This window comes from Zingiber officinale, chromosome 11A (assembly GCF_018446385.1).
Source record: "Zingiber officinale cultivar Zhangliang chromosome 11A, Zo_v1.1, whole genome shotgun sequence".
In the NCBI taxonomy this organism is placed as follows: Eukaryota; Viridiplantae; Streptophyta; class Magnoliopsida; order Zingiberales; family Zingiberaceae; genus Zingiber; species Zingiber officinale.
The window spans coordinates 2,291,693-2,362,800 of NC_056006.1; the positions used below are offsets into that span (position 1 = coordinate 2,291,693).

At 38.0% G+C, this 71,108-nt stretch overlaps 5 protein-coding genes and 2 pseudogenes across 8 annotated transcripts; 5 read left to right on the forward strand and 2 right to left on the reverse strand.

Moving 5' to 3' along the window:
• Positions 1 to 1,419: 1,419 nt before the first annotated feature.
• Positions 1,420 to 3,613, reverse strand: LOC122032818 (annotated as a pseudogene).
• Positions 3,614 to 8,457: 4,844 nt separating this feature from the next.
• LOC122032819 (potassium channel KAT3-like) lies at positions 8,458 to 13,774 on the forward strand. The gene is made up of 10 exons (XM_042592131.1): positions 8,458 to 8,567; positions 8,649 to 8,864; positions 9,086 to 9,302; positions 9,380 to 9,697; positions 9,777 to 10,115; positions 10,207 to 10,239; positions 10,972 to 11,157; positions 11,229 to 11,454; positions 11,574 to 11,644; positions 13,280 to 13,774. The coding sequence occupies exons 1-10, from the start codon at positions 8,458 to 8,460 to the stop codon at positions 13,772 to 13,774; spliced, it is 2,211 nt and encodes a 736-aa protein (XP_042448065.1).
• A 10,646-nt stretch (positions 13,775 to 24,420) lies between these two features.
• LOC122032597 (N-acylphosphatidylethanolamine synthase-like) lies at positions 24,421 to 28,235 on the forward strand. 4 transcript variants are annotated; one of them, XM_042591907.1, is made up of 7 exons: positions 24,421 to 24,801; positions 25,780 to 25,907; positions 26,368 to 26,453; positions 26,556 to 26,693; positions 27,445 to 27,557; positions 27,852 to 28,002; positions 28,124 to 28,235. In XM_042591907.1, exons 1-7 carry the CDS (start codon positions 24,581 to 24,583, stop codon positions 28,145 to 28,147), a joined length of 861 nt encoding a protein of 286 aa, XP_042447841.1. In that variant the 5' UTR covers positions 24,421 to 24,580; the 3' UTR covers positions 28,148 to 28,235. The 4 variants fall into 4 exon arrangements, 3 of the variants coding, with proteins under 3 accessions (XP_042447841.1, XP_042447842.1, XP_042447840.1); XM_042591908.1 differs by lacking the exon at positions 28,124 to 28,235 and having other exon boundaries at positions 24,424 to 24,801; positions 27,482 to 27,557; positions 27,852 to 27,992; XR_006126145.1 differs by lacking the exon at positions 28,124 to 28,235 and having other exon boundaries at positions 24,425 to 24,801; positions 26,941 to 27,557; positions 27,852 to 27,887.
• Positions 28,236 to 32,091: 3,856 nt separating this feature from the next.
• On the forward strand, positions 32,092 to 44,393 carry LOC122030986 (annotated as a pseudogene).
• Positions 44,394 to 45,467: 1,074 nt separating this feature from the next.
• On the reverse strand, positions 45,468 to 48,097 carry LOC122030834. Its single transcript, XM_042589878.1, has 2 exons — positions 47,583 to 48,097; positions 45,468 to 45,858 (listed from the first exon to the last, which is right to left on the reverse strand). The coding sequence occupies exon 1, from the start codon at positions 48,057 to 48,059 to the stop codon at positions 47,610 to 47,612; it is 450 nt and encodes a 149-aa protein (XP_042445812.1). The 5' UTR covers positions 48,060 to 48,097; the 3' UTR covers positions 45,468 to 45,858; positions 47,583 to 47,609.
• Positions 48,098 to 49,655: 1,558 nt separating this feature from the next.
• Positions 49,656 to 52,822, forward strand: LOC122031999 (cinnamoyl-CoA reductase 1-like). The gene is made up of 6 exons (XM_042591240.1): positions 49,656 to 49,892; positions 51,037 to 51,209; positions 51,305 to 51,487; positions 52,003 to 52,165; positions 52,264 to 52,453; positions 52,546 to 52,822. The coding sequence occupies exons 1-6, from the start codon at positions 49,769 to 49,771 to the stop codon at positions 52,679 to 52,681; spliced, it is 969 nt and encodes a 322-aa protein (XP_042447174.1). The 5' UTR covers positions 49,656 to 49,768; the 3' UTR covers positions 52,682 to 52,822.
• Positions 52,823 to 56,861: 4,039 nt separating this feature from the next.
• Positions 56,862 to 60,729, forward strand: LOC122032835 (cinnamoyl-CoA reductase 1-like). Its single transcript, XM_042592152.1, has 6 exons — positions 56,862 to 57,106; positions 58,874 to 59,046; positions 59,139 to 59,321; positions 59,866 to 60,028; positions 60,122 to 60,311; positions 60,406 to 60,729. Exons 1-6 carry the CDS (start codon positions 56,983 to 56,985, stop codon positions 60,539 to 60,541), a joined length of 969 nt encoding a protein of 322 aa, XP_042448086.1. The 5' UTR covers positions 56,862 to 56,982; the 3' UTR covers positions 60,542 to 60,729.
• Positions 60,730 to 71,108: the final 10,379 nt, after the last annotated feature.

Here is a 71,108-nt window from a genome sequence, read left to right on the forward strand (position 1 = left end):
TGATTAATTTATGACTTAGACCCTGTCCTCCAGATCAGGATCTAGTTAGGGTTTCAATTTAGATTTTCAAAATGAACATAAATTGGATTGACAGCTACTGTCCCCTTAACCAGAACACGTCCTCACTTAGTCACTCTCCTCCAGTAACTTACCTCACTGAGTATTAAGTTACCTTCCTGACGTCCAATCTCACCCACTAGGTCTTCCTGCGCAAATTGCACATCTGGACTTCGCCAACCGGGAATCGAACATCCCGATCTCTTACCGAAATCGTACATCCAGACTTCCTCCTACCAGAATCCTGTAAGTACCTCAAGGTAGTTTTGATGTGGTCAACTGAGTTAAGTTAGGTCCTGTGTGTATTTGATCCTTGTGTATAAGTGTGCAGAAATTTAGGAACACAAAAAGTCGAGAGGAAGACGCAGCTAGCGAGAAGGATGACATAGGAAGAGAGTCGACGGGATCGGTGCATCCAAAGGATGAGGTGCTATGAAAGAGTACACCGATGGATGTGAAGGACGCACACGACGATCCATGGAACGAGAAGATGGGGAAGAAGGCTGCTCGAGGAGAAGGCTAGAGTTGGGTTTGAGTGAGCTCAATTTCGGATGCCCGGAGCATCACCCAAGCGAAAGGAGTGAAAAATTGTTAACAAGGGAAGTTAACTATTTTCAGATGAACAGTGTCGAAGGTGTCTTCAAAAGCTTGGAAGGCACCTTCCATGAACAATATCGAAGGCACCTTCAAAGGCTTGGAAGGTGCCTTCCATGAATAGTGCAAGGCACTTTCAATGGCTTGGAAGACACCTTCAATGAACAGTGTTAGCCTTAAATGACCATTTTTGTCAATGAGTTGTGGAAAAAATTTATTCACTTGAAGGTGCATTGAACCCTTTTGAAGACGCCTTCCATCCATGGATAGGATCTTCCGGGGGTTATAAAAGACCCCTAGAGTTCAGAAATATTCGACAACTAAACTACAACTTATGTATTCACTTCCTAGTCTTTTTCTGAGCTTTCAAAGAGTGTAAGAGGCTTCTCCGCCTTCAACAAAGAAGAATTTTAGTGTTGTTCTAGGGTAAATACATTATTATGTCCCTCTTGTTTTTGAGTTTTCCCACTTATGTCCCTAAGATGTTTTCGTTCCCATTTATATCCCTCCTAAATCGTTTTTGTTCCCACTTATGCCCCTACCGTTAACTTGTCCGTGAAAATGAAACGAAAGTGCACGTGCTTATAAAAATCTTAAATTAAAGTATACTATCATGTCCCTCTTTTTTCTGGGTTTCCCATTTATGTCCCTAAAATATTTTCACTCTCATTTATATCCCTCTTCTTTTATTTTTGTTCCTGATAATATCCTCGCCGTTAATTGCTATGTCAATATCAAACGGAAATGACACGTGACATGCACATGACTTTATTCTTCGTTGTCACACGTTTTAGTACCCACTGGCTCGCAGCAGACTGACATGCCACTGTTCATGGAGAAGAGTTGGTCGTCATGCGTCAGAGGTTTGGGGTAGCAACTCTTTTCGTTGGGAGCTTTCTGATTAGTGAGCCTACTCCTCGAACTCCACCGCACACCGTCGGCATGGCTCCTCAATTCGATGAAGCCGAGGTCGTTGTATTTGTTAACAACGCAAATGGAACGGGCTCTTCAACGAAGGTGGTGTGGAGGACGCGCTTCTCGGCTAGGAAGGCCGAAACCAATGCGTTGGTGTCCGACCATGACCACACCACGCCCTTGGCTTTGAAGTCTAAGAGGCCGATGAAGTTGGTGTCTCGGGAACAATGTCACCACCATCAGACACTTGCCAGCATTGAGAAGTCAACCTATTTGTCAGTATCTTGGCCCCACACCCCCGATGTCGTATTCGTTGTAGTGCTCTTTACAGGTGACGAAGATCTTCCGGTCGGCGTTGCTGAAGCTAAGCGCGCTAGTAGTGAAGCCCTTGACTTGGTCATAGTGGGTGACGCAAAAATTAAATGGTGATGGAACTCGCTGGTGGAGATCGAGAAAATGCTCATGCTGCTGTCCCCCTTGCCCGACGCTCTCAGGCGGTGATCATGATGTTGCCGGCGTCGATGTAGCTAACGTCGTTGACCTACTGGAAGTCGAGGATGATGGGTGGGTGAGATTCTAGCATCCAATCGTAGACATGGACCATACTGTCGTGGGAGACACATCTTTGGTCGTTAGGGTCTGCATGGATGGCTGTCCCGTCACCATGAGTGCAGCCGGAGACTGAGCTGACAAGTTGGAGGCGATTCCCATTGAAGGCGCCCCACCGGCCGATGCGGACCTTATCAAGGAGGCCATAAAAGAGGGCCTCACGGAAGAGCAACTTATCGGGAATGTTGGGCGGGATGTAGAGTTCGCCGGTGCGAAGGAGATCGAGGAGCTCGACAAAGCTGGGCGAATTGCGGTTGATAAAGTACTTAGCCTCCTTTGACTGTTGGACGCTCCACGAATCATCAAGGGTTTTGAGTAAGAATTTCCAGACATTCCGTCTGATATTGACGTAGCATTAATTAATGGAGGGGATATTATCAGGAACAAAAATAAAAGAAGAGGGATATAAATTAGAATGAAAATATTTTAGGGACATAAATGGAAAAACCCAGAAAAAAGAGGGGCATAATAAGTGTACTTTAATTTAGGATTTTTATAGGCACGTGCACTTCCGTTTCATTTTCACGGATGAGTTAACGGTAGGGACATAATTGGGAACAAAAACAATTTAGGAGGGATATAAATGGGAACGAAAACATCTTAGGGACATAAGTGGGAAAACTCAAAAATAAGAGGGACAGAATAATGTATTTCCCCGTTGTTCTATTTGTCTTGGATTAACAACTACCTAAGTTATAACCAAATAATTCATGAGCCTCTTTTTCATTAATTGTTTAGTTTTATTATTCTATTTATTTTAGTTGCACTAGTCTAATGAAATCAAAAGAAGGAAAAAGGGTTAATTTTTTGTAGGCAATTCACCCCCCTCTTGTTAGCCTCTGCTACACCAATAAGTGGTATAGAGTCAAAACGTCTCAGAAGGACTAATCGTGGACTTAAGTACCAAAATGATGACTAGACCGAGCATCTATCTGCCAAAGTTCGAGGGAAATTTTGTAACATGGGAAAAAGTGCATGAAGGTATTTTTAAAACAGATTTTGAATTACTCTTAATAATTAAATATAGTTTTGTAGCCCCCAAATACCAACAAGTAGTCGGAAAAAAAGAGTATCAGTGGACCAAAAAAGATCAAGTCGACTTCGTAGCGAACGGACGAGCCGAGTTCCATCTGCTAAGCGTACTTCCACCCTAGGAAGTCAATTGAATTTGAGATTACGAATCAATAAAGGAACTTTAGAAGAAGTTCTTGAACCTATATGAAGGAACGTCTGAAGCAAAGCTCGCGAGACGGGACATGCTCCGAAATCAACTAATGAACCTCTGGATGAAAGAAGACAAAATAGTTGCACATCTACACTCGAGGATTCAAGAACTAATCACTGAACTCATGAACCTCGAAGAAAAGGTAACAAATCGAGGCTCATTAAGGTACGCACTGAATGCATTTCCAAGAACTGCTGAATGGACGTTGATCATAGACGTCTTCTATATATCTAAGGACCTAGAGGTAAGTAGTTTAGAAATTTGATTTTCTACCTTTGAACTACACAAATCTAAATGTGTAGGAATCATAAAGAACTAGGAGATAAACAACATCACACTGAACATGAGAAGGGTCAAGTCAGATATCGACACTTCTTTTGACGAAGACGAAAAGGCTTATGTGGTAAGAAAATTCTCAAAAAAATTTAAAACTTATAAATTCAATAAGTCTCAGGCTAAGAAGTTTACTCAGAACAAAAGACAAGTTTGATGCTACAACTGCAATGAAGAAGCGTACATCAAGGATAATTGCCCAAAGCTGAATATGAAAGAGAAGAAGAAAGAACCAACCAAATCAAGGCACAACAACTTAAAGGCAACATGGGATGAGTCATCATCGGAATCCAAGGTTGAAGAGTATACCAGACTAGCACTGATGGCAAGTCACCAAGAGGAGAGCATCGACGAAAGGGGAGCCACTTCAGAAAAAAGCACCAGTGAAGGGGGAGATTTAAACTTCGAAGTTGATTATGGTAAGTGAGGTATGCTTTCTTCCTCCAAATCAGGTTTATAAAGGTCTTAAATTCATATCTAAATCACTAAAAATTAAAATAAAAATAATAATAATTTGAAAAAAAAAATTTAGATCTGAAAGTAATTTTAGCACATTCGTGTCCATTAGAAATATATGAAAAACTAAAGGAAGAAAATAAAAAATTGAAGGACCGAATTGAAATTCTTTTTTGCATGTGTTAATCAAAATAATTCAAGAAATTATAAAAGCCTAAATTGGTACTTTCAATTTCATAAGGGTAAAATTAAAAAAGTATCACAAAAATATATGTTGAAGAAATTTCTTGTTAACCAGTAGGTAAAAATTTGTTTTATGTCCCCAAATATTGCTTAGTATAATAAATAATTATGCATGTATTTTAATTTTGCTTAAAAAATCAATTTCATATACTTAATTTTTGTAATTTTTTTTTCTATCGCAACAATACATAATATGTTAATACACAAATTTTTAGATTTTTTTCATTGATTAAATAATTTTCTTTTAATTCTTGATTAAAAATTTATAATTTATAATTTAAAATTTAAAATTTTTTCGGAAAGTTATCTTGAAAAACCTGATTTTTAGTATACTTACCGTTATATTTGAACATATAAAAAAATTAGCAAGATTTTTAGGATAGAATTATGATTTTTGAATATTAATTTTCAAAAATGAATGTTATCTATTTAAAATATTTTTCGTGCGAGTTTTTCTTAGAATTTATAATTTTTTTTAATAAAAAAAGTTGGCTCTGTGTCTATAAAATTATTTTTTAAGTTTACTGATAAGTAATAAATTTTTTATAGATTATTTTAAAAAACTTATTTTTAAAACAAAAAATTTCTCGAAAATTTATTTTTTGAAAATTTAATTTTTCTTTAGTTATGCATTCTATTGTTAATACTTAAAAAAATTGGGAGATTTATTTGGATAAAAATCTATTTTTAAAATTTATTTTATAAAAACTATGTTTCTGTATAAAATATTTTATTTTGTTAAAATCCTTAAAATAATTTTTTGTGAAATTTTTTTGCCTATTCATATACTACTGTTGAATTTTAAGAAGAATATATTCAAAATTTTTTGAAGAATTAAATTTATTTTTAAATTAAATTTGAACAAATATAATTATTAAATCTTAAAAATTCAGACTTTTGGAAAAATCTTTTGTAAAAATTTTTTTAATTCTATTTCCTTAGCCCTTAGAAATGTTTCAAACTTTTATCTAACTATTATGTTTTCTTTTTCCGACTTTATTTTGATATGATCGAAAGGGAAAATTTTAAACTTAAGTTCAGGGGAGGGGTACATTTGTAATTTTATACTTAACAAAATTCTATTTTTTTTCTTGTTAAATTTTATGTCTTGTTTTTCCCTAACTCTAACTCGAGTTGATGCATATCAAAAGGGGTAGTTTTGATGTGATTAAACGAGTTAAATTAGGTCCTGTGTACATTTGACCCTTGTGTTTAAATGTGTAAGAAATTAGGAATACAAGAAGTCGAGTGGAAGACGCAACTAGTGAGAAAGATGACACGGGAAGGAAATAGATGAGCTCGGTGCATCCAAAGGATAAAGTACTACGGAAAAATACACCAGTGGACAAGATGAATGCGCACGGCGATCTGAGGGACGAGAAGCCGAGGAGGAAGGCTACTCGAGGAGAAGGCCGGAGTTAAGTTCAGTAATCTTAATTCCGTGTGCCCAGAGCATCACCCAAGCGAGTGGAGCGAAAAATGATTAACAGGGGAAGTTAACCATTTTTGGATGAATAATATGGAAGGTAGCTTTCATAAACACTACCGAAGGCACCTTCAAAAGCTTGAAAGATACCTTCCATGAACAGTACTGAGGCACCTTCAATGGCTTGGAAGGCGCCTTCAGTGAATAGTGTCAACCTTAAATGACCATTTGTTGTCGTTGAGTTATAGAAAAAAAATTTATCCACTTGAAGGCATCTTGAACCCTTTTGAAGACGCCTTTCACCCACGGATTGGATTTCCCAAGGGCTTTAAAATGACCCTTGGAGCTAGAAAATTTTCCACAACTGGACTACAACTTGTGTATTTAGTCTTTTTCTGAGCTTTCAAAGAGTGTAAGAGGTTTTTCCATCTTCAACGAAGAAGAATTTTAGTGTGTTTATATTTGCCTTAGATTAACAACTATGTAGATTGTAACCAAGTAATTCCTGAGCCTGTTTTTCATTAATTGTTCTGTTTTATTATTCTATTTATTTTAATTGTGCTAGTCTAATCAAATCAAAAGAAGGAGAAAGGGTTAATTTTTTGTAGGTAATTCATTCCCTCTAAGCAGCCCCCACTGCACCAACAAATTCTACATCTGGACTTCGCCAATTAGGATTCGCACATTCTGACTAGACTTCCTTCTTAGTGTCAAGTTCTTTAGACTCATCAAGTTAAGCAACCCTACACACTCGATAACAAAGTTAAATCAATAATAAATCTAATTTTAATCCATTTGTCATTTATCAAAATTCAGATTTAATCATTTGTGTCAAATGCATCAACAAGCTAGTCAATAGCACGTGGGACAATACGTGGATTATCATAACACATGGAGCGACATGATCACCATAGCATGACCCAACAGGATCTTTGATAGTACAGAACGTGAATGATATAACTCTCTAGTATGCCGATGTGATGATTTACTTACTGAGACATGACATCCCATCAATCAAGACCTTAAGGAGAGAGATAACATTCCTTCCGTAGTAGGAATATAAAAGGAGTCCGCTCTCGTAAATTGAGACATGCGTGCACATACCCTCTCACAAACTACTGCTATCATCTTCTCGCTTATGTTCTTTTTTTCTACCTCTTTTGCTAGAAACGTGTTTTGAATGTCGGAGTAGTTGAATCAGGGCACCTCTACCTCCATTCTAACTGTTTCTCTCTTTCTCAATCTTTGCAAGGATTCTAGATGGTCGGTCTTCCTTCGGTATTCTATGACTTCATCAACATAAAAGTCTGCTGTCCAATGACTCATTGATCGATGGTCTCAAGCACGAACACACACAATTTGTGTGTTCGTTAAACTATGGCAATGAAAGTTTGCAATAAACGTTTATAAAATGAAGGTTACAGTGAATGAAGGTTGCTATTGATGCATGTTTAACAATAAAATAGGATTTTAAAACAATACATCTGCATTAATTTGCCAAGGTGAGCCCTACGTATGTATGGTGCACCAACAAATTGAAAACTAAAGCCAACTCGACGCAAATGAAATAAAAAAAAAAATTTGATAATCTCAATTAATCTTATTGATTATTTCTGAGGATGATCGATTTAGCTCCATGAAAATTTCTCATTAATCATCAGGATAAATTAGAAAGCGCGCATGATGGTCAGTCCAGAAATCCAGTTGCGTCCTCCATTCGAAGAAAAAATTCCTGCAAATATTTCGTAGCTAGGATTCAAATTATGAATACTTGGATGACAACCTGAATATTTTATCGCGACACTATAACTCCGAGAACCGTCCCAAATGAAATCAAGCTTAGACAAAAAGTTTGATTTCAAACCAATAACATAAAAAAAAAAAAAAAAAAACTCTGTACATACAGATTTATATACAGTGTTGAAAAAAATAAGAAAAAAAATACATTTATTTAATTTATTAGAGCTAAAATTTCTTGTGGAAGAAATCCAATTACTTGATCAAACATGTGTATTTACTGACTCTAGCTATAACTGGTAATATATTTTCTTTATAAAATTTTGAATTAGTAGACGATTTTATCTTTGCCCTATTAAAATGATTTTTTAAATTGAAAAAAAAACAATTCAGTGACACCGGTTAGACTTTAGGGTTTAAATTTTTAAAATACATTATTTTCTATACATCTATATCTATGTGTATATATTAAACAAGTAAAATATGTATAATTTTAAAAATACAATAAAAAAAAAAGAGTCCAACATAAAAGCGGATCACGTACAATCAGTTTCTTTCTTTCTTTAATAAATACGAAGGGAATATTCAGAGTACAATTTTATTTTTTTATGGAATAAAATCATATTAATATATATTTTTAATTAATCACATAAAAATCCATTTCACATACGGAAAGACGCGACCAAATACTTTGTTAAATCTTTATATATAGAAAATTATTAATTATAAAAATTTATTCTATAACCCGATCAACCCAATAAAATTATTCCATATTATTCCCTAATCCATTATCTACATATAATAGTATCCTCCCACGCATAAACAACATACAGATCTTCTTTAATCCAACACTATACAAAGCATGCTCCACAACGACGACGGCGACAGCAGCAACTCCAGTTTCTCCGACGAATTCTCGCCGTCGGCTAATCTGAGGAAGTTCATAATCTCACCTTATAATCCACGTTACAGGTACTTAAACCTTTCTCACAATTTAAATCATGTATCGACGAAGGAATTGAGTATATATATACTCTGTTTTTATTTGCTCAGGGCATGGCAGATGTTCCTAATCCCGCTTGTTATTTACTCGGCGTGGATTTGCCTCTTCGAACTGGCATTCCTAAGATATTTGCCTGGGAAACTCTTGTTGCTCGAGCATATCTTGAACAGCTTGTTCGCCATCGATATCGTTCTGACCTTCTTCGTTTCTTATCTCGATCCCAGATCCTATCTCTTGGTTGATGATCCAAAGAGAATTGCAGCTAGGTTTGTGATTATATATTATAAAGTTGTTGTTTTGTAACCAAAAGATCATGAGTTCGAATCCTGAAAATAGTTTCTTGTAAAAAGCATTATAAGATTATATATACTGGATCCTTCTCCGAAACTCTGGATAGAGAGAGCTTCGTGTACCGAGCTGTCTTTTCTTTTACTAATTAATTAACACCTTGTATATTGGTGAGATCCAATTACCACGCATTTTGCAGATACTTGTCCTCCGGGTTCATCTTGGACCTCTTGTCTACTGTTCCATTCCATGCGATCAGCTTTCTGTTTGAAAGAAATGACAATGTTAATTTTGGATTCAAGATACTGAATCTGCTCAAGCTATGGCGGCTCTGGAGGGTAAGTTCCTTATTCTCCAGGTTTGAGAAGGATATCAAATTCAACTATTTCTGGACTCGATGCACGAAGCTAGTCTCTGTGAGTTAGCACTCCAAACTCTTCTTCTTCAACTATGTGTAGATCAGATTGCACGGCTTATATTTTTTGCCGCTCAGGTGACTGTCTTCGCCGCGCATTTCGCCGGGTGCCTCAACTATCTGATCGCCGATCGGAACCCGAACCCCAGCAGAACATGGATAGCTTTGGCGATGCAGGACTTCCGATCGCAGAGCCTGTGGAGAAGATATGTCACCGCGATGTATTGGTCGATAACGACCTTAACGACCACCGGCTATGGAGATTTGCACGCGGTGAACACCGGTGAAATGCTGTTTGACGTCTTCTACATGCTGTTTGTTCTCGCTCTGACTTCCTACATCATCGGCAACATGACCAACCTCATCGTCCATTGCACCAGCAGCACTCGGAACTTCGTGCGTGTCTCATGAACTACACGGTTTACATGAATCTTTGGAGATTAATTTAAATAATCTGGTAGCTGATTTTGTACAGAGGGACACAGTGCAGAGTGCTTCCGAGTTTGCAGAGAGGAACAAGCTGCCGAAGCAAATGAAGAACCAAATACTCTCCCACATTTGCTTCAGGTTCGAGACGGAAGAGCTGAAGCAGCAACAGATATTGAGCAATCTCCCGGAGGGGATGCGATCCAGCATTGCCTGCAACTTGTTCTTCCCAGTCGTGCAGCGAGCTTACCTCTTCAATGGAGTTTCCTTCGACTTCCTCTCTCAACTCGTTCCCAAAATGGAGGCTGAGTTTTACCCTCCGAGGGAAGATGTTGTACTGCAAAATGAGGCTCCCACTCACCTCTACGTAATGGTATCCGGAGCAGTCGTAAGCAAAGAAAGCTTTAGTTGATTTCATTACGCATTCATCATCCATTAATTGTAAGTTGGGCTGATTGGTTATTTGACTTTGATTACAGGATTTGAGAATAAAAACTGATGGAAGTGAACAAGTAAGGGCATCTCCAATCATATTAAAGCGTTAAATGAGATTGTTTTTAAATCTTATTGAAACATCTCTAATGGTTAAAATTCTAAATAATTTTTTTTTTATGATATAAGAGTATCTCCAATGATTTGAATTTAACATCTCTAATGGTTAAAATTCTAAATAATTTTTTTTTTATGATATAAGAGTATCTCCAATGATTAGAATTTTAAATGAGTTCTTTTCACGATTCTAATATGTCATATCAACAATATGAAAGTTCATTGAAATATCTTCAATGGTTAAAGTTCTAAATGAGCTTTCTTATGATCCATGTCATCATAGCATGTGTTGTATGACTTCATGCATATTGCATCAAATTTGACACAAAAGAATAGATTTGTATTTTCACTGCTGCTCTTAAACTACAAATCTCAAACCTCACCTCTATGATGGTTCAAAACTTTTTATTTACTTTTTTTGATTTTACAAACCTCTCATAAACTTTGCATTGGAGATGTCCTAATTCATAACATATAGTTGCATGGCTCCATACATACACATTAATTTCAATACAAAAGAGCAGGTGCTCTTGAATTATAAACCTTAAATCTCATATCTATAATGATTTAAATTTTTTTATTCAATATTTTTTTTTATTTTAAAAACCTCTCACAAATCTTGCATTTGAGATATTTTGTTTGGTGCAGTTAATTTCTCCCTATTATTTTAATATGCCTAACTACCCCTTTAGCAGATTTGTGCAAGGCTCACTAGAGGAGATGTATTTGGGGAGGGAGCAGTTCTAGGCGGCACGCCACAGCCGTATGCTGCACGCACCGTTGAGCTCTCACAGATTTTGAGGCTGAGCGGCATTACATTCTTGACAATGCTCCGAGAGAATGTGGAACTGAGTAAAGTTATAGCAAACAACCTTTTAGAGGTACCTGATTTCTAAACCCCTCTCGTCAACCTGCAAAAGTAGCTTCTCATGCTCCTTTTGAGCTTCTGCAGAAACTGAAACTGGAACAAAGATCGACAAAGAGTATTGCTCAAGAAGAACGAGTTCAGAAATCTATCCGCTCAAATCTTCATGAAAAGATCAACAAAGGATATTGCTCGAACGGCGTTGTTACTTCAGCTGCTGGCAGAAAACGAGCCGTCATTCACATTGCCAGAGAACGGATTGGGAAGCTCATCAACTTACCGGATTCTTTTGAAGAGATCTTCAAAATTGCAGGCAAGAAAAGCACGACTTGGCTAGCTAGTTTTTATTAAATTGTGTAATACAGTGTTTGTTTGACTAAGCTAGGGCAGATAATAATTCCAGATGTTTAAACTTAGTTCTGCCTGGTGCAGGTGAAAAGTTTGGCTGTCTAGAGCCATCGAAGGTGATGAGCCAAGATAACGCAGAGATCGAAGACATTGATGTCATTAGAGACGGAGAGCATTTGTTTCTGCTATAGTTTTGATGAGTAACACATGAGTAACACACTGGAGGGGGAGAAGATATGATATTTGAGGATAGAAGAGGAGTATAATAATTTATAAGAGGAATATAGCTAAGTTAGAAATGTATCTTTTGCTATCAATATGTTTTTAATGTTACAACTTGGCTTATATAGTCATGACAAAGGAAGTCCATAAATAATTTGGTTCTTCCTACCGTAAATATATTATTATATTAAATACATATACTTGACAATTTAACTCATTATGCTAACTTAATTAGCCACTAGATAACTCAATCCAACTTCACTTGCTCATCATTCCGAAGCTTGCTATAATTTTTGTGAAAGTAGGTCTTCTAAGTGATTTAGTGAAAATATCAACCTTTTGTTCATTGGTCCTGTATTATTTAACGTGAACATTATCTTCGTTCACAAGCTCCCTTAAGAAATGATATCGAATTTGAATATGCTTTGTTTTCCTATGAAGAATTGGATCCATTGTTTCTTGATCATGGTTTAGATTCTCTAAATTTTCATGCAACCAAAGTAAATGACATAATGCAAAAGAAGCAACAATGTATTATGCTTTTGTAATAGAAAGTGTAATAGTAGATTGTTTCTTTGAACATTATCCTATAACTCCACTTCCAAGGTCGAAAACATAACCTGATGTGTTTTTGCTATCATCGATACTTCTTGCTAAGTCACTGTCAGTATAACCAATAAGATTAACCAGTATACTTGTTGGATAGAAGATATTATAATCAAGAGTTCCTTTCATATATCTAAGAATTCTTTTTGCCATCTTCCGATTATTAGAGAATGGTTTCTCCATAAACTTACTCACCAAATTTACATCATGATCCGGTAGTAAGAGTGGAGTCCCGTGCGGGATAGAGGTCAATGACACGGAGGTAAATGCCAAGATAGTCAACCTAAAGGTGTGGTCGATCGGAAGGCCATCGGCTGATCAGCCACGATCGCGCCCAATGCGGTGCAGAAACAGTTCGGTCGCGGGCCGGGTTTTCGACGCTCATGAGTCCGCCTAGGAAAGTTAAGGCGCCGAGCGACCTGTTCGCTTGGACGAGTTGTGAATAAACGAAGACTCCAGTCCAAGCATGTGGCCGAGCAGCCTTCTCGCTCGGACCAATACACGTCCCCTCCTGGACGACAGTGGGTCCCTGCATCTTTCCCGGTCAGGTCTATAACAGACAAAAAGGAGCAGAAAAGGACAAAGGGGACAACCGGTGATATCCCTCTCGAGACATGAGTCGCCGACAAACAGCATGGTTAGCGGCCGGACCGGACAGAGAATCGTACGGTGGAAGTTTCCACTGTCACGTCAAAGATATGCTCGGACGATTGAGGTATGGCGCCAGACACATTTTTCTGACACGACTATTTCTAGGTATGCTTTGAGGAGTGTGCATGCTTCGAAGAGCGTACACGCACCTCCGGGGAGCCCTATATAAGGGCCCCCAACCTTCGACAGAGGTATGAATTCTCATCTACTGTAGCTCTTGGCCTCGTTACGCTGTTTCGATTTCCTCTCGCCTCACTTGAGTGTCGGAGGGCCGTCGTCGGGTTCCCCTTCCCAGCTTTGTTTTGTTGCAGGTTCACCAAAGACCACGTCATCCCGGAGTCTACGCGGAGTCAGCGGAGAGCGTCACGCCCCTAGCGTCCATCTACTCAACTCCCGGACAGGATCAAATTGGCGTTGTGTGTGGGAACGCAACTGAATCTGGAGCCGAGGTGATGGAAGAAGCTGGACATCAACATACCGTGACGCTCTCCCAAGAAGAGCTCGGCGCGCTCATTCAGGCGCGAGCAGCGAAGATAGTGGAGCAGCAGCAAAAGACTCACGCCGAGCGGTTGGCACAGCAGGCCACCTCAGCATCAGGGGGCCGAGCGGCACCAGAAGACCGACCGGAGCAATTTTCCACATGGGCGCAGAATAGAGGGCAGACCGGCACACCAGAAGAAACACTGCTGCCCCTATTCCCTTCCATTGGGCCCTATTCCAGACTCCTTCCGAGTTGGCCCAAGCCAACCAGGGATCATCCAATGAAGCGCCCCGTGCGGGATGCTAAGAAAGGAAAGGCGCCTTGATCTGAGTCATCTCTCGAGCGGATCAATCGCTAGTTCTCTGAGGTGATTCTACAAGACCCGCTCCCAAAGCATTACGCCCCGCTGGCGATCGGAGAGTATAATGGTACAACCGACCCGGACGACCACCTCGGTAAGTTCGACAACGCTGCCACTCTTCATCAATACACCGACGGAGTAAAATGCAGGATCTTTCTCACCACCCTGTCTGGCTCCGCACAACATTGGTTCTGGAGGTTGCCGGACGGATCGATTCGAAGTTTCAAGGATTTCCGAACGGTTTTCCTCCACCATTTTGCAATCAGCAGGTGCAACCAAAAGACCAGCGTCGGTCTGTTCTCCATGAAGTAGGGGGCTAGAGAGACTCTCCGAACGTACATCCAGCGATTCAACCAGGCCGCTCTGGACATTCCCGCAATCTCATCCGAAACCATGATGCACGCCTTCACCCAGGGGCTGATGGATGACGACTTCTTCCGCTCACTCATCAGAAAGCCGTCGCACGATTATGACTATATGTTGAAAAAGGCGAGCGAATACATCAACGTGGAGGAAGCGTAAGTGGCCCGGAAAAAGGAAACACCGACAGAGTTAGCAGCACCGGCCAAGCGACGGCCTCAAGCCATTCATCAACCACCTAGAGGACCCCGGGTCAAGGGGATGAGGCCGCATAAGGAGTCAAGGCCGCATGTTGTCCAACACGTGGAGGCCGAACGGCCTAAGCCGCGAGGAAAGGTATGGACTCCCATGTTTTGTTTACTTCATCAGTCGGCAACCCACAACACCCGCGATTGTCGGAGTCTCGCCCCGGTCGCTAAGCCAAGGAACTATCGCCGCAGATCGCCTTCGCCTGACCGGTATCATAATTATCAAAATGCCGGACGACGAACATAGATAGTCACCCGAGCAGCGACATCCACACCAACATAGAAGCAACCCCAGCGGCTCCCAAGAATAGGCTAGACCATCTGCTCGGGAGGAAGAAAATAGGAGCAACACCGCTCGGAGGGAAATCAACATCATCTCTAGAGGGCCAACCAGCAGAGACTCTAACCGAGTCCGCAAGTCGTACGCCCGACGGTTGAAGATCCATGCCGTAGGATGCAGCCGAGAGAAGGCGAACGAGCCCGAGATCAGCTTCGGCCCTAGCGACCTCGAGGGAGTTGAAATGCCTCATGACGACACCCTCATTATCAGAGCGGTAATATCAAACTACACTATTCATCGCATCTTTATTGACACAGGGAGCTCGGTCAACATCATCTTCAAGAGGACATTCGACCAGCTTCAGATCGATAGGGCTGAGCTGCTGCCTATGACAACACACCTGTTTGAATTCACTGGCAACGAGGTTCAGCCGGTCGACCAAATGAAATTGGCTCGGTGAAGAGCCGCTCAGAAGGACACAGACCACTAACTTCATCGTAGTGGACGCGCCCTCGGCGTACAACGTCATTTTGGGCCGACCCGCTCTCAGTGAATTCCGAATTGTCGTCTCAACATTCTATCAGAAGATCAAGTTCCCGGTCGAGGACCAAGTGGGAGAGGTCAGAGGCGATCAGTTGGCAGCGCGACGCTACTATGTGGAAATGGTCCGAGCCGAGTCAAAGTCCGCTCGAAAGGCACCCCAGATCGAGGTAAATGCTATAACTGAAAAGCCTCTCACCTTAGTTTATGAGGAAAAAGAAGAAGTGCAGATCCGGGATGGCCGACCGGAAGCCACCACCTTCGTTGCATCCGACCTGGAAGCTGGCCTGAAGGAGGAGCTGATCAGATGTCTACAGCGCAACAATGACGTCTTCGTGTGGTCGACACACTAGCTACCAGGCATCTCACTGAGCATCGCACAACATGAGCTTCATGCCTGATCAGACGCTCGACCCGTCAAGCAGAGGAAGAGGGACTTCAGTGCGGAGCAGAATGTCATCATCCGAGCAGAAGTCGAGAAGCTTATGGAAGCCGGGCATATACGAGAAATGCAATTCTCGAGCTGGCTCGCGAATGTGATGCTGGTCTCCAAGCCAGATAACAAATGGAGAGTCTGTATCGACTTCCGGGATCTCAACAAGGCATGCCCGAAGAATTTTTACCCTTTTTCCCGGATTGATCAAATGGTGGATTCGAATGGTGGATTCGACGGCTGGGTGCGAGTTGATATGCATACTGGATGCATATCAGGGGTACCATCAAGTGTCACTCGCCCGTGACGATCAGGAGAAAGTAAGCTTCATAACTGCGGACGGCACTTACTGCTACAACGTGATGTCGTTCGGATTGAAGAACGCGGGTGCTACATACCAGCGGCTAATGAACAAAGTGTTCTGGAAGCAGATCGGGCGAAACCTGGAGGTATACGTTGATGATATACTTATTAAATCAGTCCGAGCGGTCAACCTTTGTGCAGATATAGAGAAAACCTTCGGAACGCTGAGGACATACGGGGTCAAGCTAAATCTCCAGAAGTGTCTGTTCGGAGCAAAAAGCGGGCGCTTCTTGGGGTATATCGTGACCGAGCGGGGCATAGAGGCAAATCGCGGTAAAGTGAAAGCGCTGCAAGACATGTCGCCTCTCAGAAATCTGAAGGAAGCTCAACGCCTTATGGGACGAATAGCCGTGCTGTCCAGATTCATCTCGAAGACTGCCAACCGAAGCTTGCCCTTTTTCAAGATTATACACCGAGCCACTAAGTTTCAATGGGACGCAGAGTGCGACAATGTCTTCGAAGAGCTCAAAGTATACCTCAATTCCTTACCTGTGTTAGCCAAGCCGGTCACCGGGGAAGCCCTTAGAGTTTACTTGTCCTCGACTGAATATGTCGTCGGGTCAGCTCTTGTGAGGCCGGATGGTGAAGAACAACCTGTGTACTTCTTAAGCCACATACTAAAGGATGCTGAGTCCCGCTACACTGGTCTCGAGAAGTTAGCCTTTGCCCTTCAAGGTCATCAAGAAGCTCCGGTCAGGCACCTATTACCTCGAGGATGAAGATGGACGACGGCTAGAACGACCATGGAGCGCTAAACATCTCCATCCGTATCGAGTTGGATGAAAGGTGTGCTTATGTAATTCGTTATATGTACTTTCTGTTCTTCGTCTCCCTTTGAATGCAGGAATGATATCAAAAAGAAAAGAATACGCCGAACGGCTGGGCTCCAGGAAGACTGTTGAGCGGCAACGTTAAACTCTATGGTCAAAGCGACGACTATAAATATCCCGCTCGGAAGGCCGTCGAGCGGCGAGGTTAAACTCTAGAGTCGGATCGGCGACTATAAACCCTCCGGTCTGAAGACCATCGAGTGGCGACATTAAACTCTAGAGTCAGACCGGCGACTATAAACCCCCCGACCTGAAGACCGTCGAACAGTGACGTAAACTTTGGGGTCAAAGCGGCGACCATAAATATCCCGCTCAGAAGACCGTCGAGTGGCGCCGTTAAACTCTAGAGTCGGACCGATGACTATAAACCTCTTGGCCTGAAGACCGTCGAGCGACGACGTTAAACTCTAGAGTCGGACCGACGACTATAAATCCCCCGGTCTGAAAACCGTCGAGCGGCGACGTTAAACTTTAGAGTCAGACCGGCGACTATAAACCCCTCGGTCTAAAGACCGTCGAGCGGCGACGTTAAACTCTAGGGTCGAAGCGGCGACCATAAATATCTCGCTCGGAAGACCGTCGAGCGGTGACGTTAAACTCTAGAGTCGGACCGGCGACTATAAACCCCCCGGCTTGAAGATCGTCGAGCGGCGACGTTAAACTCTAGAGTCGGACCGGCGACTATAAACCCCCCCCCGGCCTGAAGACCGTTGAGGGACGAGAAATCGGAGTGGAAGCTTGCTTAAGGAGAAGGCCAGAAATTGGGTTTGGGTGAGCCCTATTTCGGTTGACCGAAATCACTCATGCGATTGGAGCAGCGGAAGAATTAAAGTGGAGCTATGGAGCTGCTAGAGGCGCCTTCAACAGAAGTTGAAGGCGCCTTCGCGACCTTCAGGTGCCTTCGACTAGACAATTTTGGTTGTTACGGAAAAGGATAAAGTTTTATCCTTGACCTCACTAGAGGTGCCTCCCAGCCCTATGAAAGGTGCCTTTAGCTTGCGGATAAGATTTTCCAGGAGTTATAAAAAGACCCCTGGACCTAGGAAAGATGTAACAACTTCTGTATTCATTTCCTAGCAATAGTTTGAGCTATTAACGAGTGTAAGAGGCTTTTTCGCCTTTACCAAAGGAGACTTTTTAAGAGCTTTCATTTGTCTTGGATTAACAACCACCTAGGTTGTAACCAAGTAAATTCTGATTCCTCTTTCTTTAGTTTCTTATTGTTTAATTTTATTTGCTATTGCTGCTAACCTGAGTTGAAAGATCGAGAAGGTGTTTGTTTTAGTGTTTCAGGCAATTCAACCCTCTCCAGCCGACCTACCCGGTCCAACAAGTGGTATCAGAGCCAAGACGCTTCAGGAGGACTAACCATCGAACGAAGCGCACGAGATGGTTTGACCGAGCATCTACCCACCAAAGTTCAAGGGGGAGTTCACAAGCTGGAAAAAGAGAATGAAGGTATTTTTCAAAATAGACTTTGATTTATTATTAATAATGAAATTTGATTTTGAAGCACCCAAGGGCAAGGAAAAATTTCAATGGACGAAGAAGGAACAAGCTGACTTCGTGGCAAATGGCAAAGCAGAGTTTCATCTGCTGAGCGTTTTACCGCCACAAGAAGTCAACCGGATCAGAGCCTATGAGTCCGCAAAAGAACTCTGAGAGAAATTCCTGGAACTACACTAAGGAACCTTGGAGGCGAAACTTGCGAGACGAGACCTACTTTGTAACCAGCTCACCAACCTTCGATTTGAAGAAGACGAAATCATTGCACACCTTCACTTGAGGATTAAAGAGCTCATCACCGGACTTTCGAATCTCAAAGAAAAGATAAGCAACCAAGATTCACTAAGGTATGCTCTTAATGCATTCCCTAGAAATACAAAATGGGCATCATTAGTAGATGCCTACTATATCTCTAAGGATTTAGAATCTGTTACCTTAGAAGAGTTATTTTCAACTTTTGAAGTCCATGAATCGAGATGTGCAGATACAAAGAAGGAGCTGAAGCATGATATTGTCCTTAAGGCAAAGATGGACGAACAAGATTCAAAGTCCTCTCTCGATGACGACGAAACGGTAATGATGGTAAGACGTTTTAAAAAATTACTTAAATCTAGAAAATCTAACCATCCACAGGGTAGAAAGAGAAGAACAATCAGATGCTACCACTACAATGAAGAAGGGCACGTTAAAGACAACTGCCCTAAGTTAAAGATTAATGAGAAGGATAAAGGCAAGAACAAGAAGCCCATCCAACAGAACAAATACAAGACCCTAAAGGCGATGTGGGACGAAACGTCGTCCGAATAAGAGGTCGAAGCCTTTTTCGGACTTGCGTTGATTGCAAGTCATCAAGAAGACGAACACGAAGAAAGCTCATTCGAAATGAGTATCAAGAGCATCGATGAAGGGGGAGCGTCAACAGAAGAAAGCAGCAGTTCAAGAGGAGCTACGGACAACGAGATCGACAAAGTAAGTCAGGTACGATCTCTTCCACCTGATAATTTGTTTAAATGTGTTAAATTATTAACTAAAGACTATTGCAAACTTGAAAAAGAAAGTAAAGAATTAAAAATAATTTTAGCCAAATCTTGTCTGTTAGAAAATTTTGAAAAATTAAAAATTGAAAATGATAAATTGAGGACAAAAGTAGAAAATCATACATGTTTAACTGTTCAAGCTCAAAATTTTAAAAGACTAAGATGGTATCTTAGATTTCATAGGGGTCAAATTAGAAAGGTTCCAAAAAGTTATGTACCCCGTAGATTTCTAATTAACCCAGTAGGAAGGAACCTATATTGAGTTCCTAAAGAATATTTGAATTGAAATTTCTGTTAGGTTTTCAGAAAGTAAAATTAAATGTTTAAATTCTTTAAGAGGCTTTGTCTAGAAGTGGTTAATGATCCAATAACCAAGAATGTCTAGTGTCTTGCCACAGCCTGAAAGTCAATTACTGAATTGAATATTTAATTGACAAAATGATAAGTATGTAATAGTTAATTAAAATAATGCTTTCAATCTGTGCCAATTGTTTGAAAACTTCATAACTTCAAAAAAAAATTCAAAACTTAAAATATTGACATTGTAATTTTTTTTAATAACAAAATTATTTTCAAAGTTTGTCACGTCAAAATTATTTTCAAAAACTTGATAAGTTTTTCATTTTTTTTGAAAACCTGAATTTTTTTTAGAAAAGTTACCCTTAGATTTTTTTTTTTTGTACCCTAATTTTTTATGTGATCAAATGGGGAGAATGGAATATTAAGTTTAGGGGGAGGTAGTAGTTCAAAATTTAACTTATGGTATTAAATTCAAATTTTAATTTACAATTGAAAATCTTTTTGCACTTTATTACAGTTTTATTATCTTTACTTGGTATTATATTTTTTTTTTACTTGGTATTGAAATATTTAATTTATGGTTAATTTACCCTAACTTAATTTGGATTGCTCACATCAAAAATGGGGAGATTGTTGGAACCCTAAGGTTATTTTTGGTGTGATCAACCAAGTTTAGGTTAGGTCTTGTTATGTTTTGATCCCTGTGTCTAAGTGTGCAGGAGCTTAGGAGCACAGGAAGTCGAGCGGAAGACGCGACTAATGAGAAGGACGACACGGGAGAGAGTCGACAGGCTCAGTGCGTCCGAGGGATGAGATGCTACGGAAGAGTACACCGGTGGATGAGAAGAATGTGTGTGACGTTCGAGGGACGAGAAATCGGAGTGGAAGCCTGCTTGAGGAGAAGGGCCGAAAATTGGATTCAGGTGAGGCCTATTTCAGTTGATCGAAATCACCCAGGTGATCGGAGTAGCGGAAGAGCTAAAGTGGAGCTATGGAGCTGCTAGAGGCACCTTCAACAGGAGTTGAAGGCGCCTCTGCGACCTTCAGGCATAAGACGCCTTCAATGGCTGAAGGCATCTTCAACTAGCCATGGAAGGCGCCTTCGACCAGGCAATTCTGGTCGTTGTGGAAAAGGATAAAGTTTTATCCTTGACCTCGTTGGAGGCACCTCCCAGCCCTATGGAAGGCGTCTTCAGCCCGCTGATAAAATTTTTCATGGACTATAAAAAGACCCCTGGGCCTAGGAAAGATGTAACAACTTCTATATTCATTTCGTAGCAATAGTCTGAGCTATTAATGAGTGTAAGAGGCTTCTCCGCCCTCACCGAAGGAGATTTTTTAAGAGCTTTCTTTTGTCTTGGATTAACAACCACCTAGGTTATCACCAAGTAAATTTTGGTGCCTCTTTCTTTAGTTTCTTATTGTTTAATTTTATTTGTTATTGCTGCTAACCTGAGTTGAAAGATCGAGGTGTTTGTTTTAGTGTTTCAGGCAATTCAACCCTCTCCAACCAGCCTACTCGGTCCAACAGCCGGGACAACCCTTATAGCCGAACTCCTTCCTGAGGACACAGAAAGCTCATCCTAGATGAACATCGATGAAGGAAGGGAGTCTTCAGAAGAAAGTAGCTCTATAGGGGGAGCATCAGAAGTTGACAAGGTAAGTCAGATACGGTCTTTACCTCCTGACCAAATGTTTAAACTTATAAAAATATTGCCAAAAGATACTTGCAAATTAGAAATTAAAAATAACAAATTATTAACAGAGAATAATGAGTTAAAAGGAACTCTAGCAACAACTTGTCGATTAGAGAGTTTCGACAAACTAAAAATAGAAAATAAAATGTTAAAGGAATAAATACAAACTTTAAAAGTTTTGCATGTTCAAAATTCTCTGTTTCAAATTTTAGAAATTATAATAGATAAATTAGAAATTTAAATATCACAATGGACAAATTAGAAAATTGTCAAGAAAGCATGTACCTAAAAAATTTCTTGCTAATCCAGTAGGAAGAAATCTATTTTGGATTTCAAAATCCTGCTTGTATTAATTTTTTTTTTTTGCAATTGAATTTCTTTAACTACTAAATTCCTTTTGAGTTTAATTATTGTTCGAAATTAATTTGATCATATTTTTTTTAGAAAGAGGAACTCAATTTTTATTATTCAAAATTTTTTATTTCGCAAGAGTTATCCCTCTAACTAAGAAAATTTTTCAGAATTTTTTTTTGAGTCATTTATCTAAATACATTTTTTTTTAAAAAAAGGAATCTTTGAAATCTCAAAAAATATATTTTCTTCTGTCAAAATGTATGCTCTATTTTTCAGAAAATATTTCAAGATTTCCAAAATTGTCATAAGACTTTCACTTTCGATTTTTTTTTTGGAGTATTCTCTTAGACTTGTGCTTAAGATTCACAATTTTGATAAATTCAAAGTTTTTTTTAAACTAGAAACTTTCTTATTTTTAAAAAATTACCCTTAAAATTTTTTTGGTACCCTATTTTTTATGTGATCAAAGGAGGAGAAGGGAAGATTAAGTCTAGGGGAGGTAGCTTAACTTTCATTTCAAATTTTTGCATTTAATTGCAAATTATTATCTTTACTTTATGATTGGTTTACCCTAACTTAATTTTAGTTGCTCACATAAAAAAAATGGAGAGATTGTTGGTCCCCCAAGATAGTTTTGATGTGATCAAACAAGTTAGGTTAGGTCATGTTGTGTTTAACCTATGTCTAAGTGTGTAGGAACTTAGGAGCACAGGATGTTGAGCAAAAGATGCAGCTAGCGAGAAGGACGACACGAGAGAGAGTCGATGAGCTCAGTGCGTCTGAGGGACGAGGTGCTACGGAAGAGTACATTGACGGACGAGAAGGGAGCGTGCAGTGTTTCCGAGGGACGAGAAGCCAAGAGTGGAATATTGCTCGAGGAGCAAAAGACGTAGCTAGTGAGAAGGTCAGCACGGGAGAGAGACGATGGGCTCCGTGCGTCCGAGGGACGAAAAGCTATGGAAGAGTACGGTGGCGGACGAGAAGAAAGCTCGCGGCGATTCTGAGGGATGAGAAGCTGGAGCGGAAGCTTGTTCGAGAAAGCTGGAAGTTGGGTTCGAGTGAGTCCTATTCTGGATAGCCAAAATCACTCAAGCGAGCGGAGCCGGAGCAGAAAACTCGACCCGAAGCAAGCAGAGCTGAAGTTGAGACCTGGAGAGAATGTCAACAAAAGGTTGACTTTCACCTTCAGGCCGCTCGGAACCATTCTGGGCTCCCGAAGTAGTCTGAGGCGCTCGGAACCTTTCCGGGCGCTCGGAGTAGTCCGGGGCGCCCAGAACCCTTCCGAGCGTTCAAAGTTGTCCGGGGTGCTCGGAGTAGTTTGGGGCGCTCGGAACCCAAAATTTAGCTAAATTCGACGCGGCACGTATCGTTGTTTCAGGGATAAAATATTATTCCATTCTAGGCGCCTGGAATCCTTCCAAGCGCACCGAGCAAGGTTATATAAGCAACTCTGCTCCTAGACACTAACAAGAACGAGAAATATCCAAACAGCACTTGTGCGCTTTTACTTTTCTGTTTAACTTCGTCTTTCTGTGTGTTCATTGCTGTAAAGAGGTTTCTTTTTCTATAGGAGATTTTTAATGCGCTTTAACTTTCTTAGATTAACAGTATCCCCGGTTGTAACCATGTAAATTCTCAGTGTCTTTTTCCTTTTAGTTTCTTTATTATTCTTTTATATAAGTGTTTATTTTAATTAAGTTATAAGTTCGAGAAAAGTTAATTTGCTTGATTTGTACAAGGATATTCAGCCCCCTTCTAATCGGCCGCCGAGAGACCTAACATTCCATCTTTATCACAGGCAATTAGAGAAAAAAAACCTAACTCAATTCATTGAAAAAAAACTTTTGTTTACCAGAAAACATAATTAGTTATTATCTTTTCTCCGAGGGGGAAAAAAAATAAAAGTTCGAAAACAAACCTCATGTTAAGCGCTCAGTGGTGATTTATTTAGATGCTAATACTTAGTGTCTGGAATTTTCAACTCTTTAAATATAATGTCTAAATTAGCGATTGAATTTTGATTGAGTTACTAAATATTAAATATTAGTATATTAATTTAGCCATTAAAATTATATTTTAATTAATGATTGAAATAAATTTAGTCACTAAAATTAACAATTGAAATAAATTTGATCGCTAATTTTAGTGACCGAAATAAACTCCATTGCTAAATTTATGACCAATTTAAATTTTATTTAAAGATTGATTTTATTTCAATTACTAAATTTAAGGATATGATTTAAAATTTAGATGAGTCAAGAGGTGGCTTGGGAGGGAGAAGAACAGTTCGTAGCATAGAGAGCCGGAGAAAAGGTTTTAGGATATATAGTATAAGTGTACTGTTATGCTTGCTACAGTTGAGAAGTATAGTAATTTTAATTACATGGACAAACTGAAAAATAAAAACAAATATAGCAATTCTTTGTTATATAGCTCTTTTCTCCTAATTTGTCAAATATTTTAGTGTTTTTTTTCATTGAATTTTTCCTTTCATATTTTTAAAATTTGAAATTGAAAATTGAAAAAGTAGAGTATATGAATCAGAAATCAACAACAAATAATAATAATAATAATTGTTATTAATATATTAACTTATTTTATCTATATATATCTTCCTTGTATCTCGATATATATAGGGAGGATATGGGCCGGGCTTTTGGTCTACCAGCCCTAGTCTAATTCTTAGCTGAATAGCTTGAACCTCCCGACGCCCAGCGAACACCGCAGCCGTCGTGGTCAAGAGGAGACTTCCGAGTCGACCGACCTCCTTCTCCCTGTAGATCGAGGGTCGCCAGCGACGGACGATCGAGCTCGGCCGCGGGATGGGCGGAGGAAGGAGGAGGATAATGGAGTGGGCGGGGCGGGCGGAGCACCTGGGCGGGATCCCGCGGGCGCTGACAATCTTCGCCGTGGGAGCCTTCGCAAAGACCGTCACTTGCTTCCTCAACTCCACCTCCGTACACAACCCTCAAACACTCATCCGCCTCGTCAAATCCCGCCCTACCGGCGTGCCCCTCCTCACCGTCAGCAACCACATGTCAACGTCAGTCTTTCTCTCTCATTTTACTTGCTCGCTCCAACTGAGCTCGATGGAAAAATAATTTGCTAGGATTTAGAGAGCAATAGTATTCTATGCATCTCAATATGATATAATGCATCTCTAGAGGAGTGATGATACAATACTGGAAAATGCATATTCAATAAGAAATTATGCTTCTAGGATAGTAAAATGATTAGATGCCCAGCCATGAACATTGTGATAGCCAATAACAACACTCTAGAACAAGAGGAGAAATTAATACGTGGCTTTGCAGTCAAAATGGTCGGAACAAGAATTAGTTTATCAGGTTATTTACCCTATATTATTCGTTTGTTAAGATCAGTTTTAAGAATATTTTCCCATGATTGATCTCGCCATGTGGTCATGTCTTCACTAATACAAAGATCATTTTGTTTACTTAGTTCGGGATTTCCTGTCACCATCTGACTTGAGTCCTATAATTTTCATTAAACATGATAAGAAGAGACCCTGATAGTTTGTAGTTAAGGAAATTATGCTTAATATTAAATTTTACATGGAGATTCACAATCTAGAGAAATTGTTCTGCAAGTGGAGCTGTCTTACAACACGCTAATTTTTGGTTATCGTAATTTTTCCCCATGTACTATCTTTGTCATCTGCCTCTTTAAGGTAAGTAACTTGAGCTCTTTTCTAATTCAACATATGTAATCAGAATCTCTCCTGTCTCAGCCAGTAGTATTAACTATTAAATGAATCTGAATGTTTGTTCTGATATCTGAGCAAAAACTTTTACATCAAAAGGTTTATGGATCAAGTACATTGTGATTACACATGACAATGAGTAGAGGTTCATTATTCTTGTGCTTCCTGTATTCTCATTATTGATTTGTCACATTATTTTCTTGTTGAACAAATCAACAATATAGTTTATGTACACCATTTTTTTTTCTCAAAAGTGATAATATTTTTTTTTCTAATTCCTTTTGCATCATATAGCAGATTGGATGACCCACTTATATGGGGTTTTAAGGGTTTCCCAACTATGGATGCAAAACTTGCAAGGTGGGTTCTGGCAGCAGAGGACATATGCTTCAAAAATAAACTTCTCTCCTACATGTTTCGCATTGGTAAAGCTTGTTCCACTTTGTAGTAGTATTTAGTTATAGTTTTTCATACATCAACATTTCACTATTCAGCTGCTATCATGTAAGTTGTATCATTCTCTTTACATGTATAAATAACAAATCGTATTAAAGAGATCCTCTCTCTATATAAGAGGAAGTGCGCATTTCCGAGTAACAACTCAGATAACTTTATTTATCAAAAGAATTAATGGTTTGCTTTTAAAATTTTCTACTTCCTTAGATTAATGTTCTTTTTCCTCCCTGTTTCACATATTGCTTTTCTTACACAGTCCCATTATGACAGGAAATTTAATTGACATTAAATTTTACTCCGCAGGCATTTCTCTAAGGTTAAAATAAGATGCTCTATAATATTATTTCACTTTCATATCAACCATATTGGTGGATGTTTTTCCATTTATTTTAATTATCCATTGGAAAATAATGAGAATTTAATTCACAGGAAAATGCATACCAATAAACAGGGGTGGAGGAATTTATCAAGAACATATGAATGAAGCTCTTGAAGTGTTAAGTCATGGAGGTTGGGTATGCTTCACTACTTTGTAATATTGATTTCGTCATATCTTTCTTTTCTTTTCAGGAGTACCTGGCTAAAGTTTTCCTGATGGTATTATTACGTTTTAACAGTTGCATACATATCCTGAAGGAAAAGTGTCCCAACTTAGTGCTCCTATTAAGCGTTTGAAATGGGGAACTGCCAGTCTCATTGTTCGTGCACCAATCACCCCTATTGTTTTACCTATTGTCCACTCTGGTTTTGAGAAGGTATTGTTCATTCTCTATTGCCTTTTCAAATTATTGCAAACCTAATTATTTTTGCATAGATGCTATTACTACTGATGTAACATTACATATAATTTAATTTAGGGATAACAATGATATTGTCTACTCCATGTAATCGGGATTAGTATTACTTTTTGATGAATGGTTCAGTAGATTAATTATTTCTCGCATTTAAGTCTCACTAAACTTTGGTTATTATTTTCTCCATTTTCAAAAATTGAACTTACAGGTCATGCCCGAGAAATCATTCTTTGGAAGGCGGCCCCCGGTACCTCTATGTAACAAAAACATCAGGATTGTAGTCGGTGAACCAATCGAGTTTGACCTAGGAAGGCTAAAGCAGGAAGCTAGGAAAGTTACTCAAGATGCACCTTTCCATAGTTTAGGATGGCCAAAAACTTCTGCAGATGGCCTGGGAGAGGCTTCACAGCGATGGTTATACAATAACATATCCGATAGGATTCAAAGAGTGATGGAGAAGTTACGGACCATTAAACTCCCGGCTTTAGAAAACTCGAGATAATAAAATTTTCACTATAGTTCCAGATTTAGGATCTCTCATATTGATCCTTATTCTTTTAAATGCTATATGTATAAACATTCATATTTCCTCATTTTTGTCTAATTTTCTTAGACATTCAATCAATATCCTGGAGTTTCTATTTTACAATTCTTTGCAATTGCTTTAATGAACCTATATTGTTGACTAAATCATTCATAACAAAATGACAAGCGTCTGAGACATCTTCTCTGCCTTCTGGGAACATTAGCACATGCCCTGCAAGCATCATCAATTCATCCATTCAGAATGAGTATGACAAAGGGAGGAGCCCACCAGCCACTCAGGTGCTTCACTATCTGTACAATTGAACCCCATTCCTTATTGCATGAATCATGCATGCGCATGTGTGTGAAACATGAAGAAAACAGTCTAGGCACATGCAGTGTCTTAATCCAGTGGATTTCTTCCTGATGCCATACATGTATTTCAGTTTAAGGAAATCTATGATTATTGAATAATTTCCTCTCTATTGAAATTTCTTTTCTTCCAAGTGATCTTTGATGAGGTAATGTCATTAATGAGGAAGTGGCTTTTTTCTTAAATATCTTTTCTGAGCAATTTTGAGGAAATGTTGGCAGGTTTAAAAGGAGGTACCTGGCTGTTGTTTCTTTCTCCAAGCTCAAGTTCTGGGTATCCATCACTCAAATAGTCATGGAAAGTAATTGCTCACTAGCCACCATTAGCGTCATGTGGGAGGAGCTAACTTCATGCTTTTGGAGTCTATCTCAAGTAATCTCTCAACTACTGGATTAAATACTCCATTGTTGAAATAAATTCTTTGGCTTTACACAAACGTCTTAAGATATATATTTTTTATCTGCTATGTCTTTCTTGCTTCTAAACCCCACAGATGCTGAAAGAGAAACTTCTCTAGGAGTATAAATAATAGTTGCGTTTGTTTCTGTCTTAAAAATTAACAGTGAAATGATTATTCTATTGTCTATAAATTTTTGTTGAACAAATAATTTTGTGTTGTATTGCAACAATAGATCCTTTATTTTATTTCAAAGCAACTACATCTTATCTATTTTTGTTTTAAAATGAATATATTTAATGTCATGTAATTCTTCAAAAATGTATATAATAGATTAGCAAAATAGATAGACTAGACTTGACGATCATGAGTGAATTAGTTTAGTCATGTGGGTCTTGATGAGTACGTTGAGAAAGGGGATTGTGACCCGGAGAGAAACAATGATGAGCATCTGGACTTGGCTTAATAGATCAATCACATAGTTTAGAAAAATCGCATGAGATAGACAAATTAGAAAAAAATTACAAATTATAATTATTTTATGGATGTGATTTATTTAGTAAGAATAATTATTTTATTTTTGTCTGTGAATCAAATTTACAACAGTTTTTTTTTTTTTTAAACTCATGGCTCATTCAACCCAGACCTCATTCTTATAATCCAATTAATTTTGAAGACTACTATTCATCCCTATAGAAATTTCTTATCAGCCTCTAAAGATAAATCACGGAAGTTTACAGTAAATCTGCGGTAATTTATTTTTTTTACTGTCCATAAAGTTCTTTCTTTCTCAGTTGTTAATAAATGACTGGGACATGATCTGGTACCACACTGGGAATCATTTATGAACTCTCCTGTAGGATGATCATACCACAAAACTCTCATTATTTTATCTTTGATTCTCAATGTCTAGAGTCCGAATAATATAAAATATTTGTTCTTTAGGGGCGATCTAATGGTTAATGGTTAACGTATGAGATAGTATGATATATTATTATTATGAGATTTGAAATTTAAATTTTGATAAAGTCGAGATAAATATCTTTTTTATGTGTTAGTCACTCTTCCAAAAAGTAGTAATTGTTTGTGATTTATCTCCTTTGTGTTGATTCTGAGACGGAATGACAGGGGTGTTGGGGGCGAGCATATTCGTCTTTTGTTACCGAATAATATAAAATATTAATATTTGAATTTGAATTTGAATAATATAAATGATATTTAAATTTTATTTACAATTCTAAAATACAAAAAATTATGACTTAAACTTATTCAAAATAAAATTCGAGGCACGTTCGAATTGTTCGTGTATAATTAAATTATAAGTTTAAAATGAGTTAAATTTAAATTTTAACATACTTAAATTAAAATTATGTAAAATAATCATAATTCCATTTGAATTTGACTCGTGAGTAACTCATTAATAATCTAACAAAATATCATATATGTGAATACTGTTAAAAAAAAAATATTGTACATATTTGAGTTTGATTGAATTTGATAATTTTAAATACGAATTAAATATTTTTAAAGTTGACTCGAAAAATTCAAGAATAGGTTCGATTCATTTGCATCACTAAATAGATTTACATATATTCAACTTGTAAACATAGTAAACTCTATGGAAATGGGCCAAGATAAAATGATTTTTTTAAAAATAATTTAAGTACATTGGTTTTCAATTCATGTGATAAAAGGTGATTCGTTCGTCCTCAGTACCCTATCAACTCGTCTCTAGATCAACACGGAGGAGATAAATCACGGATGACTATTAGTCATTAGTACAAATGGTCAAAATATGGAGGAGGTTATGTTCGATCACGTCGAGTTTCGATTCCAAAATCTATAATATCCTATGTCTTAATCATTGCATCGCCCCAAAGAGACACATTGATTTTCAATCCAACTAGTTCGAGAGGTTGTCGGTCCAACTCCATACATCAGCTATCAAATAAATTTGGAAGCATGAGCGACTACTCTTCCCATAGCCAACGTTCCAGATTTTCCAAATCATTAACGGAAAATGCTTTGAATCAAAATTCACATATTTGAGCACTTTATGACTATGACAATTTGTTACAAATTAATTCTGTAATTTATCGCTTCACATAATTTAAAGACGGCCGGTAAAAGACACCTTCGCAATGACCTTTGCTGTTAAAAAGGGACACAGTATGAACTTTTTGTCATTTGGGTGAAAGCCTTTTCAGATTTCAATAAAGATTTTTGCAAAAAATTTTGTCCAATTATTGACATTGCGGAATAATAGTTGGATTCCACATGCAGTTTGTCTTTTATGCCAGGAATTATAATAATAATAATAATAATAATAATAATAATAATAATAATAATAAGTCGTGTGATGGATTGTAAGACAAGACACTCAAGCAAGCATAAGTTATCTGACTGAGTAATGACCGGCCATGGCCGGACACTGATGCAATGTTTTGGGGTATTCCACGGTCGTGTAAGGCATTAGTTTACTGGGCCGTCTGGTTCAATCAGAATTGATTTTGACCGGACCGGTTCAAGGTTTAATGTCGGCAGTTACTCCTATTTTGTTTTGAAAATTATGTCTTACCATACCAACTTAAAGATTAGTGGGTTGGATGTGGACATGTATTCCATTATATTTGCTTGTGAATTAGGACACAATGATTAGAGAAGTTGTTTATATTTTTTTTCACCCTAATCTTCTCTTTATTGTGCCATTTGCCATTTGCCATTTGCATTAGGTTGAAAATAGGTTGAAGGAATTCTTCTATTTTTTTTGTACCTCTAAATCTCTCTATATTGTGCCATTTACCCATTGATATATGTTTTTTCTTGACCCGATGTGAAATCCAATTGTCTATGAGCATGTTTAAAGCTGTCAGACAGTCCACTCGTCATCCAGATAAGTTGGAAAATCTCTAACCTAGTTCAAGCCAAGGTAATTGCAAGTTAGGAGAATCAATCTATCAAAAATAAAAAAAAAATCCTTAATTTTATCATTTCATAAATAAATATTTCTAGGCCAATCCGAGTTCTGCAATCCACGCCAACACTCCCATTTAGAATTATTTATAAATAGATTAATAAAATTTTAATTTAACTCGTTTAATTTTTTTCACGGGGCTATGTCAATCGTGGTGGATCAATTCAAATTAAGACCCTATTATCATTCTCTTATTTTGATAACTTATATATTTTTGTATTGTAATTTTTTTGATTTCCTTCCTTAACCTTCTTATATCAAATCTGGATATTATCATTTGTGCCCCTCAAGACTATGATGCAATGAAAAGGTGTTCAATTGTTACCCAAATACCTACAACTATGACACAACGCATATGGTTAATTTTTTAAATATTTTGATATTGTCATTCACATCTAAAATTATTTTATGTTTAGAGTTTCTTTTTCTTTCAATTTTATCATCCTTAACCATTTCATTTGATTTTAGAATATTACTTTATTGTCTTCCTAATTTAAACTTTCCTCACCCATTCAAATATTAAGTTAATTTATAAGAAAAATCAAATTACTAAGTACTTTCTAATATTTTTTAATTGACACCATATATTCAATTATTCAAACTGATTAATTCTAAGATTGATCAATTTAATTTTAAAATTTCTACAGACTATCAAAGATAGATTGGGAGGTGTTTGTGATATTCTACCCAAATTCATTTTCTCAAGTCCGCTACATATTAGAGGGAGACTTTTCTATAATTCAGTGTAACTGAATCTCAATCCTAAATTTATGGGATATGTCCTTGGAGATTTAATCATTGTACCATTATCTCGGAGGCTATTAAGTAGTTTCTCCTGCACTATAGTCCAAATGGATTTACACCTTAATTATTAAAATTTTATTTTTGAATAGCTTAGGGTCTTATTTGAAAAAGACGAACATAAAATATTCATTATATAAATAAAAAAAATAAAATTTACTCAATTAATTAATTTTTGGCTTAGGGAAAAAAACGAAAAACGAAAAACGAAAAAAGAAAAAAAAAAAAAAAATGAGAAAGCGACCTTCGCCTTCAAGTCTCTCATTTGCTTCTTCTTCTCTCTCTTCCTCTATTTTTCTGTGATTTCTTTAATCCTCGTGACCCGCGACGTCTTCCCTTTTGGCTACTTCGAATCCGGCCTCCCTCTTTAATGCCGTCCGATTAGATCTCGACATCTCGTCACGGAGGAGACCAGAAAAGCGGAACCCAACGCTGGCAGCAGCGGCGGCGGCGGCGGAGGCAGCAGCCGACGAGGAAGAAGGAGAGCGGATTGTGTTGTTCGCTGCTGTCGGTGAATAGGGTTTGATTTCTTTATTTGCTCGCTCGCCCGCTCATTGTGCGGGTGGGGCATTCGACTTCGTGCCGACCACATTTGGGCCTGGATTTCGTCTTCTCGGTTTCCAAGGCGGTGACTTTGTTGCCTGATCTCTCATTTTCGTGATGACCACGAGTTCCCACCTCTCGATCTGTTTCTTCTCTTCTGGAGGCGTCCAGTGTAAGCTCAGGGTTCGTTGTTGTTCGAGCTGATGCTTTCTCTAGATTTCGGCTGTATTTCTGTGGCTAATCGCAGTGATTTTGCAGAGTGAAACAAATCTCGTGCTATAATATCTCTTGTGGTTACCAGAAGATTCCTCCTTTCAGCAACGATCGTTTATATGAATCCTTCCGGGACTTCATCTAAAGACTTCTTTTTTCTGGTCGGCAGGATTAATGTAGCATGAAGTTTGTTGTTCTTTAGAATCATCTCCGCTTCTGTTGGAAGGCAGAAAATTAGTGAGCTGAATCAACGGCAGGTGGAGCACAAGGAGGAAAGGCTGTTGATATCCGCGTAAATGGCTATTGATAATCCCTCTGCAACAATACAAGTTACTAGACCAAGCCAAGCGTCCTTTAGCTCCAGCAGTGACAATATGACACCTTTGCATGTCTCTGCTGCCAGCGTAAATGGGGATGGTTATGACAGTGATGGATCCTATTTTGCTCCTCCGTGAGTTGATACTTCCCCTTATTTTTTCATACGACACGAGAATCAGGACAAAAACTCAATTCTCTCAAATTTTTTTTCATAGTTTTTTCTTAATAATTTCAGCTCGGACTCCTTGTGTCATCATACCAGCTGCAAAGAAAACTTAACTTAACAACCTTTCACTTATTGTTTGAAGTTCTGAATGCTTGTTTACAAATTATGGGTGGGAGTGGGTTATACCGATCTACAAGTTTCCTCACCACATTGATACAAAGATTTGTTTTCTTTCTGCATCTTCTATGAAGAATAATTTGTCCAAGATGAAACAAGTGGTCCGATTAATTTTTTTAGCTATTTTCTCATCTTTGAACCCATAACTTCAATTGATAGGGTGTTTGACTCTCTTACCATATGTACCTTTTTGTGGTAATAATCCAATTGTTAACTTTGGTATATTTTAGTAACTTGCCAGGATCAATGATGAAAAAAAATGTTATATTTGTAGCTACAACTCAGTTTCAATCATTAGCTCTCATTGCTTGCTAAATTATGATAACTTACAAAATCTGACTGTGTTGTATATCATATACCTTATCCAACATGAGATGTTCACTGATTTTTCGGCCTCATTCTCACACTTAGCTCTGCAATAAGATTTGTAGTTCTACAAGGTCTGTATAAATTGGTCGTCTGAATTTTCAGTTGAACTCCTTGAAGGAATTATTGTGCAACATAGTAGTTGATCTATCTCAGTCAAATATAGGGCTGTTCTGCCTAGCAAATCTCATTAGTAAATTAAGCAAACATTGTTGCTCATTTATTTCTTTTTCATTGTCACTCAATTCACATTTTTGTATTTATTGTATTTTATAAATTCATACATCTGAAGCCTCTAGTAAAGCTGCTTAGCTTCCAGCTTTCCATATGCTTGTTTCCTGATGCGTTTGCTTTTGTTTTTGCAGCACACCTAGAACTTTATCAATGGCTCTACCTGCCGAGCTTGCTGGGGCTATATCTTTAATCGATAGGTTCCAGGTATGCATAGCAATCTTTACCAACTCTGTCATTATAGGAACAGGTGTTCCATAATCCTTGACCGTTTTAACATTTTGTTGTTTTTGTGCACTACTGCTTAATTTTTTTGTTTGAGGAATTCTTTTGTTATGTAAGATTGTGTTGGTCCCGATAGCGGCCGGCTAGAGGGGGGAGAATAACCCTGCGATAAAAAACGAACCTTCTTCGAACTTTTATAGCGTAATTAAATCTAATACTTGCATAAACGGAATTAAGAAATTAGATAAAGGGAAAGAGGCATAATCGATTTACTTGGTTATAGTCGGGGAGGTTGTTAATCCAAGGAAGTTAAAAGCGTACTAAAACGCTTCTTCAGGTGGAGAAGCCTTTTTACAGCAATTTGCACACTCAATTATAGAACAGAACTCAAGAAGATTCAATTACAAGTGTTGTGTTATATTTCCTAGGTCCGGGGTCATTTTATAGCCCGTGGAAAATCTTATCAAGGCGTTAGTGGATAAAAGTTTATCCCAACGACAAAATCTGCTTGGTTGAAGGCGCCTTCCATAGGGCTGGAAGGCGTCTTCGTACTATTTATAGAAGGCGCCTTCCGAACAGAAGATGCGGAGGCGCCTTCAACTTCCTTTGAAGGTGCCTTCGGCAGTGCTTACAGGCACGTTATGCTCTTTTGCCACTTCAACCGCCTGGGTGATTTCGGCCAATCGGAATAGGGCTCACGTGAACCTTTTTTCCGGCCTTCTCCTCGAGCAGGCTTCTGCTCCAGTTTTTCGTCCCTCGGACTGTCACGCGTGTCCTTCTCGTCCGTCGGTGTACTCTTCTATAGCACCTCGTCCCTCAGACGCACTGAGTCCGTCGACTCTCTTCCGTGCTGTCCTTCTCGCTAGCCGTGTCTTCCGCTCGACTTCATATGCTCTTAAGCTCCTACACACTTAGACACGGGGTTAAACACTAACAGGACCTAACTTGACTTGGTTGATCACATCAAAACTACCACGTGGTACCAACAGATTGTGCTCACTGTTTTCAAAATTATCAAGGAGTTGTTCCCATTGGGGCAATGAATGATCTTTTCTTTATCCCATAAGCGTTTCATTGGGAGCAAGGAAAATACATTACATTTCAATCATTTGTGTATCATTCAGTCAACTTGTTTAATAATATGCTTAACATGGTCCAAAGAGTAGGCATTGTGGTATTTGTGCTTGAGAGTTTAATCTTCAGTTTATATCATTGCTCCTGCAACTACATATCTGGTCAATTTGTTTGGCGTTAACATTAGATAATTTCATCACATTTCATAAATATTATAGTGATATATCTAACATTCTATCTGCAACTAGCTGGACCATTTAACTTGATAATTGTTTCCTTTCGACAATCATTTTGATTATATCAGTGTCAAACTTTGTATTGTAAATTGTTTGGGTGAATTTTGGATCATGAATTGTAAGGTTCAAATAAAATTATTAAATATATTGAAAAAGAATTCTACTTTGTTTGTAATTATTTTGATATTGTAAAATATGCAACTAATATGATAATTTATTTAGTAAAACAAGCTGATGTTGATCCATAACAAGTATGTATAGGATTATTTTTTATAATGGTGACAATGGATAATTTATTTCCCATTTAATCCGTGTAAGATTTGAAATGAAACGAACAAAAGAAATTCTATCTTTGAATGCTTTTGATATAGAAAAATCATCATTGGTTGGACTCTTGCTATCAATTGACTCTTGAAAGCATCAATACAATTGAAGAGAAAAAAAGAGGCAGGCAACGACAATGCAACTGAACAAGAGACATGGAAGATAACTATGACATAATTATATAATTTACCAATAGTTTCACCCTCATTGTCATTTTGTATATCCATGTGAGATGTCTTGTTCTCATTCGTTATTAGGTGTTGAGTCTAGGCTGTTGTCAACTTTGTGTCTCTTGTGACAAGATCTACTTCTACGTCACCTTTGACTCTGAGATTCCACTCTTCTTTTACTTTAATCATAGAACATAAGATTCATCTCTACTCTCAAATTTATAAGAATTTTGATTCAGTTTTGAATATATTGGGTTTGATTTATTGCCTTATTGAGTTATAAATACTTTTAGCTGGTTGGATTTAACTTCCGTCGGATTCATATGAAATTAAATTCATAAGGAATCACTCAATCAAACCAAACCATCATAATGAAAAACTATCAGATAATATCATTTTAATCAAATGACAACTTTAGTCTACATTAATGGAACAATGAATACAATTTACACTGGAGCTTTTTGTACTTGGCATGCATGTTATTGGTCACTTTAAATTCTCTCTCACAAGATGATATGTGTTTCTCTTGTTATTTGCACTTAATTTACTTGTCTCTCCTCAATATCTTATATTTTACCTTCCTTTTTAGGTCGAGGGATTTGTGCGATCCATGCAGAAACAGATCCAATCTGCTGGAAAACGTGGGTTTTTCTCCAAAAAATCTGTAGGTCCTCAAGTTCGTAAAAAGTTCACGTTGGAAGATATGCTTTGTTTTCAAAAGGTGAAGCTTAGCTGAGCAACATAAGCTTAGACATAAAAAGAAACATTCTCCTTGGAACTTATTTTGATATGCTAAATTATGGTATGGCAGGATCCAATACCTACTTCGCTCCTCAAAATAAGCAGTGACCTGGTGAGCCGTTCTGTGAAGTTATTCCAGATGATCTTAAAGTACATGGGAATTGATTCTTCTGATAAAATAACGCCATTGAGTGTTGAAGAAAGTGTAGACCTTGTTGCAAAAATCTATAAGCATACTCTGAAGCGTTCTGAACTTCGAGATGAACTTTTCGTCCAGATTTCAAAGCAAACTCGTAATAATCCTGATAGGTATCTGATATAAGCTTGTTAAAGATAAATACATGTTGAAATATATAATTGAGTTTTCAGATAATCTTGATAGGGACAAAGGAATCCTGATAATGTTGAAATGTTCATTGTTGCAGCAAGTCTCTAGAAAAAGCTTGGGAGCTTATGTATATATGTGCCTCTGCCATGCCTCCAAGCAAGGATATTGGAGCATACTTATCAGAATATGTTCATTATGTGGCTCATGGGTTGAACTATGAGCCTGCCATACAAACCCTTGCTTTGAATACATTGAATGCATTGAAATGTTCTGTAAAGGCGGGACCTAGATTAGCCATACCTGCACGCCAGGAGATTGAAGCTCTGTTGACTGGCAAAAAGCTTACAACAATAGTATTTTTTCTAGATGAAACTTTTGAAGAAATTACTTATGACATGGCAACAACTGTTGCTGATGCTGTAGAGGTAATAAAGGATTCTTATATTCTTTTCCATTTGGGGATTTTATACCATTCATTAATTATTTTTCAATCACACTTAACAATGCATACAAAGATGTCCTCTTGTTTCTGTTGTTTTATAAGCATGTTATATCTTTAGTATGTTAGAAATATCAAACAATAATTCAATTTAGTGTCAGCAGAAGACATAATTGAAAGTTAGATTATTTCTAAATCTGAATGAGGATTAAATTCATTTTTTCTAACAAGGACACACTATATTAGCATTGTGACTGAGAGAATGAATGAATAAATAAATGTATAAAGAACTATTGAATTACTAGTCATTCAACCGATTGAGCTGTGGAATTGACAATCGACTTAATTATGGTTAGGGAAGCATGTCTCAAGTTAATTATGTGAGTGCTCTTGGCTTTGGCTAATTGTTGTGATATTTGGTTTTCATATGTACCTGAAATATCTATATTATTTATTTTAAGTTAATATGTGTTGTTAAAAGTTGAAACATTCTTCTTGTAGGAACTTGCTGCAATTATCAAACTATCAGTTTATTCCAGTTTCAGTCTATTTGAGTGCCGAAAAGTTGTCAATGGTTCAAAATCTTCTGATACTGGAAATGGTAACTATTTCTTTAAAAAGATTTGAGTAATGCAAAAACTTTAGTTATTAAATACAAACAATTATGTCCGCTATTTTGATCATAACTCCACTGATCAATCTTGTTATGCATGCAGAGGAATACTTGGCTTTAGATGATAACAAGTATATTGGCGATTTATTGGCTGAATTCAAGGCAGCTAAGGATCGTAGTAAAGGAGAGATTTTGCATTGCAAACTTATCTTCAAAAAACGATTATTCCGTGAATCAGATGAAGCTGTAGCTGACCCAATGTTTGTACAATTGTCGTATGTACAGGTATATCATCTTGATTGAAAACTGTTTGCAACTTCAATAGTGATATTAATGTTATTTATGTTCCAGTTACAACACGATTATATGCTTGGAAATTATCCTGTTGGAAGAGATGATGCTGCTCAGCTGTCCGCCTTACAAATTTTGGTTGAGATTGGGTGTATTGAGCACCCTGATTCATCTATGTAAGTGTTTCATACCTCACTATTGAAAACATATATAGCTTTATTTGTCAATCAAAGGTTGGTAGTAGATTTTCTTCTAAGTTGATAATGGTTTTGCAGTGAGTGGATATCACTTTTTGAAAGATTTCTTCCTAGACAAATTGCCATTACGCGTTCGATGCGAGAGTGGGAGCTTGACATCATATCTCGCTATCGATCCATGGTAACACACGCCTTTCACTTAGACATTGTTCTCATTTGTCTTTCTTTCCTATTTCCCAAGGCTAGAAATTGGCTTCATTTTTGAGTGGAAGTTGTTATGAAAATGTTGTATAACCCTGTGGAATTTCAAATATGTTGTTCTACTATTATTCTTCATCTATAAACTAATGGATAAGGATTGATATTATTTGTTTAAGACACCTTATTTAATGTGATATACATTTATTTTCATGTTCCTCTATATGATCATGCATAGCATATACCAAGAAATGTTTCCGTGTTGACCATTTGTTGATTTTTGACTTGATTGTAAACCAAATAACACGCTTCAATATTCTTATAAAAGACCTTTGCAAAACATTCTTTTACTAATATTCGCCATAACCATTCATTGCTTATTTATATTTGTGCTTTCTGGCAGGAGCACTTGTCAAAAGATGATGCTAAACAACAGTTCCTTAGAATCTTGAGAACTCTTCCTTATGGGAATTCTGTTTTCTTCAGTGTACGGAAGATAGATGATCCTATAGGCCTGCTACCTGGACGAATTATTTTAGGAATTAATAAGCGAGGGGTTAGTTAAAACATATTGTGGGTTATGTTTCTACTTTTTTGGGGCTCATCTACTTTAATTTGAGGGGAATGAATCAATTGCTCCTTATGTTTTAGGTTCATTGTCCAGTCAGTGCCAAAGGAGTACTTGCACTCTGCAGAATTAAGAGATATTATGCAGTTTGGTAGTAGCAATACTGCAGTATTTTTCAAGATGAGGGTTGCTGGTGTTCTCCACATTTTTCAGTTTGAAACTAAACAGGTTTTGGTGTATAAATCATTTTTCCCACTAATTTTGTTTGCGTTACTTGTGGGCTCTCTCTATTCTTCGTATTTAATACTTTCCTGAAAATGTTAAATTTCATATATAACATTTGTTTTTTAGGGTGAGGAAATATGTGTAGCGCTTCAGACACATATAAATGATGTGATGCTTCGTCGATATGCAAAAGCCCGCTCAGCTACTGTTGGAGCTATTCAGGGTGATTTTTCTCATTTTGGTAAAGCACCATCCTTAGATATGCACGAAAAGCGCATTCAAGAGTTGTCCAAATCAATTGAAGAATCACAAAAGAATGTTGATAGAGTAAGTAATCCATTTGATCATATGTTTTCATTTGATGTTCTATTTTATCATAAATGGTTTGTCCAGATGATGATTTCTATTAATAGTATTGAATCCACTTCTGTATTCCAATGGTACCATTCTCTTCTATAGCTTGGTACAAGCTTATCGCATAATGTAAGTTATACATGCTCTGCCTCTACCATGCATCATTCTGATCATATATATCAAACCTGATGCAAGACCACTGCACTTATTATACCCCCCTTGCATAAAATAAAAATTTTACATTAATTACTTCTTTAACCTTGTCAACTACTGGTCACATGCTAGGCATCTTTAAAATCAAAATTTGGTACATCTACGAGTTGATTCGTTAGAACATATAAAACCAACTTTAAGATGGTGCACAAATCTCCATTGTCCTTTGGTATAAGATCACATCTCGAAAATTGTATTCAAATTTGTTCTTTAGAAAAAAAAAAGGGTTAGTGAAGTAGTTCATTAGAAAAATCCCTGATTATGATTTAGCACGTGTTGCTGATGTTTAATTTGGATAACAAGTCATTACAGTGACCAAGCAACAAAGTTCTCGAAGTACATAAACATTCTTTTCTTACAACATTTTCCTTTAGAATTTGTTAAAAAAAACCTTTTTTGTGAATTGATTTTTGTTAAGGAATGATCTCCTTGCTCTGTACCAACAGTTGTTACAAGAGTTGCATTCAAGAGAGAAACAACAATTAGAGATGCAGGAGGAATTAGAAATGCTTAAAGAATCATTGAAGTCAGAGAGGCAACATCTAAGAGATCTAACTTGTGATTATGAAAAACTCAAAGCATTATTTGATGAAAAAGATTCTGCATTGCAGGTAATCCCTTGTGAATAGATAGATATTGCTACTTTTTTCTTCTAATTGATGTTAATTGTGGAATCACTGGTCCTGTCATTCGCATGTGTATCCATAGTCTTCATTGGTGGATAAAAGTAGTTTGGAGGCTGAACTAGCAAGAATGAGAATTAAAGAGCATTCTCAAGTTCAATACAATCATGAAGAATGTGTTGATACCAAGGTATGTAAAGTCAATTATGAGATTTATTTGGTTCTCATTCTTAATTTTCACTGGTTATTTTATCACTTGAAACAAACATTTATTTTGAATGTTACAACTTGGGTCATTTATTCCATATGCTCTTTCAAAGATGTTGAAAAAAACACAAGAGGATTTAAAAGCATGCATTAAGGAGTTGCATGGATCAAAAGAAAACTATAACAGTTTGCTGAAGGAGAAATCTTTGCTTGAACAAAAGATCCAAAACCTTATGGAAAAGAACAGTGATGAGGTATTGATCCATTATTCATATGCTTTTTTTTCTTCAAATTATGTTCAATTTTACTATGCATGATCTTGTAGCCAGTAGCCAATTTTGACATTCTGAGATGCACAACTTTCCTAATTTCATTTTTCATTTGTCTTCTTGCTATAAGATAATATTTAACTTAATTTTCATTGACAACAGAAGAATGAGCTAGAAAAAAAATTCACAGAGGAGAAAAGGATACTCAAGATACATATTAAAGAATTGGAGCTAAAATTACAAAGTGCCATACACGATGTGAATATTGCTAATGCCACTATCACCATAAGAAACTCAGAGGTAGATGAATTACAAAATAATTTAAGAGAGCTGGAAGAATTGCGAGAATTCAAAGAGGTATTGTCTATCTCATATTATTCTATAATTAGTTTCTTATAAAAAAATTAATCTAGCATATGCCATGGAGACATGGTTTTCACTAGAAAAATCTAATGCATTATGTTCCACATTTTATTGTGATAGGATATTGATCGGAAGAATGAACAAACTGCTTCCATTTTAAAGAGACAAGGAGCACAAATCATTGAGTTAGAAGCACTTTACAAGGAAGAGCAAATTTTACGGAAGAGATATTATAATACGATTGAAGGTTTTATTAAAATTGAAATTTGACTATGATTTTGTTACTATTTTCATAGTTTAATTGTACCGTCTCACAATGATAAATTATTCCTTAATTGTTAACTTAACAGATATGAAAGGGAAGATAAGAGTGTATTGTCGTTTGCGCCCTTTAAATGAGAAGGAGAATATTGAAGGGGAAAAGGCTATAGTTTCTGCTCCTGATGAGTTTACACTGGCACATCCTTGGAAGGATGAAAAATCGAAACAACATATCTATGATCGTGTGTTTGACGAAAGTGCATCTCAGGATGTAGTTTTTGAAGATACAAAGGTGACATATTCTTTAATGTTAAATATGTTCTGCTAAATAGATTTATCCTTAATGAGGGACAACCGTATGGACATGTTTTGTTTCTCATCCGTTTTACTCTTTTTATGTAATTTTTTATTGCATTTCATGTATTAAATATTCTGTAATCAATGTGCAGTATTTGGTGCAATCTGCTGTTGATGGGTACAATGTTTGCATATTTGCATATGGTCAAACTGGGTCTGGAAAAACATACACGATCTACGGTTCTGAAAGCAATCCTGGGCTTACTCCAAGAGCAACTGCCGAACTTTTTAGAGTCATAAAGCATGATAGCAACAAATACTCTTTTGCCTTAAAGGTGCGTTCAAAATTGAAGAAATGCAAATTTTGCTTCTGTTATAGTTGCAACATTTTTAACAACTACGTAAATTAATTCAATTCAAGAAATTGAATTTGAGCTGTTTGTACAATTGAAATATTATTTAAGACTTTGGTCATTTCTCATCAGAAGTTCAATTCTTGGTTGCATGTTGTGACCGCTAAACTTTTGATTATTAGTACTTGAAACTTTATAAAATTGGATAAACAATGACATTTTTAAAAGTTTGATTTTGAAACTTTAGGCTATGATTTTTTTTATTTATTATTATTTGAGCATTTCTCTCTTGGTTTGTCTTGATATTTGACAAAAAAAAATTGTTGTTATTTCAGGCTTATATGGTTGAACTGTATCAGGATACTCTGGTGGATCTATTGTTACCTAAAAATGCAAAGCGCTTAAAGTTAGAAATAAAAAAGGATTCAAAGGTACCATTTTTCTTCTGTCTTTGATATCAGAGTTTTGGTAGAAGCATTTAGGTTTTATATACTCTGGTCTCCCGTTTGATTAGACATTTCAATCAAAGCTCCATCTGGCATCCACTATTAATAGTATTTTGTAGACTATCTATAATGTTGTTTTCACTTGCAAACAAACACAACCATGATTTCTGAAAAAAATTTATTCTTCAGATCGAGCCTACTGAAATTTATGGTTTTTCATTCTGCAGGGTTTGGTCTCAATTGAGAATGTGACAATATTGCAAATTTCTAATTTTGATGAACTAAAGGCTATTATCTCAAGAGGATCAGATAAACGACATACTGCTGGGACACAAATGAATGATGAAAGTTCCAGGTCACATCTAATACTATCAATTATTATTGAAAGTACCAATCTTCAAACTCAATCTCTTGCTAGAGGAAAGGTACCCAGATTCCTTCTTTTGAAAAAATTATGTTATACTGGACGTTTATGATCTATTTCTCACTATGTTTCATTATAGAAATTCATTTATTGATCACATTGGTGTTATTGGATAAGCGAATCAATAAAGGATTTGTCCCACAAACTAGTATTAGACATATCTTTAAAAGCTATAAAAACACCAAATGCTTAGCTGGAGAAGAAACAAAATCTCCACTATATTTGAATTTAGCTTCTTTCAGTTCTTATTGCTACTCAATTCTGTTGCCCCTTGTTAATTTTCCCTAAATTTACAGCTTAGTTTTGTGGATCTTGCTGGTTCAGAAAGGGTTAAGAAGTCTGGTTCTTCAGGAAATCAATTGAAAGAAGCGCAAAGTATCAACAAGTCTCTCTCAGCTCTTGCAGATGTGATCGGTGCTTTATGTTCGGATGGACAACATATACCATACAGAAACCATAAACTCACGATGCTTATGAGTGATTCCCTCGGCGGCAATGCAAAGACTTTGATGTTTGTGAATGTATCTCCAGCAGAATCAAACTTGGATGAGAGCTATAACTCTTTAACGTGCGTATGCCGTTTTCTTTCATTTGAGAAACATTTATAATGTGCAACCGATGTTTCTGTCAAACACGACATTCTCTAATCTTTGTTTGATTGTGTTTTCCAGGTATGCGTCGAGGGTTCGATCAATAGTGAATGAACCGAGCAAGAACATCTCCTCGAAAGAGGTTGCGCGTTTGAAAAAGCTGGTGACTTATTGGAAAGAACAAGCAGGAAAGCGAGGGGACGACGAAGAACTAGAAGAGATTCAAGAAGAGCGAAATTCGAAAGACAAATCTGAAGGTGGTGGTCGGCTTTTCACTTAAAATGTAACATGTCTCCCCCATTGCTTCAGTTTTCCCTACAGCACAGTGAAAATGTTCTACAAAGTTGTTGTACAGCCAAAAGACTACACTAGTTAGATCTCAATTTATAAGAGGAGATGATACTGCCCTTCTTTTTTAAGTCAGAAAGTATCAGTTAGAAAAACCGTAAAAATATGATATATTGAGTTATGTAACAAGTTGTTAGGCGAGTTAGATTTAAAAGACATTTGAGTTTATATATCAATAGAACACTAGTTTAAGGTACAAATGAGCAAGCCGTTTGCGAGCTGTTTAGTCAAAGCTCGACTTGAGCTTGGAGTTGATCAAGCTCGAGTCGGCTTGTTTAACAGTCAAGTTGATCTCGAGCTTATTTAATTTTGGTTTGAGTTCGTTATATACAATATATTATTTTTATTTATTTATTTAAATATTGAATAATTTAGTATCATGTAAGTATTAGGTAAAATTTTAAAATTTAGAAGTTTATTTTAAAAGAATCAAACCGTTATTATTTTTTGATTTATAATATAAATAAATTATTGTAAAATTATTTCTATTTTAATTATAATTTTAATTTGAGCTTTTCAAACCGAGTTAGATCATGTGACTAAATTGTCAATCCGAGTTTAAATTAGTAAGCTCAATCGAGCTTGAGCTGCTTAGTTTATTTGAGCTTGAGATGAGATCAGCTTGAGCTTGGCTCGAGCAGTCATATTATCTATGATGACAAAAGATGAATATGCTTGTCCTAATACTCTTGTTAATTTATCTTAGGGTAAACATGGAGGAGGTAAATTACGGACGATTATTAATCTTTAAAATAATGACTAGCACATAAGGGAAGTATTGAGCAGCCATATTATCTACCTCCAACATCTGGTGGTCAATAATAATAATATTTTTTACTTTTTTAAAAAAAAAAATTGGAAAGAAATTTTATTAGTTTTATTAAGTAATGAAAATGTACACCTCGTGCGTGTTCAAAACTGGCTCATTATTTTAAAAGACAATTTAGTAAGAAAAACAATAATAATAATAATGAATTAGGTAATTTCAAATATCAAATTTGAAATAACTAGGTCAATTTTATTAAAATTTTCATCGACTGTTAAAGTAAATCGGAGAGCGCTCACGACATATAATCGAGAAACCTAGTATCCTGTGATTGCGTATCCCATTTGAAAAAATAAAATCTCTGCTAATACGTCGTAGTTGGAAATTGAACCATAGATATATGTGTGATAACTTAATACTCTTTTACCTCAACCCAGGAAAAAAAACACAAAAAAAAAAAAGACACGTTTAAGTGATGAAATAGTTGGTTGTGGCAGGTGAACTATAATTAGAGATTCTCCTTAATCAAAACATTAATTCACGTGCACAATAGATCAATGACAGGCTATAGTATCTAAACATCAGATTCCCTTAGAATAGTCAAGTAATTGAACAGATTAAAAAAGAGCAACCTCCATCTCAATTTCTTCATAAATACAGATAATTGTAATATGTGATTTGAAGAACATAGTGCTCATCATGGAGCTTTAAAGAAGGCACCTTTATGTTTGTCTTTGATCATCCATTCCATCTCAACTTCTTTACAGATACTAGTGAATGGAGTAACCCCCGGCCAACCATGGTAGTCGTAAAACTAAAAAAGATGCAATGTGCTTTCAACGGAGAGTGATTTTCGCGTTGAGCTTGCCATGAAGAATCAACTAAGAAAATGCCTTCACCTTGATGAACAAGTAGGAGGACCAAATTAGATGGGATCACATATCCTCCATTTTTCAATGAGATAAATAAGCATAAGCTAAACTAAAAAAAATTAAAATACTTCGAGGTCATGGCTAAAAAAACAGAATAGAACATTAGCAGGCCATCTCCAAAGTCGCATCAATTGTGCACAAGCCTGCTAGTAGACCTCCAAAGAGCATCTAGATGGATAAAACTAACAAAGGAAATCCCATGTATAGTAGAAGAGAAATTACATTGTCATAAGAATAATATACTGCCTAATTAGCACATGAACAATTGTATTTAGTTGTAATGTCTCTTCTTGAAGGAGCCTTAGCGCAAAGGTAAATTTGTTGTTATGCGGACCAGGTTCGAGTCCTGTAAACAGCTTCTTGCTTATAATAGATTCATTGTGGTCCAACCTTTTTCCAAGAGGAACTTCGTGCACCGGACTACCTTTTAGTTGTAATGTCTTTTCTCTAGTAATCCATCCAAATCTTAGCACCAAATCAAATAGTATAATTAATTAGTTCTTTTTTGTACTATTTTTTAAAGTGTTTAATAGTACTACGTATTTAAATAATTTGCTATTTGTAACTACTACAACTAGTGGTTTCAGACCTACTGTCTTCAAATTTCCCTCCCAAATTACAGTGTTCCATAGTTTCATGCCTCACTTTACTGCACCCTAAGAGAACCTTGTTAGAACATACCAATGAAATAGATAAGATACACAAGACTTGGTCAGAGATGGCACCGGCTAGTCAGTTTCCAGCCGGCTGGTTGCCGGTTTCCAAGGTTTCATGCGAGACTGTTCAGGTTGTTGAAGTTGTGCATTGACCTTCTGTTGAAGAGAGGGAGAAGAAGGGGGCGACGGGCAACAGTGATGGCAAGGAATTCGACGCCACATGTGGCAAACTCATTCTATGCTGAGGCAATAGCAGATTGCTTGGAATTCATCAAGCAGTCCTATGTGCCAATACCGATGGATTATTGCTACTAATAATGTTTTTAGAATCAGATCTGCGGCCATGCCTATTTACCTGTTTACCTTCCGATTCTCAAGCTAATCCAGTTAAATCAGTTGGTCTGGTTTGATTTTCATGGTGTATCAAGTCTTCAAACTTTTCCTGGCTACTCAAGTTTCTAAAATATGAAAATATTCAGGTCTTTTTTGAGGAAAATTAATTAGTGCCATAAAAAAAATGAATATATCTCTTTCTGATATATTGTTATGGTTAGAGATTGCTCATGTTAATTTTAGCATCACAAGAAAGGAAAAATTGGTTTCTTTTTATTCTAAATACAATTGTAACTCATATGTTAACACAATTATTCTAAAACAATTATTTAAAAAGTAAAAAAGAAAAATGAAGATTTGATACACTTTTAATTGGTTTCTCTCAACATAGTTTTCTGTTTACATTTTCTAATTTTATATTCTATCTATGTTTCATAAATTTTTGTTCTTATGTCGAGAAAGATTAAGCATCATTTGTCTAAATCATAAATTTTATGCTGTTCTCACAAGCATTTAAATTGAACATCTATAGTTTCAAAGCATTGATGGCCATGTACTCTCACAACTTGTAGGTCAAAGTTGGTATTAGCATTGAAAGATTTATGTTGTTCTCACAAACATTTGATCGAACACCTATAGTTCAAAACCATCGATGGCCATGTTGTTCTCACAAACATTTAATCAAACACTTATGGTGCGTACCAGATGAACTCAGACGATCGGAGGGGATCAAGGTCGTCCGCCGTTGGGATTATCGTGGATGATGAGGTTGACGCCGTGGGAGCGAAGGGCGTTGAGGATGGCCCAGACCTTGGTCTGGTTCTTGAACCCCTTCTTGGCCACCTCCTTGGCGGCGTCGGCGTGGATGGGCTCCCGGGCGAGGCCGTCGACGCGGAGGCGCATGGCGAGGACCTCGCCCACCGCCGCGGCCGCCTTGGCGTTCACCGTGCGCCCGCACTCGAGCCCTTCCTTGAGCGGCTTCTCCACCGACGACGCCGTCGCCGCCACGCGGCCCAGGCGGCGGTCCACCACGTTGGCCGTCACGTACTTGAGCGAGATGAAGAGCCGGAGCACGTACCGGTTGCTCGGCAGCGGAGGCCGCAGCGGAGGCAGTGCCGGCGGCATCAGATCGGCGCTTAGTCGAACAGGGGACAGGGATACGCGACCCTGTTTTGTCATTCCATTTCGGGCCGCTGTTTACGACGACGGAAGCAAGGGGACAGAAAAGAAAGGAGAGAAGGTCAAACCATACTGTTCTGTTTCAGTAGACCGAACTGATCATAAATGTAATTTAAGAAAGTCTAGGCGCAAGTTTAAAAGAAGCAACAGAATTGAAAACTTTCGGGACAAAAGTGAAAATTTTCGGAATTTAATACATACCATAAATGGACTGCTGTGTGACAGCTTGCTGTCCTCATTTGGTTCCGTTGGGCGGAGTTATGATAGTGTGATAAGATATTTAGATTATTCAAATATTTAAAATTTGATTTTTAATTATGATATATTATTCTCAGGGTGTAGCGTAGATGATGAATGTATGATATTTCTAATGTAATGATCAAAAGTCAATTTTCAAGAACTGATGACTTAAGATTTATCTTACCATATGTCTATAGTCTGCGTACATATATGTACCTCGCTCTATATCCGTGAGCCCGGTACTGAGGAGGCGCTAAAATAACGAATCTATCTTGATATGTCGCCACGTGTGCTTACCGATTCACCCAAATGATAGGTGGAAAAATTTTATAAACTAGATTGATCATCCCAGAATTAATCATTGACATTAACTAGATTTATTATTTTATTTACTTTGATGATAAATAGAGAAACTATATAGAGCTAGATCGATCATCCAAGAGTTAAGATCCTCTCTCCCCAAAATGGCGTGTCCTCATATCCCCTCGTCGATCGGACGGGTTAAATCATATCTCAAAGATGCAGTGCACATTACGAGACCATCATGACCTTCTGATCAACGATGAGACATGGGGACATATCATTTTGGAGACAGAGGATCTCAACTCGGTCATCCAAAAGTAATCATTGAAATTAACTGAAATTATCAATTTTTTTAAACATGATTTGATTTTTTTTATGACCGTTAACTTGAGTTTGAGCTGTAAGTTGAGCTCGGTTTTAACTTTTAAATATTATTAAACTATCAATTTAAATTTATCTAATTATCTATTATATTTTAAATTTATTTGTTTAATTATTATGTTCGACTATATAAATTTATTTATTTTATTTATTTATTTAGTAGGATGAAAATAATTTTACTATAAATATTATTTTTGAATATTTTTTATGAATATTATCCATAAATATTAACAAGTCAAATATATGTATATTTAAATTTATCCATTTAATTTGATGAGTTATTTGAATTTATTTATTTAATTAATTTTATATGTATTGAATGGAAATAAATAAATTTTTATTAAATCGAATATCAAATTTATCCATGAATATTTATTCATTTATTACGAAACATTGCATGAATTATAAATTTGATTTAGAGAAATTATAAATTATTTTAGATTTTTTATATTTAAAAATTAAGGACAATTAGTTAAATTAGTACGTATTAAAGAAAGGGGAGAGAGTTGAAACAAACAAACAAATTTAGGGTGGGAATAAATTTTTTACAGACGTAGCCGGCGTGAGAGTATCCACTATTAATATTTTACTTAAATTGGAGGTGAAATTAATGGAAGGACTATAATATAAAATGGAATAAAATGGCGACGGTCATGATAAATCCTCCACCCTGTAGTAGCTTGCTGGTCCTCGTTGTCGGCGAAGAGTTGCGTTGAACAGCAGTGTAGCAGCTGGCCGCTCATCATTTACCGTCGGCAAAGAGTTGAGTTGTCTTGCGTTGCGATATGGATCCGGCGGCAGAGAAGAAGAGGGTGTGCGTGACCGGAGCCGGAGGCTTCATCGCCTCCTGGCTGGTGAAGCTGCTTCTCTCCAAGGGATACGTCGTCCACGGCACTGTCAGAGACCAGAGTAAGTTCCACTCTCCGCCTCTTGCTCAATCTCCTGCAAATATCGTCGGATTTTCAGAGTTTCTAGGGCATCGGATATCCTCCTCGTTGTTCCATGAAGTTAGTTCCTTCTTCATTAGTTTGATCATAATGGATTGATTTTGAGTTTTCCCAAAATCTCATCGGTTGAGGTTTAATCAAAGTGTCACATTGGAAAGATTTGGTAAAAATCATGAGTTTAAAAGTATATAGGATATCTCCACTGACATAAGACCTTTTGGAAAGAACTCAAGAGTAAAGCCATGAGAGCCTAGTTTCAAAGTGGACAATATCATGTTAGTGTAAAAATATGTGAACATTCTTTGGGCACAACAAATGGTAGCATAGACATGGTCCAGACCAAATACCATTTGGGATGCCCTTGAAGTTGAGGGCGCGCTCGGAGCAGGTCAGGGTGACCAGATACTTGTTGAGAGGCGAGTAGGTCAGGGAGACCGGATGTTCATGGGGAGGCTTGAAGTAGCTCATGAGTAACCAGATGTTCATGGGAAGACCCGGAGCAGGTCAAGATAATCGGATACTCGCGAGAAGGTCAGGAGCAGATCAGGATGACTGGACGCTTGCAAGGAGGCCTGGAGCAGGTCGGTTGACTAGATACTTGCAGGGAGGCGAGTTGGTTAGGGTGATCGGATGCTCGTAAGGAGACTAGGAGCAGGTCAAGGTGACATGAAGCGGATGCTTGCGGGGAGGCCCAGAGCAAGTTAGAATGACCAAATGCTTGCGGGAGGCGCATACCATGAGAGCAACTGTAGTCTTTCGTTTGAGGGGATGATTATTGGACTTCAATCAAAGTCCCATATTTGAAAGATTTGGTAAAGATCATGAGTTTAAAAGGATGTAAGATATCTCCATTGACATGATGTTTTTTGGGGAGAGCCCAAGAGTAAAGGCATGAGGATCTAGATTTAAAGTGAATAATATCATGTAATTATAGAGATATGTGAATATCTTTTGGATACAATACTATTAAAATATCTTCTTTTTTTTGCTTGGATTGTTCGTGGCGTTGCTTCTCCAAACATGAGTTTTAATTTAACCCTTTAAGAGGGATAAAAGAGATTGTAGGATCTGATGGATACTTGATGTTAACATTAAAATTTATGCAGGTGATCCCAAGAATGCCCATCTAAAAGAACTGCACCCCGCAGCCACTGAGAACCTCCAGTTGTTTAAGGTCGATTTGCTCGACTACGAGTCTGTTGCCTCTTCAATTACAGGATGTGAAGGGGTGTTCCATGTTGCCAGCTCTGTCTTTTTGGCCAGAGTGCCTAATCCGGAGGCAAGTATCTCAAGCATGCAAGCATATGAAATGTTTTAGTTATGCAGTCTTTGCTACAATCGTGTGATATCTGAAGCTCTTTTGATGTGGTGCAGACAGAGGTCATTGAGCCTGCTGTTACAGGCACTCTGAATGTTCTCAAGGCATGCTCTCAAGCAAAAGTTAAGCGAGTGGTAGTGGTTTCATCAATTGCTGCAGTGGCAGTGAGTCCAGATGCGAAGGATAAGATCTTAGATGAGGACGCATGGTCTGATGCGGAATATTGCCGGAAAATTGAGGTAAATTGGTGAAAATTTTCTCTGTAATCATTGGAGTAGCATCATTGGTAACGGATTAGAATGTTTGAGTGTAACACATGGGTCTTTGGTTATATATTCTCGTTCTCTTGGTGTTTATTATTGTTATTATGTTAGGCTCCAAGGGGAAGATAGTGAAAGCAATTGCAAATGCCATAGCTGTGAAGGATTGCTCCCTTTAATTGATACTAAATAATTCAAACAAACAAGACTTTGATTTCGATGATAAGATCATGGTTGTGTTCAAATGGATATTGCATATGCTGAGTTCTTATCCAAGATGCTTGCTAAATTATCAATAACTTTCAGCCTCTTGAGGAGAAGAAATGAGAGGAATGCAACTATGGTAGTTTTGCAAGCATTGTTCGGTGTATATGTTATTTTAGTTACTGACCTGAGTTAGTTGGTACAATCTTGATGTTCTGATGAATATTGCATATGTTGAATGCTTGCCTAGAAGATGCTTATTTAATCTTTGATTCTCTTGGTGTTCATAGACTTGGTACTGCCTTTCAAAAACACTAGCAGAGCGCGAGGCAATGAACTATGGCGAGAAGCATAGACTCGATGTTGTGACTGTTTGTCCATCTTATGTCATCGGACCGTTGCTCCAACCCACTTTGAATGCTAGCAGCATGGTTCTCATCAATATGCTGAATGGTCTATCATCTATACTTTTCTTTTGTACTATTAGAACCCTTGAAGATATGATATCACACATGGTCTGATCCTATATTCTCCTCATCGCCATGTTGCAGGTACACACAACTCCATGGAAAACATATTATACTATTTTGTGGATGTTCGGGACGTAGCTGATGCACTATATCTGGTCTATGAGAAACCAGAAGCGTCAGGGCGATATATCTGTGGACCTTGTGAAGTGAAACTCTCTGATTTAATACATGTGCTAAGGAGCTTATACCCAAATTACAAATATCCTGAAAAGTGAGTGACAAAACTACTGCAATTCAGAATCATTTCGAAGAACTTGCTTTCTTTCGACTGTTATGAATCTGGATTTGTTGAACATCTTGCAGATTCACAGAAGCAAAGAGTTTCACACTGCATTCAGAGAAGCTGGAGAAATTAGGATGGAGATATAGAACACTGAAGGAAAGCCTCATTGATAGCATTGAATTTTATCGAAATGCCGGTCTTATAGACAATGCTTAAACTACATCTTTCTTGTTGATGTTGTATTATTATGGAATGAGGAAATAGGGAGATGCTAATGAACCTATAAAGTTTGTGATAGCATCTGAATGAATTCATTGGGTTGTTTGAATCAAATGAGTTGTTATTAAGATTGTGACACTTGAATTCTCACCAGGTCCTTCAAACTAGAGGTTCATTTTGGGGCCTCTGTTTAAAACGGTCGATGCCAATCCTATGTCCGGATAAGCTCTAAGTCTCTATATTTCTATATTAATCAATGGCGATATTATTTTCATAGATGAAATACGTGAAAAGATAAATACTAAACTTAAATCTTGACAAAAAAATACCAGAAGTGAAGGTTTTTAAAATATAAGAATTTAAGTTTAATAATATTAAACATAATGAGATAATTGTTAAGATAGAAGATGATGAATTCTAATTGAGAGTTTTTAAGTATTTAGGATTATTTTTTATAAAATGATTGATGGATTAAGAGAGATATCTTACATAAAATATAAATAAGACGATTGAAATGAAGAAGAGCGTCAAATATTTTTTTTTGTGATCTATCTCTAAGATTTAAAAAAAAGGTTTTACAAAATAATGATTCGACTTGTTATATTATATGGAATTGAAAATTGAACTATGACTTGAGCACATGAATATAAAATGAAAGTGCAGAGATGAGAAAGTTAGTATAAATGTACGGTATATACAAGGATGGACATGAAAAAAGTAAAAAAATATTAGAAAAAAAAGCCCTCTAAAAAAATATATTTAAAATGGTAATGACATGTATTTAGATAATTAATAAATGATTTAGTTAGATAATGTAAAATTATGACAAATGTGTGCCATCACATGAGAAAGAAGATACAAAAAAAAAATGGTAAGTAAAAATAAAATAATATATATTTTTAAATATAAATGATGATATTTTAAGAAAGAGTTTAATGGTGTAAATAATCCATATAACTAATCATATAGAGATAAGTTGTTATATTTCGGGCCTTTATTTATAATGAAGGAAGTGAGAGGGGCGGATAGGAAATGAGAGAAGTCCAAGAATAGGTTATATTTCAATTGACCATTGATGCGGTAATGAAGAGGGGTCCCACCAAAGGTAAACCGGTTGACATGGAGGTTCAGATTGGTTGATGTGAAGGTCAAGGTCAAAAATGGTCAACGACCCCAGTCAGTTGCTCTGGCAAGGATGCCGAACGACTCACCCCAATAATGAAAGATGGAGTCGAGAGGTAGATGATGATCCACAACGAGATGGTCTCACCGATCGGGCGACATGTCTGGTCGGACGAAGGTAACCAATGACAGTCGGGAAGCAGGAAAAGGGACGAGCCAACAAATCCAATGGGTACGACCGAGCGGGGGTGTCTCGGCTGATTGACGTCGTTTGGCCATCAGCGGGATCTACCTACATATCTGTTGTATCCTTTTGGAGGTTTGTGCCACTAAAAAAGGAGCATTTTCCTAGGCAGATGGTACTTTAGAAACTTCCAACCTATCATATCAGAGATATGCATTCTCGCTTAAGAAAAGATGTCAGAGATACTTTTTAACTTGTCTTTTCCTAGAATGCTTTAGAAAACATGCATACACTTTGAAATATGTGTACAAATACTACAGTGACACCATAAAAGAGGGTTCCCATCTACAGATAGAGGTATGCACAATTTCATCATTCTACACGCTCTTTGCTACAACATTCTTGTTGCTATCTACATTATCGGAGACTGACTTGAGTGTCAAGGGCCAATGTCGAGAACCCTTTCCCCACCTGCCACTTATGATTTTGTGTTGCAAGATCACGTGGAGTCTTTGCGTCGTCAACCTTCAAGCCACATCTCCAACTTACCATCTTCTCTATATTCGGTTAGGATCATATTTGGCATCATCGATCTGTGGGAAGTTTTTCTGCATCCAAAATGAAAAGATAGAAGACGTTGGGTGACTTACTATACGTTAATGCTAACACAAGAAGATTTGGAGATGTTGATACAAGCACGAGCTATGAAGATGATGGAGCAGCAGTAAATAGCTGTTGACGTCTGAGCGAACGACCCCTTGACGTTAGGATCATATTTGGCATCATCGATCTGTGGGAAGTTTTTCTGCATCCAAAATGAAAAGATAGAAGACGTTGGGTGACTTACTATACGTTAATGCTAACACAAGAAGATTTGGAGATGTTGATACAAGCACGAGCTATGAAGATGATGGAGCAGCAGTAAATAGCTGTTGACGTCTGAGCGAACGACCCCTTGACGTTGGCGGCCAGCTAGCAAGCTAATCTTAGAGCCCAAGCAAAAAACTCCGCCGGTCGTAAGCCAAGCAACAGGCTGATCGACACTGTCGGAGAAGCGTCGAACACGCCAATCCCTTATCATTGTGCATTATTCCGCACGCCATCCGAAGAGCATGGCCGAGCAGAAAGGCCACATAGTTCCTCTTTAGAGGACACACTCACTCAGGACGAGTGGAAGGTAAAGCACCCCGGCTCGATGACTTGCTCGAGCGGATAAATAGGTAATTCTCTCAAGAGATTTTGGATGATCAACTACCACGACACTATAGGCCGCTGAGGAAAAAAAATGAGAAGGACGTCTTATTTTATTTTTATTTGTATTTGGAATCATCGTGAAAGAACGTTCCTTTGTTACTTTTAATAAAAGCATCACCCATCTACTTCCGATACACTGTTTTGATTATTATTTTATATTTAAAATCCTGAATAAATTGGATAGATTATAACGGTTATAATTTTAGCTGTTATACTACATATTTAATTAGTTAAAAAATATTCATGATATAATATAATAAAAATTCAATTTTATTTATTTATTATTTATGTTATAAAAATACTTATGAGCTATTTTAACAAATAGGAGCGGTGCCCATTAATATTTTACTTAATTTGGAGGTGAAACTAATGGAGAGATTATAATAGAAAAACGGCTCAAATCTCCATCATAATTTTAGAGGATGCTTTAATCTGATTCTCATTCTCCCTATTTTATTTAGGAGCAATGATATATTTAAGGAAAAAAATTCAAGGAAAAACTCAAGAATAGACACATAAACTCATGATCCACCATTTCATTTTTTGTGGGTCCCATCACTTTATGTGTCTATCCTTGAACTTTTCATTGAATTTTTTCCTTGAACATATCATTTTTCTTTATTTAGTAATGATCCAATCCTATATTTAAGGGTTTGAATCCGTGGGATCCATCATCAATACCCTAAATTAAACACCAACTTATAATCTTATTCTCATTCCTCACTTCTATTACATCCAACGAAAGCACTCCCTTAATTTTGCATATAGTTATCATTTCCAAAAAACTTTGTTTCTATTCACAGCATATAAAAGTTTATTTGTTTCAACTATTTCATATGCAAATATCGTTATCTAACCGTCTCTCATATTTTTTAGATAAAAAAAAAAAAATCAAAAATGAGTATAATTTCTTTTAAATTCAGCATTTTAAATTAGAATAGAGTATATTTTCTATCAAATTGAGTATTATTTTTTTCGATTAATATAATTCCTCCTAAATTTAGCACAATTAAAAAAAAAATCTAGTATATTTTTCATTCATCATTTAAAAAAATTTAATATATTTTCAATCTAATTGGGATTGAAAATGAGTCATGTTCAATTTAATAAAAAATATACTATATTCTAATTTAATAGGTTGAATTTAAGATAAATTATATTTATTTTTAAAAATTTTTAATATAAAAATATGAGAGGTAATTAGATAAATTATTATATATATATATATATATATATATATATATATATATATATATATATAAAACATAATTAATCAGGCTGGGTATGTCTGGGGTGACTGGCCCGGCTGTTCGCCAGTTGGAGGAAAAATTCCTACAAATTTAATTGCGTATCCTATTTAGAGGAAAAATTCTTACAAATTCATCATAACTGAGGTTCGAATCGTGAATACTTAGGTGACAACTTAGATATCCTACCGCTGCATCATAACCCCGAGAACATTTTTTTTTTAGATATTAAAATTGTAATTGAGGATTTAAGACAATTTTCCATAGAAAAAACGGAGACGCGGTGCGCCCGTATCCATTTAAATTCTCCGATCGAAATTATCAAAAGTCAAAAACTCCGTCATCATTTGGAATAAAATGGCCATGGATAATAAATCCGTAGCTGGCTGGTCCTCGTTGGCGGCGAAGAGTTGCGCTGCACCGCTGTGTAGCAGCTTGCTGGTTCTCATTTGGCGTCGGCGAAGAGTTGCGTTGCACCGATCATCATTCGCATGGATCCGGCGGCAGAGAAGAAGAGGATGTGCGTGACCGGAGCCGGAGGCTTCATCGCCTCCTGGCTGGTGAAGCTGCTGCTCTCCAAGGGATACGTCGTCCACGGCACCATCAGAGACCCGAGTAAGTTCCACTCTCCGCCTCTTGCTCAATCTCCTGCAAATATCGTCCTGGTTGTTGTATGAAGTTAGTTCTTTCTTCATTAGGTTGATCATACTGGATTGATTTTGAGGTTTCCCAAAATCTCATCAAAATATCTTCTTCTTTTTTTGCTTGGAGAATCTTTACGTCTGTTACTAATTTCATATGTGTCTGTTAAGAATGGTGTTAAATCGAAACTTGAAAATCTCACCTCTATCTCTTTAAGAAGGAAAGAGATGGTAGGGATCTGATGGATACTTGTGTTGCAAGAAAAAAAAATTGTGGAAGAAAAAATTACACTTTATGTGGAAGAGGAAAATAAGGAAACGACAGCTTCAAACTCATGATTTCATTCACAAAGACTAACAAATTTGTAGGTCTATTACATAACTCAAATAACACCACTACTACCTCATCTGTCCACTACTTGCCACCTCATCACCCACTAACTCCATCTCTATCGAAAACCAAGTTTAATTTTTAACCACCCCTCTTAAACTTAATTTTACAACCCCAAGTAAATTTTGCAGCTTGATAAAATCTCCAAATTTGAGCGGCTTGGTAAAAAATGATAGTGTGTACTTCGAGTTTATGTGTCATCTTTCACGTCCTTTTGTTGAATTTTCTTCTCTTTCATAGTTGTTATTGTAACCCCATCCTTGCTCATTATAACGACCTCGTCTATATCCACAATTTCTTCCACATGGACTTCTATTATTATTGAAGTTTTTATCTTTCTTAGTTGGTTGAAGAGTCGTCTTAAGGTGTTGTTGAGTAATCTCTTCATTTATCTTCTTCTTTTAGTGAACCCAAGAGTCGCTCTATCATCATGGCTTGTTGATCTTTGGTCTCTTCAATGATGGTTGTAATACTATCAAATCTTAAATTCAATGATCGAAGAATTTTCTCAATGATTGTTACTTTTTTTGCTTCTCACTATTTCTCTTAAGTTAATTTTAAATGGTAGAGACTTTAGAAAAATAATCGGATACCAACTCATCTTCCTTCATACGAAGAACATCAAATTCACTTCTTAACGTTTGAAGGCATACATTTTTTACTTTTTCTTCTCCTTGATACATGACTTGGAGCTTTTCCCATGCTTGCTTGGCCAATGTAGCACTTGAGATTTTCTCAAAACCACCCTCATCTAAAGCTTAATAAATGAGAAAGAAAATCTTCTTGTCTCTCTTTCTTAAATTTCTTAGACTGTCTTTTTCAGTCTGAGATAGCATCGAGTCATCACACTACTCAACGTAGCTTTTTTTCCATAATCCCAAACATCATGAGCTCCAAGAAACGTCTTCATCTTGATACTCAAATTATCTTAATTACTCACCTTGAGCACTAAAACTTGGAAGGGAGTCATACCTCCATTAGCCATAGATACCACCGTTGGAAGGAAAAAAAAATTGTGGAAGAAAAAATTGCACTTTATGTGGAAGAGGAAAAATAAGGAAACGAGAGCTTCAAACTCATGATTTCATTCACAAAGACTAACATATTTATAGGTCTATTACATAACTTAAATAACACCAATAACTCCATATTTATCTCCCCACTAACTCAATTAATGCATATACTATTACCACTAATACCTCATCTATCCACTATTTGCCACTCATCACCCACTAACTCCATCTCTATCAAAAACCAAGTTTAATTTTCAACAACTTGATGTAAGCATTAAAATTTACCCTATTTTAAGAACTCATTAGCGCTCTAAATCCTGTTGAATCTTTTATGCAGCTGATCCCAAGAATGCTCATCTAAAAGAACTGCACCCCACAGCCACAGAGAACCTTCATTTGTTTAAGGTCGATTTACTCGACTACGAGTCTGTTGCCTCGGCGATTGAAGGATGTGAAGGGGTGTTCCATCTTGCCAGCCCTGTCCCTTCTATCAGAGTGCCTAATCCAGAGGCAAGTATCTCAAGCAATTGCTTGAAACGTTATAGTTATGTAGTCTTTTGCTACAATTGTGTGATATCTGAAGCTCTTTTGATGTGGTGCAGGTAGATGTCATTGAACCCGCTGTTACAGGCACTTTGAATGTTCTCAAGGCATGCTCTGAAGCAAAAGTTCAGCGATTGGTAGTGGTTTCATCCGTTGCTGCAGTCGTAGTGAGTCCAGATGCAATGGATAAGATCTCGGACGAGGGCGCATGGTCCGATGCTGAATATTGTCGGAAAACCGAGGTAAATTGGTGAAAATTTTCTTTCTGTGATCATTGGGCAACATCAATATAATGCTGCGTGCCTTTAGTATCAGATTAGCATGTTTGAGTGTAACATGTGTCTTTGGTATATATTCTCGTTCTCTTGGTGTATATTGTCGTTGTTATGTTAGGCTCTAATCAGGGGAAGATAATGAGCGCAATTGCAAATGTCATAGCTGTGCAAGGATCGATCGCTTTATGTATTCTTTCATAGTTAGCCAACCCTAAATAATTCAAACAAACAAGACTTTGATTTCGACGATAAGATGATGGCTGATATTGCATATGCCGAGTGCTTATCTAAGATGCTTGCTAAATTATCAATAACTTTCAGCCTCTTGAGGAGAAGATAATGAGAGGAATGCAACTATCGTAGTTTTGCAAGCATTGTTCGGTGTATGTGTTATTTTAGTTACTTGACCTGAGTTAGTTGGTACAATGTTGATGTTCTGATGAATATTGCATATGCTGAATGCTTGCCTAGAAGACGCTTATTTAATCATTGATTACTTTTGTGTTCATAGAATTGGTACTGTCTTTCAAAAACACTAGCAGAGCATGAGGCACTGAACTATGGCGAGAAGCATGGACTCGATGTTGTGACTGTTTGTCCAGCTTATGTCATCGGACCGTTGCTCCAACCCACTTTGAATGCTAGCAGCATGGTTCTCATCAATATGCTGAATGGTCTATCATCTATACTTTTCTTTTGTACTATTAGAACCCTTGAAGATATCACACATGGTCTGATCCTATGTTCTCCTCATCGCCATGTTGCAGGTACCCACAACTCCATGGACAACATATTATACTATTTTGTGGATGTTCGGGACGTAGCTGATGCACTATTTCTGGTCTACGAGAAACCAGAAGCATCAGGGCGATATATCTGTGGACCTTGTGAAGTGAAACTCTCTGATTTAATACATATGCTAAGGAGCTTATACCCAAATTACAAATATCCTGAAAAGTGAGTGACATAAAACTACTGCAATTCAGAATCATTTCGAAGAACTTGCTTTCTTCTGACTTTTATGAATCTGGATTTGTTGAACATCATACAGATTCACAGAAGCAAAGGGTTTCACACTGCATTCAGAGAAGCTGGAGAAGTTAGGGTGGAGATATAGAACGCTGAAGGAAAGCCTCATTGATAGCATTGAATTTTATCGAAATGCCGGTCTTATAGACAATGCTTAAACTACATCTTGCTAGTTGATGTTGTATTATTACGGAATGAGGAAATAAGGAGATGCTAATGAACCTATAAAGTTTGTGATAGCATCTGAATGAATTCATTGGGTTGTTTGAATCAAATGAGTTGTTATTAAGATTGTGACACTTGAATTCTTGTGGAAAATGAGGATTTAGAGATATTGTCCATTTAATTTGGAGACAAAGAGCAACGTGAACAAGTAACTATGAATTTAGGATCCCTAACTTTAGCAAAATGTTTTGAGAGAGTAGCAGTAACTATCAAGAAAAACGGATGCAAATGCACTAACTTTGTTACGATGATCCTGAAGCTCCTTGGTGTTAGACGTTGCAGGCATTTAGGAAGTGAAGGGATGATCCATTCACGTACCTCCATTTAATCTCTTAATGAATTAATTTTAATGCATCGGTTACAAATCGATGCAAGCTTCCTACATAAACCTGGTGTTTAAGAACAATCAAAGGGTGTGACGGCGAAACAAGGTGTAGAGAAAACATTCAGTAAAGAGGGATTTGGTTCATGACACTTCTAAGAAGGTTTCAAAGGGTTGATTCTGGGCAATAGTAAGCTTTGCAGATCAGAGTCGTCTCCAACATCTTTTTCGATTTTTCTATCATGATCGTTGTTCTGACTTCAAGCCAGGATAAAGATCATCTCGAGAGTAGGTGTATAAATAAACCAAACCGCTCATGAACTTTTCAAAACTCGATTCGATAAAAGCTCGTTTAAGCTTGTTAAGATAAACAAATCAAGCTCAAGCTTCACAATATTCGGCTCGTTAGCTTGTGAACATGTTTGTTAAGCTCATGAATCAACTTTTAAATAAAAAAATAATAGTTTTGATATTGAATTTATAGATTTTACATTCTACTTATGAAACATATAGACAAATATATTAAATTTATTTATTAAAATAAATTATAAATTTTAATAAGAATAATTTTCTTTAAATATATAATTTAGTTTTTAATAAATATTTAAATTTATAATTTATATTTATTAAGCTTGTTTAGGCTCGATAAAAACTCAAATAAGCTCGTAAGCCATGAATATATTTGTTAAATAAAGCTCAAGTTCGGCTTGATTTTGAACAAACCAAGCTCAAACATTCAAGAGTTCGACTCGGCTCGATTACACCACTACTCGAGAGATTACTGTAAGTTGTTTACAGATTTGTTTTGTCATTCATGCTTTTTAGATGCAATAATAGTATTAGACCCATTACTCTTGAGAGGAGAAATTCCTTCGACGATCGGAGATCGCATCGTGTATTTATCGCATAGTTGTGTAGGGAAAAAGCGACTGAGTCATTTTCTCTCCGTCACCAGAACTGACACAAGCATCGGCAAGGGACTGGTGATCAGTGTCCGTGGGTGGTGAGCATCTGCTACCGCGTTGAAAGTCCGACGATCAACGACCAGCGTGTTCGTCGTGGTGGAGGAAAAAAAGTTTAATCGAATCAATTAAACTAATCAATTAAAATATATTTAATTGATTTAAAAATCTGTATTGATACAGTGCATAAAGGTGGCGCACGATAAGGCCGGGCAGTCAGAAGTCAAGGGGATGTAACAGTCAAGGAACGTCAAAAATCAAGGGTATGTGGCAGTCAGAAGTCAAAGAGATGTGATAGTCAACAATTAGGAGAAAAAGAGAGTTAGACCGCCTCATGCCACCAGCCGCATAATTCCTGGTCGGGTATAGATATAGCATGGTCCCAGATCTGAGACATAAGACGTAGCCTGGAGTAGTGCCTGACCTGCCCCGACTGGTCGGGCTTCCTCAGCTTGGGCCGCATAAGCAGGCCTGGTACTTTCAGTAAGACAACTTCTGGTCAGCCCTTCAGCGATCTAAGAGTGAAAGATGGGGCCCTCGCCACAGCTCGTCCCCCTCATCAAGACTCAAGTCAGGTGTCACACCCGAACGATCATCCCGAGCTGTCAGTAGATAAACTCGGGCGGACAGAAAGCACTAGGTGACAACAATGTCAAGGAATAATAATCTCCTGTCAGAGAATAACTGTCATACGTCAGGGAATATTCCAGTGGTATGCTATTCCCTGCGAATGGAACCTTCCTTCCACCAATAAGAGACCACCACACACTCTCTCCCCCGATAGGCCCCAACACCCGATATTCTCTGATAACATACAGGCTCTGAAGGTACGTAACGTCAAATAAAAAGGGATGTCCTCTCCCTTAGTCAGGTACGTGCACATACACACTCATCTTCTAGAGTTCTTTTTTTCTTCGTACATTGTTCTTTTGGGGAGAAAGTACTTGACTTGAGCGTCGGAGGGTCTGCGCCTGAAATTTTTTTCCTGGTTTCTAGTTTCTAACTATAAAATACCGGGAAAAAATGGTGAATAATGATAAGGGAATTTTTCGGAATTTTTTGGAAATTTTTCGGAGCTCGTATGGACGAGTTTACGGGGATAAAAATGGGGCCCGGGGAAAGCCTGTTTGGGTTACCCCATTTAAGCGAGGAAAAGTTTGATTTTCTTTTCTTTTTCTTTAATTCCTTTTTCCTCCGTTTCCTCCCGTGCATGTGCCCTAACCTCCTCGTCGCGAGCCGTTTCCCTAAGCCACCATTTCTTCTCCTCTTTCCTTTTTCTCCCGACACCGATCCCACCTCTTCCCCTTCCTCTCGGCGCCGACCACCTATTCCTCTTCTTCCCCGAGCCCGATCGGTTTCCTCTCCTACACGAACAAAGCCTCGGCAAAAAGGTAGAAATCGAGCGTTCTCCCTTCTTCCCTTAGTGCTGCAGCCGACGCTGATTCACTGCCCAAGTGCAGACGACACTCGAGCCCTGCCGGTCGAGCCCTTCGCCCGATCGCCTTCAGCCACTTTCTCTGGATCGTCTCCCTTGCGTGAGTGATCTTCGGCCGGAAGAGGGTGTTCCCGACTCGGAGGGTTCTGTCGATCCACCGCCGGCGCACTTATGCCCTAGTTTTGCCATGTCCTCATTTTTTTCTTCCACCAGAGGACAAGTCTTCCTTCATCTTTGTGGTGGAACATCGTGATGTCGTCGATCACCATAATACTAGATCTTAGCTGTTGATGGCAAATTAGTCGGCTAGCAACACCTCTCCATTGATCACGACGGTGCTCTACTGCCTGCTGCCACTATAGAGGTAAACGATTAAACCTAGCAAAGGATTTGGGTACTGGATTTTAAAGTGGTGTTGGTTAGGGCAACTGTGTTGGATGACGATCGTCCAATTTCCTCTCGGATTTGATAAGAGATGTTTTACTTCATCACAGCTGCACTGGAACTATCCACCGAGATGTGCAAATCTGATTTGGTGAGATTCAGTTTGTTAATTTCTCATATGTTTGATAATTGATGCTTACTAATATGATATGTTTATGAATGAACTAGTTTTAGAGTTGGCTAAGTTTGGATTGATTTTGTGTGAAGCGAAATCCTCATTGGAAGGTGAAATGGTTTAAGATTTGCTTAATCTACTTGATTATGGGTTAAAGATTTATTTATTGGTTGACATCTCTAGTTGATTAGTTCAAAGATATCAACTATGAAGGAAGGCTAAGATTATCAAATAGAATTGAACCATAACTTTCTAAACGGATTAGGATTTGGTTTAGCTATTTTTGTTATAATGAAACTTGGCTAAATGGTACGATTTATGACAGGACTTTGACTCGGGACGAGCACTTCGACATAGCGATTGATAGCTCGATCTACATTGGAGGCGGGTACCTCTTGACTTATCTTTTATGATATTGTCAATTGGATATGCATAGTATTTTATAGCTACAAACAATGATCATGTTTGCCTTTGGTATGTCACTGTTTGTTACCCGTAGCATGTTCTATTGGGCGTTTGTTATGTATCCATATTTACGTTTCGTGATTATTGCCATGAATACCTTAGTTTCTAGAGTAAGTGACATACCATGCTTTACTGAGTTTAGGACTGGATTCTGAATTTTTATTATCTGACATGTGTATCTATATTTTGATATCATACATGATCTGTGTACCTAGATCTTTTGCTTTGATCCATGTACATTGTTGGTACATATTTTATGGAGGTGGATATGTTCAGGACCTAGGTTGTTATACCATAGAGGGCCTGTATACCCTAGATCTGTGGATTTGACTTACTTGTACTAGGGTACACATTTATATATATATATATGGATTTGGTTCAGGATATTGTCATGCTTAGTTTCATGCACCATTCGCATGATTGCATGCTGCGTGATAGGCTGCTCCATTATTGTAGAGCATATCGCCAGTTTCATCACTGTTCGGTGCTCCGTTGGTCCGCTCATGGGTAGCGTGACGCTGCGTGGTAGTGTTGGTGCAACCTTAGGTCAAGGTTGACCTGGTTAACCTGACTCGAGTTGACGTGACTCGAGTTGTATTTTGATGTTTGACTTGGGAAGATTGTCGGTGCAACCTTAGGTCAAGGTTGACCTAGTTGTGTTGCATGTTGATGTTTGACACTCGTGGAAGAGTTGTATTCTTGATGTGAGACAAGAATAGATGGTTGCAAGATTATTGATGCAACCTTAGGTCAAGATTGACCTAGTTGAGTTGTATGTTGAAGTTTGACGAGAAGAGAGTTCTATTCTTGATGTGAGACAAGAATAGATGGTTGGGAAATTATTGGTGCAACCCTAGGTCAAGGTTGACCTGGTTGACCTGAAAAGTCCAAGTATGGAGACTTGGCACTGGAAAGGTCCAAGCAGGGAGCTTGGCACGCGAAAAGTCCAAGTATGGAGACTTGGCACGGGAAAAGTCCAAGTATGGAGACTTGGCACTGGAAAAGTCCAAGTATGGAGACTTGACGGAGAAGTCCAAGCAGGAGCTTGGCACGAGGGAAAGTCCTGGTGAGTCAGGCAGGGGGAAAGTCCTAACTGGATGTTAGGCGGTGTGGAAAGTCCCGTGAGTGAAGCGGCAATGGAGAAGTCCAGTGAGTGAAGCGGGGAAAGTCCTAACTGGGATGTTAGGCGGTGTGGAAAGTCTGGTGAGTGAAGCCGGTGGAGAAGTCCCGTGAGTGAAGCCAGGAAATATGAGTGAAGCCGGATGAAAATCCTAGTGAGTGAAGCTAGGTGAAAGTGGAAGTCCCGGTGAGTGAAGCCGGCCAGGGAAAGTCCCGTGAGTGAAGCTGGGAAGTGAGTGAAGCCAGGCAGATTGGAAATCTGGTGAGTGAACCGGTGAAAACCCTAGTGAGTGAAGCTAGGTGAAAGTCCTCGTGAGTGAAGTCAGCAGGAAAATCCAGATGGATCAAGGGTGATCGGACATCCGGTGTTGGAAGTCCAAGTAGATCAAGGGTGATCGGATACTTGCACGAAGAGAAAGTCCAAGTGGGTCAAAGGGATTGACCGGACACTTGGTGGAGAGTCTTAGCAGGTCAAGGGACTGACCGGATGCTAAGCATGATGTACCAACAGGTCAAGATTGACCGGATGTTGGTTTGAACTTGGTTTGGGCGAAAACCATGAGCTGGATCGATCCGGTGATCGATCACTGATTGTAATCTGATCGGTCTGGAGACCGATCAGGAGGCAACGCAACCTCGCGAGAAGAAAGCCGTGGATCGGTCTGCTGACCGATCCACCCATGGCCTGATCGGTCCGGCAGACCGATCAGGCATAGATCAGTGGCGGAAGAACCGAAGCCTGATCGGTCTATGGACCGATCAGGATGTTCCCTGATCGGTCCATGGACCGATCAGGATGTTCCCTGATCGGTCCACAGACCGATCAGGAGGTTCCCTGATCGGTCTGTGGACCGATCAGGGTTCTAGCCGTTGCGACGCAACGGCTAGTTTCTTCTGTCTTCTTCGCAGGTTATAAAAGAGGTTGAGAAGCTACTGTTGAACTTCTTCTTCTTCTTCTCTTTGCCCCTGCTTCTTGCTGTGCTTGAGCTTTGCTGAGCTCTCTACTTCGTGAAGCTTCGTGTGAGCTTCCCCGGCTGGTCAGCTGCTGCTATCGTTCCGTGAAGTTGCTGCTTCGTCAACGGAAACCAGTCGAAGGCAAGATAGTGTGTGTTTTTACATTCTTATTGTTCTTGCTTCTTGTTGTATTTCTTGTACACTTATCTTGCTGTTGCAAGAGACTTTGTGGCGAGGTTTCTCCACCCAGAAGGAGTGTTTGTATTAGCCGGTTTTCCGGGGACTCATCCACCGACGGATTGATAGGCTTCGTCCACCTTACGGACACGCCGAGGAGTAGGAGTTTCATCTCCGAACCTCGTTACATCGACGAGTTGAGGTTTGGTTTGTTTTGCTTTCGTTTCCTTTTGTTATTTCCGCTGCTAACCTAATTTGTAGAAAGAAACGAGCAAAGATTTGGGGTCGGCTATTCACACCCCCCTCTCTAGCCGTACGAAGGATCCTAACAAGTGGTATCAGAGCAAGGCCGCTCTTCGACGGATCAACACCCGGGGGAGCACGGGCTAGAGATGGATCAATTCGGAGAAGACATCACCATTCCACCCTTCTACAATGACAACTTCGCATATTGGAAGGTAAGGATGATGTATTTTCTTAGGACTAATATGTGGAACTGGTTTTGTGTACTAGAAGGGTTTACTCCTCCAATGGATAAAGAAGGAGAGCCTCTAGAGAAGAACAAGTGGACAAAGGAACAAGTCCATCAATCCACGATCAACAATGAGGTAACTAAAACAATTGAATTTTCATTACCTACTAATATTTTGCGTAAGATAGGTGAATACAACAATGCCAAGGAGTTGTGGGATAACTTGGCCAAGTACCATGAGGAGAGTTCCACTTCAAGCCATGAAGAGGAGCCTAGTGAGCCAAGTAGCTCACATCATGGAGAGAGCGAATTGGGAGTTGAGGGCTACTCAACATCCAAGAAAGAAGAGGAGGAGAGTTCCTCTTGCTCAAGTTCGGAGCAAGAAGAAGAAATTTCCACCTCCGGAAGGGTTGAAGAAGAAAGCTCATCTCCATCCACAACCCTAGGTAACTCAAACACTGTGATTTCAAGCAAATTACACATAATGTGTTTTGAGTGTAGGAAACATGGACATTACAAGAGTAAGTGTCCAAAGAGGGTAAGAAAGACTCCACCGGCGCCAAAGGTCAAGGAAGCCGGAGTCCCGAAACGCAAGGGCAAGGAGCACATGGTGTGCTTCCAATGCAAGCGAAGGGGACATTATCGGAGTCATTGTCCGAGGGGGAGGCAACCTCACAAGGGCAAGAAACCGAGCACTTCTATAGGGGGAGCTAAGGCAAACCCTAAGGTATCATTTAAGTCTCATTCGTGCAATACTAGTAAGATGCATGCTAGAAATTTTATTGCACTAGTCAATAATGATAAGCATGATAACATTAGAAATCGATACACATGCTTAGGTGCCAAACATGTGAGCCTAGATAAGGATAACACTAGGAAAGCCAACCCTAGAATTACCTCATCTAAGGTTAAGGAGAACCTAGGTAGGAATCCCAAATCAACTAGACACATGCCTAGGAATGCCTCAAAGAAAAATGACAAATCAAAAATTGAGGTATTAGAGAAGGAGAATCAAGTCTTGAGGTCAAGACTTGATACTTTGGAAAAGGCTCTTAAGAACTTGGAGAAGTCATCTCTAGGGTTTAAGGGTCAAAAACCAATGTCCAAGGACAAAAAGGGTTTGGGTCACAAACCTAAGTCCCAAGTGGTCAAGCCCACTTATCATAATGTTCCATTCAATTATGGAACAAAACCTAGGGCTAGGAAGACCACCACCAAGGTTACAAGGGGAGTCACCCCTATAGTTGACCTTGATGAGACCCAAATGACCAAGGCTTTAAAGCCTAAGAGGGTCATTAGGAGGGTTGCTAGGGAAGTTATCCCTAGTGAATATTTAGTGAACCCAATGAGCTCTAATAGGTATTGGGTTCCTAGGAAGATCTTCTCTACCCCATAGATGGGTTAGAGAGTGTCAACTCCGATTAGAAGGGTAGTTAACCCAACTTTGAGGAAATTGACACTCAAGGAGCATTTTCAAGGTTTTGTGAACCTTTGAAAATGAAATGGAATAATCATTAATATTTACTCCTTGGAAGAGTAAAATGTGCCATTATGAAAAAGAATGATTTTAATTGGCACAATTTGAGGAAAACCTAGAGAAATACCATAATTGGGATTTTGGTTTTCTCTTAGGGATATATGGGCAATCTAGGGTTAGATTTTAAGTTAGCTAAGGCTAAGGATACTTAGATACGGATTTAGGTATTTTATTTGAGCTAACTTGCCATGATTGGTTGCCATATGCCATGCCATGACATCATAGTTATTTTATTATCATTTGAAATGTCATGATAATGCTTAGGTTATCTATATGTCATGTGTTAGTTTAGTTTCAAACTTTATGCCATGACATCATGACATTGGCACATGTTTTCATTTATGTTATTAATTTATGCCATGTCATCATCTCTTGCATTAATAATCAATGAAATTGATTTAAGGATGAAAAACACATTTTGATATTAAGATCAAATTTGTGTTTAGAAAATGCATGAGACCTTAGTCTAAGATACCTAAACCCATATCTCACATCAAATTGACTTGAATGTGATTTGATACACCTTATATGTGTGTGAGATATTAGGATCATGAGTTAGGATCAAGGTACATAGTTCTTGTACCTAGATGAGCCTAATTCAAGAAATGGGGGATCATAGGGAAAGCTTGTGTACAAGTCATGTGCATATAGCCCTAAGATTGTGGTCCCAAAATTAAAAGGTTTAAAATCATTTTGAAATTGATTTGAAAAACCTTGATGAAGCTTTCCTAGTGATAGCACTCATCATTGAACATTGTGATACAAAACTGACTTAACTTTGAACTATTTCAAAGTTTTCGAATTTTGTATCAAGATTTGAAAATGGAAACTATTTTCATAGAAAACTATTTTTCCTTGATAGTATATGTTATGAGGAGTGTATCCTCAAAGTTTCATAATTTTTGAAATTTTCTGGAATTGTTTATGGGTTTCTGAATTTCGGGTAAAAATTCAGGAATTCTGATAAGGGATCTTGGATCGGTCACTGGACCGATCCAGGAAGGAGTGGATCGGTCACTGGACCGATCCAGGGAAGTGTGGATCGGTCCGGAGACCGATCCAGTAAGAGGCAGTGAGGCAGTCCGATCCCAGTGAATGTGGATCGGTCTGGGGACCGATCCAATGGGATCCTGATCGGTCTGGTGACCGATCAGGGCGTGCCAAAAGCTGAATTTCAACTGTATATCTGAAATTCCGGCTGTGAAAGTTTGTGGTTTAGGTTTCTAAGGGTTTGAAACTCTCCAAGACATTGTTGGTGCAATGGTCAAGGGGGAGTTGACCTTTAGGGGGAGTTTTACCTAATTGTCAAGAGGAGTTGACTTTTAGGGGGAGTTTTTACTCCAAAAGACTTTTAAGGATTAGTGATATGGGATTATCACTAAATTGATTGTTGAGTTTAGTATCAAAGGGAAAATAAGAGTTTCAATGAGAGGTATGAGACTTTCATTAGGAAGAAACTCTTAACCTTGATACTCTCCTTTTCTTTTGATGTGTGTCAAGTGTTCATTGGAGAATTATTGGAGAACCCAAGTTAGGTTATCGGGTTAACCTAAGCTAGGAAGAATGCCAATGAATGTTCAAGGAAGAACATTGGAATTCTTTTGATGTGTGTCAAAAAGGGGGAGAATTATTGGAGAACCCAAGTTAGGTTATCGGGTTAACCTAAGGGGAGAATGTCCAGAGAATGTTCAAGGAAAGAACATTGGACATTGGAAGATGATTGAAAACCTAAGTTAGGTTATCGGGTTAACCTAACTTGATTATGGTTTTGTCAAACATCAAAAAGGGGGAGATTGTTGGTGCAACCTTAGGTCAAGGTTGACCTGGTTAACCTGACTCGAGTTGACGTGACTCGAGTTGTATTTTGATGTTTGACTTGGGAAGATTGTCGGTGCAACCTTAGGTCAAGGTTGACCTAGTTGTGTTGCATGTTGATGTTTGACACTCGTGGAAGAGTTGTATTCTTGATGTGAGACAAGAATAGATGGTTGCAAGATTATTGATGCAACCTTAGGTCAAGATTGACCTAGTTGAGTTGTATGTTGAAGTTTGACGAGAAGAGAGTTCTATTCTTGATGTGAGACAAGAATAGATGGTTGGGAAATTATTGGTGCAACCCTAGGTCAAGGTTGACCTGAAAAGTCCAAGTATGGAGACTTGGCACTGGAAAGGTCCAAGCAGGGAGCTTGGCACGCGAAAAGTCCAAGTATGGAGACTTGGCACGGGAAAAGTCCAAGTATGGAGACCTGGCGAAAAGTCCAAGTATGGAGACTTGGCACGAGAAGTCCAAGAGGGAGCTTGGCAGAAGGAAAGTCCCGTGAGTGAAGCCAAGGGAAAGTCCTAACTGGATGTTAGGCGTGTGGAAAGTCCGGTGAGTGAAGCCAGCAATGGAGAAGTCCCGTGAGTGAAGCCAGGGGAAAGTCCTAACTGGATGTTAGGCGGTGGAAAGTCCCGTGAGTGAAGCCAGCAATGGAGAAGTCCCGTGAGTGAAGCCGAGC

Excerpts from the sequence above, each read along its gene's own strand:
- LOC122032819 (XM_042592131.1), top strand. The coding sequence starts at position 8,458 with ATGCTCCACAACGACGACGGCGACAGCAGCAACTCCAGTTTCTCCGAC. Across the intron at positions 8,865-9,085 it reads CCAAAGAGAATTGCAGCTAG|ATACTTGTCCTCCGGGTTCA; the intron begins GTTTGTGATTAT and ends CGCATTTTGCAG. Across the intron at positions 10,116-10,206 it reads TAATGGTATCCGGAGCAGTC|GATTTGAGAATAAAAACTGA; the intron begins GTAAGCAAAGAA and ends CTTTGATTACAG.
- LOC122032597 (XM_042591906.1), top strand. The coding sequence starts at position 24,581 with ATGGGCGGAGGAAGGAGGAGGATAATGGAGTGGGCGGGGCGGGCGGAG. Across the intron at positions 24,802-25,779 it reads GTCAGCAACCACATGTCAAC|ATTGGATGACCCACTTATAT; the intron begins GTCAGTCTTTCT and ends ATCATATAGCAG. Across the intron at positions 26,694-26,940 it reads TCCACTCTGGTTTTGAGAAG|GTCATGCCCGAGAAATCATT; the intron begins GTATTGTTCATT and ends TTGAACTTACAG.
- LOC122030834 (XM_042589878.1), bottom strand. The coding sequence starts at position 48,059 with ATGACAAAACAGGGTCGCGTATCCCTGTCCCCTGTTCGACTAAGCGCC.
- LOC122031999 (XM_042591240.1), top strand. The coding sequence starts at position 49,769 with ATGGATCCGGCGGCAGAGAAGAAGAGGGTGTGCGTGACCGGAGCCGGA. Across the intron at positions 49,893-51,036 it reads CGGCACTGTCAGAGACCAGA|GTGATCCCAAGAATGCCCAT; the intron begins GTAAGTTCCACT and ends AAATTTATGCAG. Across the intron at positions 51,210-51,304 it reads CCAGAGTGCCTAATCCGGAG|ACAGAGGTCATTGAGCCTGC; the intron begins GCAAGTATCTCA and ends GATGTGGTGCAG.
- LOC122032835 (XM_042592152.1), top strand. The coding sequence starts at position 56,983 with ATGGATCCGGCGGCAGAGAAGAAGAGGATGTGCGTGACCGGAGCCGGA. Across the intron at positions 57,107-58,873 it reads CGGCACCATCAGAGACCCGA|CTGATCCCAAGAATGCTCAT; the intron begins GTAAGTTCCACT and ends TCTTTTATGCAG. Across the intron at positions 60,312-60,405 it reads AATTACAAATATCCTGAAAA|ATTCACAGAAGCAAAGGGTT; the intron begins GTGAGTGACATA and ends AACATCATACAG.